The following is a 57,912-nucleotide window of genomic DNA, read 5'->3' on the forward strand; positions in this document are numbered from 1 at the left end:
TAACGGAGGTATAATAATTTAAATCGCTATAGTACATAATAAAAAATTTTCAGAAAAAGCCAATTAGTAACTTTCTATTTCTACTGTATAAAATCAAGTATAGTGTTAACTGTTAATTTTAGATTTTTTTTTTCTATTCGGTGTCTTTTTACGAGTCTGAATGTTAACTAAGTTCTGATTTTGAGCTCTCAATATCAACTTCACAGTGCTTGATAAAAGTAAATCATTTTTGCAAAACTAAAAATAATACATGCGATGGTGATTGGTGGAGGTAGGGAGCGAGAATTTGTCTCGGAGGGCTACCCCCTGTTAAAATAACAAGTGATACCTATGTGATTAAATTTTCTTGTGCAGTCATTATGAAACTTTTCTAATAAATTGATAAATTAAAAAATTACATTTCGCGCTTAGGTAAAAATTAGCGTTTAATATAATTTCTAATTTACACGAAACCTAAATGAAATATTCGATATTTTTTCTAACTAAGAATTATATTTCAAAAAAACCCATGAAAAAAAAAATATTTTTTAAACCGCCAATAATAATATGGTGTATGGTACGTCGTACCTATATTCTGGCTGTGGTATTAAGAAAAAAAAGGCCGAAATAAAAATATGGCAAAAAAGTCATGGGAACGCACCCCTTATTCCGAAAAAAAATTATCCATAGTAAACAAAGCAGAGTGCAGATTGCAGCTATACTTGTATATCTATTACTAGCTGACACGGCAATGGTTTGCTATTGCTAGGTTTTTTGCGATTGTTCAACTCCTTTTGGGTGTAACACGCTGTGAAAGTAATTTCTTTTTAAGTGTAAATGATATTATATATTTTAATTTCTAGCCATCCCGACCGGCGTTGTCCGTGAGATTAGCTTGTGATTATGCGGACACCGCATAGTGCGTACGTAAGTGTATAATTTAACTCTAATAAAGTATCAAAAATGCAAAATATTTGTCCACCGAAACCGTGATACATTCTGTACTATAATACACAGGCGTATAAATTATTATTAAAACCAATATAGCAACCATTTATAAACAATAAATAATAATAATTTCAAAATCCCTGTTGGAGAACTTCCCCGGGTTGGACCTCTTATTGACCTTTTTCGCGACAAAATGTAGCCTATCTTCTTTCCCCAAGGTCGAATCTACCCCTGTACCAAATTTGGTAATATACTCGTGTCTCGTATATGTTAAATGTTGTGTTTTTACATGATTAAGAAAAACAAATTTTATCATAAGATATACGAAGGATTTTGTAAAAAAATTTCGAAGCTTCAGTTATCAACATTTTCAATTAATATCTTGATTTTTTTTTGTTATGAGTCTGGTAGGTACTGAAAATGGTTTAAAAATGCCGAGTTTATTTTTTAATTCAAATATTTTTTAGTTTTGAACATTACCAGTATCTACCAGAGAGATCTTTTTCAAACTTAAAATAGTCAAACTTTGAGGAAATATTTTTATAAAAGTTATAAGTTATAACATTACTAGGTTTATTAGATTCTGAGCGATTTCTTTTCGAATTTTCTTTTCATTTCTATCACCATAGAAACGAATAAAAAAATAAATAATATTTCAATATTAATTCAACTTAAAGGCTATAATAAATAATAACAATATACAATATCTAAACTGACAAACCGTCTCCGCTCAGAATCGTTATTCTTAGACAATGATATTATATCATTGAATTCAAGTTTAATACAATCCATTATACATTGTCCCACTTGTAACCTACTATACAGCAGAGCAACATCCACTTAATCGCTTTTTCAAATTTGTTGTGTACATATTATTATTTAATAATTAAAAACTCAAACATTTTGTATCGTCTTATAAATATGGTTTATTTATTTAAAATTACAAGCTATTACAAGTTTTGGGGGGGGGGGCTAAGCCCTTATAGTAGGCTAAGCCCCCCCCCTAGTTGCCCATATAGCCGAATGGGAAAATATACACGTAAATAATTATTATGACGTTAGTGGGACATTTCAAATTATTTTTGTATGAATGTTCCTATATAATATCGGCATGTACCTACTTGTCATATTTATAAATAGAAACTTGTAAAATTTTTAATTAGTTTTAAAATAGTGACAAATTACATAGTACTTATAAATATTTAATACCTAGTTGTATAACAATAATAACATCCGTTAAATCTTCAACCGGAAAATTGTCTCAAAAATAAAAGAAGAAATCATTGGAACGTAATTTAAGTGACTTACAATGTTAACGTGTGCATAACGAGTTCGTCCGCATTCATTGTTGTTTTAGTAGGTACATTTAGTGAAAATGAAAATTATTATTGTTTATAACAAAACAATGGTGTTATAGAATTCGTTTTTCGTATAAAAATAACGAGCTCAGGTGTAAACATTGCATACGCAAATTGTAAGACGGTAAAATGTGTCTTGGCAGGTAGCTATATATAGAAAACTTCTGTACAATTTTCTTCAGAAATGTCGATGTCGTTTTTTGAATGCGAGATGAGACAAAAACTAAAACTATTCATTTTAATAAGTTTAGCAGTACCAATTGTCGTGCGGTCTTCGAATCTTTCATTTGATACTCCGAACTCAAATACTGTAAGTAGATAGAAATAGTACCTACCTACTCGTAATTATATTTTATCCTACGATCGTTGGGACGTTGGGTTAGGTTAAATATAAAAAAGGTTTAATATTGTAGCATCAAATTTCATTCTGCTCTCTATTAAAAATAAAGCTTTTACTGGGTGATCGTAAGACACTCATTATTTCAACAAAATATTATTTTGCATAGTTAATAAACAACTTTTTTCTAAAAAAATTATTTTACTATTGTTATCGTTATTATTTTTTAAATTATTTTATGACAACATGCATTTTTAATTCCTTATTCCGAAGCAGAGTATTATTTGAAATATTTTTATGTATAATAATCAAATTTTAGACGAGTAGTTTTTGAGTTATAATACTTATAATAGTGTTTAAGGAGCATGGTACCGATTTTTAAAATTGTTCACTATACTCTATAATATTTGAAAATTATCTATTATATTTTAGTTGCCATCTTAATTATTATACTTTTCCATTTATCTAAATCTATTGCCTTATTCCTATTTATTATGAAGAGGGGAGGGGGGGGGTTGATACGGAGTATTATATCAACAAAAATTACTTTACATGCCAAATTCTCAGGCCTAGTAGAATTGTCAGATTTTGATAACTAATTTTTTTTATCCAAAAGAAGATAACTTCTTCCAGGCCGCATTGAACTCCGATTTTCTTAGTTTATTACAAATAATAATGCAGAATAATTTGTGAAAAAAAGCTTAAAATTGTATTATTATTAAAGATGTGTTATAAAGTTTGAGATTAAAATATTGAAAAACGGAGATCAATGCGGCCTGTAAAATATTATTCTCTATTAGTTAAAAAAAAAATTATCAAATTTTATTGATTTTACAGGACAGGATCATTATTTTCAGAGTGTATTTTTGTGCTAAAGATGATATTGGCACCAGGTTCCTTATAGTTTTGACTAGCCGAGTTGAGTATATATACTAGTGGTGCAAGGGTACCCCGCAAAATTTTGGTTCACTTCTCCATTATAAACAATTTAACTAAGAAACTATCTGTCGGAAATTCGATTGTTAATGACTATGATATAGTATATTAGTATATACAATATACATCAAAGTATTCGACGTTATTCCGCTGCGGAATATACTTTCTACGCATATTTAAAAATATGCGTCGTCATTCAAAAAAAAAATTTCAAAATTGTAACGATAACAAATAGTAAAAAATATAATTTTTTTTGTTTTAAAACAATTTACAATTACGTAAAAGAAATATTTACAAAAACGTTAGTATTTTCCAAAATAATGCGTGTCTTACGTTAAATAGATCATAGCGTATAAGTTAATTACCTACCTTGATCAAAAGTGCCAGTATAGATAACAGTCGTTTTTAGTTCTTTATGCTATATAGGTCAGGGGTGGCCAAACGGTCGATCGCGATTGACTGATCGATCTCGGACGATTTCTAAGTCGATCCCTCTAGCTAGAATTTATTAATTATTGTTACACATTTGTCATTCAGTAGATACAGTTATTAAATACATAATATTTCGGATTAGCCTTTTAGTGTAAAATGGCATTTTCTCGCATGAAAGTTATAAACGCTGAATAGGTACCGAGCTAAACCTTCTGATAATAATTTAGAGCAGCGTCTTCGTTTAGCAGTTATAAGTGAATTTATATTACCGTGATTATAAGGCCATGATAATATGCAACGATACGCTTCTACATCAATATTACTATGTTAATACCTACATTTTGTAAAACACTCATTTTAGATAACTTTACACTTTTCTTTTATCATTTATATAAGTATGTTTATTATTAATATAATTTTACATTAGTCGATCCCAAAAAAAAAAAGAAATATACTTAATCTCAGTAGATCTTAATCAAAAAAAGTTTGACAACCCCTGCTATAGGTACTTCATTACTACATATTGCTTATTTAGAATATACGCCATATACCCCGAATTAATAGCGTATATGTTGGGGCTGTTTTTACATTTTGACGAATTTTTGCCGTGAATTATTTTCAACGAATATCCACCCATATATTAAACCACTTATATTTTAAAGGTCTATTTTTTGAATTTAAATTTATTACAGAACACATAATATTATTAAATAATTGATAGTGCCTTCCACAACTATATTTTTATGATATTACGCTATACCGCTTCCCATTATCTATACAATTATTTCGGTATCCGATTGATAAAATTGTATTCTAAGGGGTTAGTACATTGGCCGATTTTTTAAAGTTTATTCTCATTGTTTTTACTGTGGATAAATTAAATATTTTGTATTCTATTTTAGACAATTCACGATAGGGCGGTTGAAATCTTTAAAGGTAATCGTCCTTTAAGATCAGGAACAAAACGGCAGTCCAGTTTAAAAAAACAAAATCGACGTAAGTCATCAGTTTACCTACATTATAATATTATATTGCAGGGATGTATTGGTAAATAATGTTTTGAGTATACGCCATATATTCCAAAAATATTTCTCGAAAAAAAGGTCCCTGCACTAAGAAATTAATTAAAAAAACATATAGGCACGTTTGTTGCATACTCATTAATTCTCAAACCACAAGTCATTAAAAAAAAAAAGTACAAACTATCCATTTAATATAGTTAGATAATATAAATATATTTCTATCTGGCGATCCGAACAACACATCAACTATATTTATGATTCCATATAGTTCATAGATTTCGAGTCTATGGTTGTGGTAGTGATGTGGCCGTGAAGGGTCACGGGTAATCACTGCAGAATTTTAAGAGAAAAAATATAATTTGAAACTGAATAAAACAATTAATAATAAAATAATATACTCATTGCCTACCATTCACCGTATTATGGTACCCACCGTATACTAAAAAAATGGATATGTTTTTTTACTTACACGAATTTCTTTGTCAATATTGTTAGTATTTTGGCGCTTATGTCTTCCACCGACTTTATGAGTACCTATATAACCCGGTCCAATACACCCCTGGTTTTACAGACTTATATTGTGTTTTACGCGTTTCGTTTAAAACCAGACGAAATTGTAGTATTGTCGCTTCTAAATTTTCGATTAACCTTATTATAGTGCTCTCGCTATTCACGATAGTCAAATTTGACAACGAACCATGTTACTCGTCGTCCGGAGACAGCGGTATCTGCATGACATCTACTGAATGCTATCAACACCGAGGAGTGCCCATTGGATCGTGCGCTAATTCGTACGGCGTTTGCTGTCTGTGTAAGATCAAATATTTTAGACTAATATAAACCTATATATATATATATCAATAGTTATCTTACGTTGCCATTGAGGCACCGCCGATAAGTAAAATCTTGAACATACATTATAATATAGAACAAAATGCCAAAGACAAAATTTACCGCCTGTACCCAAAGGCGCCCGCATGAGGCTGGGCAAAGGGGCCATCGACCCCTGGGAATTTTTAACTGCATGTACTTTAATATCAATATAACTATAACTATTATTATATAGTAAGTAATTCTTATGTCTTGCCTCAAGTAGGATTTTATCCTGCAGGCGCACTTGCCTGTACCCGCCCGCCAAAAATTGAAGAATATCTACCAAAGTTCCAAATAATTTACTCTATTTAATTATTGCACCCAATGAGGCAAATGGGAATGGGTTATGGGTATGGGTGAATCATCCTCCTGGGAGGAGGTGGGCCTAGGTTTTTTATGTATCTATTATTTTAATAATAAGATTAACATAAGTTTTCATATTAAAGTAGTTGAAAAAATTACCCACTTACCCAGCTTTGCTGAATAATAAAGTACACAACTCGTTAAATTAGGAATGTAAAATTCTGCTTGCGGTGCTTTATTACACCACAGTACCCCACAATACCATATATACCTATCTACAACTATTCGACATTTGCGTTTATTGTTATATATTATATAAGATTATTAAAAGGATCATTGTACTATAAAAAATTATGTACACACTACTAGCTTTGTCTACATGTGGCCAGACCATCCGAGAAAACGGCACATATTTTGTGAATGCAGGATATCCAGAAGGCTTAAATAACACCGGGACGTGTCAAGTGACCATACACAAGTTATCTCCGTATATTTGTCAGTTCAGGTATGTATAGAACACGAACAAAAATTTAGAAATTATACGTTGTACCATAATGTACATAATATATTAAGAGCCATCGTATTGATCATTATATCGAATATATTTTTTAGATTGGATTTTGAACGTTTTTCCATTACGGGGCCCGAGCCAGTCAACCACCAATGCGACAATGACCAGTTCATCGTTTCTGGTTCGAATCCCGTACCTGTTATCTGCGGATTGAACACCGGTAGCCATAGTACGTATAATATATATAGCACAACGAAATATTACAGAAACAATTTTACCTTTTTTTATTCTGAATTTATTTAAATTAATTTTTTCTTATAACTGTACATACAATATTTATCAGTCTGAAAAATGACGCACAAATAAACACTGGCAGTTAATTAATGTCTTGATAACTATAGTGTACGTGGATGCTGGCACGGGCACAAGTCCAATTATATTGACAATGGTTACAAGTGGCATATTTTTAAAAAGAAACTGGAAGATAAAAGTTAGCCAGATACCTTGCGACTCTATTACAAAAGGTTAGTTAAGTTTAAGGCAAGTTTAATATGCAACTAATAATAAATACCTATTTAAGTTTTAATCAACAACAATAAATTGCAAATATTTTCAAATAAATTGTGTAATAATTTAAATAATTAAGTATTTTTCGATACTTTAGGCTATCAAATCTCATAAATTAATTTACCTACCTAATTATTATTATGTATAAATGTATAATAATATTAGGATTTTATATTTTTCATTTACAAATGTTTAATAATTTTTTATTTTGGGTTTCATTATTCAGTCTTTCTCACTCTTTTGAGCATTATATCGTATTAATTATTAATTAATTTATGATCTAATAATTTGTTTTTGAAAAAAAACTTTCTAATTGTTAAAAAACATTAACTACTTATGATTTATGGCATTATTGTATTTAAAACTTGACATTCTAAGTTATGACTTTTTAAACTATGTATCTATATCGTAGGTACCAGGCTAGGTACTAGTTACCTACTTACTACCTATATATCATATCTGTAATAGTGTAATTTATAAACCGATTTGTTTAAGTATTTACAATAATATTGTGTCTTATGTGTTCAACTCTAGCCGACACTGGTTGCTTGCAATATTACACCGGAGTATCGGGTACGCTGAAGTCGTTCAATTACGAACCCTCATCAGGCCTTCATTTGTCGAATCAGGATTATACAATATGTTTGAGAACAGAGCGAAATTTCTGTTCCGTTCAGTATTCAGCCTGCGACGATCAAAGTGAGTGATTACATTTCAATCGTATCGCACACAATATTAATATATTATGTTCAGCGATTGAGAAACAAAAATAGAGAAATAACTAAATATGAAACTATAAAATATATAAAACGCATTTTATAAATATAATATTATAGTGAACAACAGAAGCCACGCGTTCACATTGACGGGAAATACGTTGGGTCAAAATCCGGTTCAAGCGAATGTGGGTAGCGTTGGATCAAGTCCGTGTAATTCTGATTACCTAATTATACCATGCGTTTCAAGTAAACAAGGGCCTGTGGCGTCTGGCATGAACACTTGCGTGGACAGACTATGTGGTGGCACTTTAAACACAGATTACAGTACAATTCCAACAACCGTTATGAGTAAGAAAGTTTAGAATTTGAATATAGAATACATTTTATTGACATTATTTTTATTCACAACGACTTAATATAGGTAATACAATTTACTCTTATACATGATTATAGTTATTGAAATATGTAAGGAATTTATGTTAGGAAATATGTTAATGGCAATACGCTTAGTATATGTATCTAGTACTATAGTACCTAGAAAAAATTCCAAGAATTTTGATAATATTGTTTTTAAATATATTTTTAAATTCTAAAAATCTGTAACTAAAAATTATTCATTTAATAAACATTCTGAATATTGAATTATACGTTTTGTTCACAGGTAGTGTCCGACCTTTTCGGTTATCTTTTCACACAAATGCTGTGGAAATGCCAAATGACATGGGTAATCGTGGTTTTTGTTTAAACTATATTCAACAACCTTGCAACGCTAATTATGCTTAAAGATTTAAGTTTTATTTTATTTAAAATTTAATTTACCACATTATTTTATTTATAAGAAAAAAATAAAAAATAATTTTATACTTTTTTGAATAACTTGTCAAATAGTATTCTTATTAAGTTTCCTGGAATCGCATAAATCATTATGAGAAAAAATAATACCACAAAAACAAGTAGTACAACAATTAAAAACTTCGTTTTGTTAGCTGAGAATACACTTCCGAATACAAATTTAAATGGATCCATAATTGATTTTAAATAATGAGTTGAAGGTCTCCTGTTAATATTAAATTATAGATTATCATTCCGCAGCCATTATTTATTATGAAGCAAAAGTAAATTACTTCGGTACGGGCAGAGGTAGGGGCCCATCTCTACCAAATCCAGCTGGTGATTTATCCGCTTCTTGCTTGGTCATTATTTGAATTTCGGCATTTACTTTACCCTAGTTATGCATAGTTAACATATTTTTTTATATTTATTTTTGGAGAAATAGCTTAATCACTAATTATTATAATGCTTACTACAATAGTATTTTTATTATTTTCCGTGGAAATGAACGGCCACCATCCACTTGTTTTTTTTACTTTAAATAAGTTTATTCGAGACATTTTGGATAAGTTATGCATCCACGAAGTTTTCGCACCACGAGGCATACTGCGCAAGTTCAAAGTCAAAGAACCTAAATTGTACGGTACATGTAATTTAAGTCTATATACAAACAACTCACAAATTTCATCACAAAATGTTAAATTTACCAATATACAGATCTGGTGATAACTGGTCGTTATCCCAAATTTCAAGATTTAACTTGGGAGGAAATTGTTGTTCTTCGTAGTCCAAACCGAAAACATTTTTTTTTCTGTAGACAATAATATTTTCAGTTTTATTATACGGGAACGAGAATTTTAAACGCCAGTTGAACAATCCTTCGCCGTTTAATGATCGGTAATGAACGTCTGTTGACCGTTTTTCGACACCTGGTAACCACCTAAGACATCAAAATATATTACGTTATCAAAGTTTAAATGGACAAATTTAGTTATGTATGAACCCTTTGATATAAATATCACTGTGTTTTTCTTTTGTAAAAAAGTTGTTATCCACGAGTTTTACATCAGTGACGGACCAAATAATTACACGAAGTTCGTAGAGTTCAACAATTGGTGGTTTAATATCTACCATTTTAGGAATATTACTATCCTTAGAAAACATATCAACCCACATTTCTAATGTGCCCTTAAAGAAATTTGATTTTTTTTTTTAAATCGTTATCATTTGTAGTTATTATTATTTATTATACTTGGTGTAAGTTAGGCATATCTGGATTATATAATGTCCTAGTTTCTACATATTCAGGCACTAAATGATAACCAACAACTGGCATCTCTTGCCAATGGTTTAATACATACAGTGCCAACGATTGTCTATCGGATTCAGTATTTTCATCGTGAACATGAAATGTTTTAAGACCAATTGTAACACTGTTAGTCGTGTATATTGGATGTTTCAATGAATATAACGAACACAGTTCATGTAGAATTTTTGAAGGTTTTTCACTATCTCTCCAACGGTTGTATCCATCTCTATACATAATGGACCAAGTTTTTAAAATATTAAAATTAAAAAATTATAAATATAAATAATACATATTTATTTTAAAATGTTATCGTTTATAATAAATATAATTGTAAAAAGGACAGAAAGGAATTATATATATATCAATATCATCAACGTCAATGACCACGGGCACTCGCCTAGCTATAGAATAATTATTCTAATAATAAGTTACCTTATTCAATAATAGTTATTCTGTGCCATTCAACAGTCGACATAATAATGTATAGGGCGTATATATGGCGTATTGGCAGCAATAGAGCTGTTGTGCCCAGTTGCGTATTTAGGTTTTTGTCATGGGGGGGGGGGGGGGTTGATCCCCTTGATCCCCCCGTAAATTCGCCACACTGTTGTACCTATTGTTAACCCACTAAAAAATCTGCTAAAATCAAAACACACGTGTTTAAACTTACAGTACCCTCCCCCTCAGTAAAAACCACCCAATGACCTAAGTTGCCGCGGGTTAATTAATAAAAAAAAAATTATAAATAACACGAAACAGTTTAAACAGTCCTTGTCAGAATATTTTTTCGAATTATGCGATTGCTTTCAAATCCACTATCACGACAAGTGCGAAATGCCACTATCCCATACCGATAAATGTTAAAAATCCGGTATCTGTAATTCGGTGTATTATAGTGAATTTCTGTTCATTTTTATATTCATTGCATAATATATAATAATTATTTTAGGACAAATGTCGGGAATCAGAATGAACGGTATGTTATGTATTTATATATGTATATATGTATTACTTCATACTTGTTATATTGCTTTGGTAGTCCACAGTGAGCTCTATGTTTGCTGAAATATCTTGATTCAATATCAATTGTCGTTTCACCGATTAATTCGCTTTTCCCAATTCTATCGTAATCCATAATTCTAACTTTTATCATCGAACATTCTGGGAACGATATTACTCTTTCAAAACACCTTATCGAAAATAAAAATACATATTTTAAATAATAATAATATATTTTCTTATTAATTCTGAATAACCCAAGACCATGAGAATCGTCCTCATATATTATGATATATCAATCTGTGTAGTAATACTCTAGTATTAATGTAACCAGTGCCACTAATTAAAAAATAATAGCGGTGCCATGACGCAGTGTCAGGGCTTGAAACCGGTTACCGGTTTTTACTGAAAACTGGTAATTTCCCTGAATTTTGGGGAACCTATAATCGGTTACCGTTATTATAAACCTATTTGTATTCCCGGTTATCGGTTACCGGTTACCGTGACAATTTTTCAGCTAACATAAAATGTAATATGTTTTAACCGGTTAATAATACGGTTCATAAATACTGAATACCGACTACCGTTACCTATGGGCTATAAACTATAATATCAATCAGAATACGATAAAAGGCACACGACTCAACTCTCAACATACGACGTATAAACAACTGTAAAGGCGGGTTCACAACTGCCCGTGTCGTGTCGTGTCGTGTAAGATACTTTTTTCTGATTGGCTTACCAAAATGTGGTTGTAAAAATATGATCGTGTCGACCAACACGATACCGCGAATACCGCGAAGTTGAATATATTCAACTTTTAATCGTGCTGGTCACAATGTTCACGATGTGGTAGTGCGATTTAATATTATCTATTATATTTTGATAAGAAAAAAATGTATAATAAATATTTAATATTACCAACTATAATTATAAAATTATTTAATAATTTTAAATTTATTAAATTATATTATAGGTACATTGAGTCAACACTCAACAATATGAGCTATGTAAAAGTAAGATATTGTATCATCTACGTTTGTTTTGATTTATAGATTAGGACAACATCATGAACTAACAACTGTCATACTAAAGTTCAAATATACTAATAATATAATATATTAACTTTAACATACCATAACATACTATATGTAGTGCACTAATATACTACTAATAATTCATTGAATATTATTTATTTATGAACCCATACCCATAGGCATGTGCAGACTTCATTGGCAGAATATACATATTAAAAATGTGTTCCTTCTTTCTAAGAAGCAACAAAAAAGTTCACTTATAAAATTACAGTAATGTTAATGATAAATAACATTAATGTATCAATTTTTATAAAAAAAAAAGTATTCATATCCTGTGCACACAACTATGTATATACATACTAAATATTAATACCTACGTATCTTATATTAAATCTAAATTGGTACAAAACTATAAAATATATTGGTAGGGAGCTAATGTAACCCGCAGGTACAGATAAACAGTAACTAAATAGTAAAATACTGTATTATAGACATTTCAAAATTGAATATGAAATGTAAAACTAAATTATATAATATTACCTAGACGAACAAAATTTATAAGAATCAATAAGATACATATATGAAACTATAAGGAACTTTCGCCTGTGAACTTCAATATTATATTCATACACACTGCGTTTATATTCTTCTTCAATGTAGTTTCGTTTCATTTTAAAATGTATTGTGTGTTTTAAAAAAAAACTTACAAATTAGATATTACAAATTAAATATGAAAAATACATCTATGAATTAACAACATTACTCAGCCACTATCAGTTTAAATATAATATATAAAATATTAGTTGACATAGACATATAAATTAATACGTCTATGGAAGTTGATTATTTTAAAAAAAACCCGCAAGAAAATTTGATAACCATGGTACCATGATACCACGGTAGAATTTATGGTTACCAAGTTGGTATCGTCCTGATTTTTGAATTCACAATTCACACGACACGACACGACACGGGCAGTTGTGAACCCGCCTTAATGAGGAAATTCTGTAGCGGAAAACGTTTTGTAGAACAAACGCTAACGTTTGAAACGTTGGAAAGGTGAAAATTCGTGAGCGCTTGGTTTAATGCGGTATTTTGTTTAGCCGCGGTCGTGATGTATGACATAAAAAGTAAATCGTGATAAGTCGTGATAGATCGGCAAAAGTATAAACAAAGTCAACCACGATTCTGGTTACTAGAATTAAACAGACCAAACGCTGGATCATGGAGTTTGCAATGTTTGCAAAAGTTTACAGCTCCGTTTAGCAAAGGGACGTTCCGAATTTCTCCGTGGTGGGTTTCCATATGTGGGTGCATATATTGACCGAATACGTTCGTTATGAACGGTCTCATACATTACAAACGTTTCCCATCGGTTAATATGGGTTAGATCGGTTAGGATAGGTAACATATTAGTTACCTCATAATATATTCTTATGTTATCAATATAGAACCGTGTACAGGTGAAAAGTTGAACTGGATCCAACTTCATGGAATAAATGGTCAAACCTGTGGTAAGAACGTATAACACTCTGGTATTCCAAAAGCTTACCATGTATACCAACCAATCACAGAAAAGTATTTTTATGCACGTACACGTACACGTATTTAATGGAAACCCGCCTATAGTGCCGGTAATTGGTTACCGCTAACAACAGGACCGGTTTAAATTGGTAACCGGTATCCAAAATTTTTTTTAATAACTTAACAGACTAATTTAGTAACGGTTTCAAGCCCTGCGCAGTGTATATTATTATATCGAAGCAGAAGTTGCCATTCAAACCGTGTAAATATGTATAACTGTTTTTTTTCAGAAGGAATTGCTAATTATCTACCAACTGAATCAATTAATGCCTGGTGATTTAGGTGAATTGCAAACCATCAGCAAAATTGTGCAGATGATCCTTTTGTAAAAATCATTTAAATCATACGGTTGAAAATAACTTATTAAATGAAACGTAAAACAGGTGGGTAAGTGGATGTCGCTCTGCTGTACAATAGGTTATAAGTGGGTCACTGTAATGGATGGTGTTAAATTTGAATTCAATGATATAATATCATTGTATAAGAAAAACGATTCTGAGCGAAAACGGTCAGTCAGCCTATGATTTTACCAAGTATATTTGATGATATTATTGTGAATAAAGTAATTTATATATAACCTATTTAGTATTTACGTGGAGCCTTGTTTTCAATTTTCAATCCTTAGCTATAAAAGTTGAACATTTTATACATTTTTATCTACAAAATAATCATTACATTTTAAATTTGATAAATTTTGTCAAAATTCGAACTTTAAATGCTTATAAAAAAAAATTGTACCTATGTATTTTTAATATTTTTCAATTGCTATTGTAACAATATATCAGGAGCTTTGCATTAAATTTTCACGCATTTTTACCCAACAAATAAAATTTTATTGATATTTATAGGAAAAAAAACTAAAAAAATTGATCGTTCCACTCAGAATCTAAAATACGTTATGTTTCATATTTAATGTACTTAAAAATGGTGTTATATAGTAATTTTAAAACTTAATTTGTTAATCATTTTCGAGAAAATTAGTGTTTATCTTTAATTAAGAATCACCTTATGGCTTTAAGGAATCAGTCTTGCGAAGAACACATAAGAAAAGTATTCGAATACCTAAAATACTATTTGACTTCTTCAAATTTAGTCTATGTTTCACCAGTTAATTGGTACCTATGATTGTCACTAATAAAATACTACATGATATAATGCTCTGCTCGTGGCGACTTGATATCTTAGAGTAGGTATAGACGTTGCCGTGGGAATGGCGATGATTGGTATCTACAGCGCGATTGCACTGCGAGGCTCGTCATACCCCATGGCGTGGTTTCTCGCTACAGTCATGGGCCGCGAGCCAAGCTGGTTTACCTATATAATACGATTTTGTTGGGCTTGGTTAGGTTTAATGTAACCCAACGGCATTATTCGCAATACCAAATAATTTCTTAACTCGATAACAGCAGCACCATATACCTACTGCCGCCAAATTATTTTTAACTCAAAAGCGAGCGGGAAGAACTGGCCCTCACAGCTGCTTATTTTTCTAGTTAAATAGCGTTACTGTATATTATGATTTACAATGATAAAATGTATCATATTAAAATGATTTATATATATTTGATATTATTTAATATTTAAGTTATATTAAAATATATTAAATATATGTTTTTCTTGCTATTATTGACAATAATATCTATAATATCAATAAAGGTCCTAGTTACGCCTCTGAATATAAACCACTACTACTGAATACAATATATTATGGTAAATATTGTATTTATATAATATATTAAATTATATGCATACAACTACACTATATTATGAACACGTTTTTTTATGTCTAACTTATATTTACCTGCCAAACAAAGGATTTAATGTTTTAGGGACGTAATTTTTGCTATCCGATATGCGAATGGATTTCCCTAAAACAATTTCTATATATGGATCTGATAGTCCACTAATGTCACCGGGATGTAAGTTGTATGCTCTCAGTATATAAATACGCACAATGATGTTGCACTTCGCATTCGATTTCAATCCTGGCCATATTTGAGATGCCGTGTTAGAAAATAATTGTTCTTGAGACGTGTCTTGTTCGTCATTATCAACTGGCATTGGATACAAATGCACATTTCCCTATATGAGTACGCCACACATGCAAAATATGAACGAAAATCAAAATTTAAGTGTTTCAGCAGTATAAGTGCATATGTATGAGGAAAAATAATACACGAATTACAATTTACAAGTACGGGTGGAAATAAATTTGTCACGAATCAAATAAATTATAGTTTGTATAGCATTATAGCAACACTAATTGTATTTTACTTGTAAGGTAATAGCAGTCACTGGTTTTTAAGATGGAATAACATAAGTTATAACTCGTAAAATACTTATTACAAATCGATAATAATTACTTTTAATATAGCAACAACTGTTGCCTTTTCATCCTTTTTATCAAATTCATAGATTTTAAATTTTTTCAAATTGTCTTCAAATCCGTTAAATTCTGGAACGTTTTCTAATTCATGTTCGTATAACTAATTGAAATAAAAAAAATATATTCAATTCATAATTATTAGTCATTAATTTAAACTATACTTGTATTGTTGTTGATTTAGTTTTTGAATAATATTTAGGAATATGGGTTTTATTTGATTTTTTTGGGAGAAGTTTGCTTGGAATGTTTAACATCACACTTTCATGTTTATTCTCTTGAAATGTTTTCTGTAATCAATTGATTTATAAAAAATATACATTTTTGAAAAATATGTTATTTAGATATGATTTTCTCAAAATATATAAATCAATTATTATGTATAAGCCAACGTAGTTTTTTTCATTTTCTCATACTATTAACATAGGTATAGGAGAATGATAAAACACGATGGCAAATCCTTTATTACATTGATCAATAGAATTGCAACTTTTTACAACCTTTTGATATTTGAACACATAGTATTTTGTCCACCAGCTAAACTCTTTTTCGTCTTCTTCAAGTTCGTCATCAATCAAAGGATCATATTTATTTCCAAAATAGCTAATATAATTTTGTAAATTGTTTGAAGTCCAATAGGTAATTTTATTTATACATGGGAGTATATAACATATTACGTTGTATAATAACATTAAGACACATGTTATGTGTTCAATTATCCACAAAATAATGTTTTTTAAGCACGTCGGAAAAATACTGTCAAATTTTTGTTTTAAAACATTGCAATAAAATCTGAAATTATCCTGAAATATGTTTTTTTAACCACTATTTTTTAATCATCGAATGCATTGATTACTTTAAAATAATTTTTTTTTTTTATTGTTTTCTGAATTTTTGATTTTTTTTCCTCTACGTCGTTGTCTTCTTCCATTTCTAAAACTATTTTCATATGATTGAAAAAAAAAAATAAAAATAAGAATGAATGTTTTTTACTTGAATAATCTGGTCGTTTGCTCTGTTGAGTTTTTGATATAGAGGGAACCATAAATTCATCCAGGGGCTGAGAAACACATATTCCGACTGGAGTGTAAAAATTTTTTATAATATACTTAGTAAAAAGTTGAAAACTTATGGGAGGTATAAGATATAGATCTTCAGGTAGTTCCTTTAAAATAAGGTATTTTGTTAGGTATTCAAAATCGTTAAAATAATATTTATTTATTTTATACTTACTAAACTGAGTACACATTTTTTATCGACCAAGTTTGGGAAATTTGAAAAGGATTTAACATTTTTAATTATATGAGAATCAATGCTTGAAGTCGAGCATAACAATCGGACAAATGGCTCGTGCAAATGTACGTTTAATTGGCGCAAACCCCAAAACAGTACAACTAATCTGTAATAAAATATATTGACAAGTAAATTTTATTTTCCCCAATTTTTGTAAAAATAACTAACTGATAAACACGTAGATTGGGTAGCACGTGTTTCAATAAGGGAACGCTCTTATCGTTATCGATTTCTGTCAATTCATTAGATACGATTTGTGTGATTTCGGCAGCCATATACATTTTACCAATTTTTTCTGAACTATCCACGATGTCATACCAATTTAATGTCTTACGTAAAGAATTGTCAATTTCTTTTACATTGATAACAGTAAATGCGATGACATCCTATAAAAGATAATATTATTGCCTATACTGTAAACAATTGTATGTGTAAATTTACACAAAATGTGTGGCAATCGAATCGATTAATCGATTCATTTTTATCATGACGCATATTTACTTCTATTAGTTCTTTCTTTTCTGTTCCTATGTGGCATAGTTGAATAATTATATATATCGGTGTCTTTTTATTAGTATCTCCATACCTCATAAACAAAATTGGTTTAAACACAATCGATACATTCCATGACGTCGACACGTTTGAGGGGATTGCCTAACATTTTAAATAATTTTCAGTTCTGAGCATAGTATAAATACACAATAAACATATTGAAATAATGTTAATACATTTTAAGCGTAGTGTTATTACTACAGTAATTTTAAAAATTCTCTATCAGTGCCGTAACCAGACAATTTTTTTTGTCTAGTTTTTGTAGAACTAGAATACTTATCACCTGTTACCAGCGGCGTATTTAGGAATTGTGTAAGGAAGTGGACACATCCCTTTAGGGTTTACGATACTTTCCTACTATGTATATTGTATAGCAGCGGTATTCAAACTTATTTGTTCGTAGAGCCCTTATGTTGCTAATAAAACTCTACAGGCCTCAAACACTTGAAAAATTGGAAAAAATACCAAAAAAAATTCTAAAATAATTGTTAATGCATGGATCTATCCCCTCAACCCCCCTCACCGGTAAATACGCCGCTGCCTGTTACTTTATGACACCATTGTTCATCAAAAAAATCGGGGAAAGGGATTGCCCCAGTTTCTCCATCTCCGGATACGGCACTGTTCTCAATAGTCAACAACCATATAGGTATACTAATTATTACACATTTATAAGACCCAACAGAATATCCATACTTCGGTTATCATTGAATGCCCGTTAAAAATTATTCGTGCCATTAAATTTAACCGACTGTATTTTTTGTAACATTTTTCGGTTAGAGCAACTTGACTTATATGTGCTTTGATTTGTAAGAGCTAAATTAGTTTTGGTAAAAATATGAATATATAATTTACATGCATATTATATTACCTACTCATCAATAGAAATAAAAAATTACTGTTTTGTCATATAATTTGAAATTATATTGTGAGCAAGGCTGATCATTACAATTATTATATAGAAGTCCTGGAATTGTTCTTATTCCCTCATTGAAATCATCGTATGGTCCTATCCAAAATATAGTTTCCATAATTCCATCGAATACGTTTTCTTTTTTTTCAGTTGCCTGTCAAGTATGAAATAATTAGGCACGCGATAAAAAAATTAAAAAATGAAGATTATTTATAATAATTATTTTTCATACAGTTGAAGTTGATTAAATTCAACATTAAATGTTTGATAATAAAATATATTTTATATTAACTTAATTTATTTGAATAAATTACAAACCAAAAACCAAGGTCGAATTCGTTTACAAAATTGTCCTTTACATTCTGAAATTTTAGAATACAAAAAGTGTCTTGTTTGAATTTGACATCTTGATACAATTTGTTTACCATTACGTAAATTTAGGAAAATATTGGGTGGCCCATAATACGGCTGAAAATAAAGTTCAGTAATATATTATACATTATAAAATAAGTAAAAAAAAAATCAAAATATAGGATTATTACTAATTATCACTGCAGTCTGTAGTTGAAGCTTATATACGATCAAATTAAAAACTATATGCAGGACTGTAGGTAGGTATATATTATAAATATAATATAATCGATATTTTTTTAATTTAATAATTTATATAAATTTGGAAACGCTTATATTTTCAGATTTTCCTTGGGAATTTGATAACAACGATTGTCATTTTTAATGATGTAGTAGATACTACCAATCAAAATGTTCATTGATAAATTATATATGTATACATGATGATTCGCCAAGCATTGCTTGCTTGCACCCCTATTTTTTCCTTTAATAATGAATTTATTCAAATTATGATTTTTTGGATTTTTTTAATATACTCACACAGTCATAAGTTAGACCAAATTTTCAAATTCTTGAATTTTCTTGTACTACTTAAAGAACTTCTTATGGACTGTGGCTATACAAACTTCTATTTTTTGAATGAGAACCCCCCCCCCTTTATTGTAAATTATTTAGTGAAACATTTTTGTGAAAATTTTGATGTACCTAATTGAAAATTCAAACGAGGAATTTCTTAGTTATTGAAATGTTTGTATTGAGAATAATAGTCCTTAAAAATGGTTCTACATAATATAAAATAGACGTAAAACTGAATCTCGTATTTACTATACTTGAGTCATTTTTACAAATTATGAATATTGATAGATTAATATTAAAGACTACAATTTTCAAATTGCCCCCATCTCTTATAAACACATTACCATGGACCTTTTGTCTTTAGAAGACTAAGTTGAATAACTCAAAAACTACCCGCACAAATTTTGATTCTGATACGTCAAAAATTTCAGAAAAATTATCCACTGTATAATTTACAGTTTGAAAATAGGTCATGAACATGCTTGGTGAATCACCCTGTATAACATAATGGGTTATTGGTATATAATATAAGATAAAACAATAAACTGAAAATATTTACTTTTTTCTTATGGCAAATAATTAATTGATCAAACGTATCTTTAATTCTATTCACTAAAATGAATACATCTGTTTCAGTATATGTAAGAAGGTTCATAACTGTTTTAATTTCTTTTGAACAATATTGTTTAAATAACTCCTGTAAGCAAAACCAGCACACATACTGATTAATATCAGGAGAGTTTAATATTGCCCCTGTAAAAGTCTGAGATGTTATATTATTATAATTAAAAACCACGGAATCAGCATACCACTGGTACGGTACTAGACTAATGAGGGAACACTCCTCACCCAACCATCAATCAAGCTAAAATAATTTAAATTCGGATTTTTTTCACAAGCTATGAGGTCCCTGAGTGGCTGAGTATCTCAATATAGGAACATTTAAATTGTTTAACATCACTTCATATACGTAGGTACACAAGTGATGTGTTTTAATTGGAATTGACGGAATTAAAATCATTTTAAATATAATCAAATTATAAATACATTTTTTTTGATTTATTAATATGTTGAAAATTGATCAGCTATCGTTACATCTTTAGTTTAAAATATATTATTAAAACACATTATGCAAAAGTACTTAAACAAACATAAAGATCCCGTTCGGGATTACTTATAGTTTGTGATAGGCCCGTACAATACTAATTGGGCTCAGCCAACATAATTAAATAAATAGGTATAATAAATAATTCTTAAATTTAATTTATGGTTTAGCCTTTGTTGATTCAAGGTTTTAATTAAAGTAAACTGAATTATGATTGAGGACGATCCAAATTAAAATTGTAATACTTAATACATTTTTTTTTTTTTTTTTTATTGATCTTGAGCCCGGCAGCTGAGGCCATTAGCTATTTTTAGTTTTTTTTACTGTAGGTTATTAAGTCGGTTGGGGGAGGAACACGTATGTGTTTAGTTTGGCAGAATTTTTGATTGGGCACCCGTAGGTATCTGCCATGCCCGGGTGGGGGATGGCGGCACTCGTTCTCCGGACACCGTGACTTGCACGGAGAAAAATGCCGCCCAATGGTCGAGGATCGAACTCGGACCGGCTGTGCCGAATCCGTCGAGTTAGACCGCTCGGCCACCTCGTCCCCCACTTAATACATTATTCAATATTTTAATTAGTATCATTCTATTTGTACATGAAAATACCATATTTTTGACACAAGAGGTATGAATATGTTTATGCAATTTTATATGTTTATCGTATGATTGTTTAAATCTTTCCAGATACACAATTAATTTCTTTATCATTCCATGAATAACTTCTATTTTACTATTACTAGACTGTTGGTAATTTAGTTGACGACAAGTCTTGAAAATACAAGTTTCCTGTAAATATTTTTTGTTATATATTATAAAATTAATATTAAACCATTAAAATAATGTTACCATATTAATAATAGTCTTAGTTAATAAATTCATAGAAAACATTGAGTAATATTCAATACTTGGTAAATTTGTAACCAAAAATAGACATGGTTTTCTATCTTCTTCAATCAATAATTTATTAAAATTATTTTCTAAGCTCACTACATCGTATTTTGGTGTCTGTATGTTCATTAGCTCTAAAAAAATGTATAATTCCTGAAATTTTATTATTCACAACACCCATAGGCTATATAAAGTTAGATTTAATTTATATTCTTAGTTAGTGCTAAATACACACACACAGTGGCGTCCGCAGGGGGGGGCTGAAGCCCCCCCCCTCATTACCCGTATAATATTACTTAAAAAAAAAATATTTATCAAGTTTCCACTGTCAACTATAGTAAGCAAGACGTACATTTCATATACATCTGACCAGAATGAATTCGTTTTTGAAAAAACATTGTATTTGCATACCACTTTTCCTAAAATTATCTGTAATTTTTTGGTAAAAGTATGAACTATTTGTATGAAAGACCTTGTATTAAAATATCTAGCCATACAAATTAATTGTGGTTTTGACGAAATTTGAACTTTAAATGCTTATAAAAATAACCATGATGCCTATGTATCGTTAATATTTTTCCTATAATAAAAACTTACGTATTACATTTTTAAGCTTTTTGTCTGGATAAAAATTAAACTAATTAAATACAATCCAAGTGAGGATGGTATAACCAAGCTGGTTACCAAACAATTTTAATAAATTTTCATTTTTTTTTCTCCAATTATTTTAAAAATCACTGAGCATTTGAAATTTCAACCCACAAAAAGTACCAACTAGATTCAATTTGCTTCCAAAAACATACATTGGACATCAAAGCTTATGATCAGAGCATTTTTTCTACAAGAAAAGTAGAAAATTTACAAAAATTTTAAAATACCTCGAATAAACGTCTGAAATTATTAGACTGGACAAAACAAAAATAAAATTGTAACTAATTTTCAAGCCCCCCCTGCCCATTGAAAAATCCTGCGTACGCCACTGCACACACAGGTCATCTTTCTTATATTTCTCTTCCAGATAACTCTCCTTGACGCTTAAAACAAAATTGGTCACGTGACCTCCAGAACAAAAAAAATAAATGTATTCAACTATATTATAGTATCTATATACAATTATACTAATATGTATAATCTAATCCAATCAGCAAGTCGTGTCACTAACCAAAGAAAGGGGACTTCCATCACGCCATTCATTTTTTTTTTTTGTAAGCTCACACCAAACTTCTTAGGTACTTATTGTTTTTAATTTTTTCGATTGTAAATATTAATAGTTATTTATTAATTTTTATTAAAAATAATAAAAAAAATAAGTAGGTACTCACCTACGTGTTTTTCACTTTCCGTAACTAAATTATATTCACCATAATCCATTGATATTGTCATACTTTTTGATCTGGTGAGATTTTTATGCACTTGGTTAACACTCAATATAACACAAAATATTATAATTCGGATGTACATTAAGTCCTAATAACATTGTAAAGAACATTCGAGCTTAAAATAATTATTTTATGAATTTTATTGTTATAAATTCATTAAACATATACCTAATTGATTTTAATTATTAAATTGCATTCTCAATAATATACAGCTACGAGTTTATTGTGAACTATTATCTAATATATAAAATTCTCGTGTCACAATGTTAGTTACCATACTTCTCGGAAACGGCTTGACCGATTTTTATGAAATTTTATATGCATATTCAGTAGGTCTGAGAATCAGCTACTATCTATTTTTCATACCCCTAAGTGATAAGGGTTATCCAGAAAAAAAAAATAAAAATAATAATAGTGTATTATATATTGGTTGCTATTAGTTAATAGGGTATGTTTGTTGATTTGTATTATTATTTTTTGTCAAAATATATATATAAAAAATAATGTTTGTGTGTAGATTAGACCTCTGGGAAGAAGATAGGCTAATTTAAAAAGGATTAAATTTGGTTTTTTTTTATTCATCAGATTTTAGTACGGTTAGGTTAGGTTAGGATTTTGTATTAATTGATTATATTAATCCACCATAGGTGGAATTAATTAAAAACGACAAACTTGGTATAACTTTGATACTTTAGAGTAAATCATACACTTATGTACAAACAGCACGGGGTCCGTGATCTACTGCAGGTAGATTGCCTACCTGATAATAAACTGCTGCAAATCAGAATTTTTATTCCGGGCAACAGAAAAGTTAAGATAAATCAGAACATCATACACCGAATATTAAATAACGCATTGAACAAAGTTTGAGTCATATACAGTCTGTACATATTTTAACGCGTAACGAAGTACACGGGATCAGCTAGTATATATATATTTTTTTATTTATTAAAATAGAGAATTTACAATCTGTAGCATATGTACAATAAGAAAATAGGATATAAAATCATATGAAGAATATTGAAGATTAGAGATGCTACAGTGTTATCACTATGTTTACTTAATATTGTTGTGTCAACTGCGTATGTGGCGTACCTATATAATATTATCAGCATTTGATATGTCTGCAGTGATTATGTTAAAAAGGTCTGGAGACAAATCGCTTCCTTGGGAGACTACTGCTTGGATTTTGAAGTAGGGATAGAATGTGTTACCTTGTCTGACAACAAATGTGCGATTTCAGAGGTATGGTTTAATTATTAAATAAAGTGGTGTTGGTAGAATTTTTTTTATTTCGAAAAGTAGACCTTGATGACATTTCTATCAAATGCTTGGGATACGTCGAAGAAAACGCATGGACAGTATTTTTTTTCCTCAAACGAGGAAGATATAACTACTACATTTAAATTTGACTTTCATCATTTTATGTAGGTTCAACGAGTCAAATAATTTTTGTGGCAAATGTGTGAATAGGTAAATAACCCAAATCTCTTGCTATATACCTACTTAATTACCAGTATATTCCAATAATCCAATATACATAATACAAATTAGTAATTACATATATATTACCTCGTCAAGAATTGAATCTGTATCATCAATTTGCAATCTGTTAACATTTTCAATTTCTGGTGGTACTAAATCAGTTTCAACAGATAATAGTATCCTGCCAAAATATTGTTGAGTTTCCATTGTGGTAAAATGCAAGAAAGCTGGACCAAAACACGGGAGTCCATCTGTAATTATTTTTAATTGGTAACTATATTAAAATTATTCGTTTAAATTTGCAACAACCTTTTCCTATGAAATCATGCATGGATATCACTTTGCTGGCCACGATTTTTCCAGATAAAATAAATTTAAATATTATAATTGGGCATAACGGAGGATATACGTTTATTGTCGAATATTTCTTGTTCCAATTTAATTCTGTTCTGTTCAAGTTCAGTAATATACTTGTCTATTTGAAGTAGAATTAATGTAGTACATTATTTTTTTATTTTTTTAATAGATGATTAGATACTTCGGGTGCTTCTCCGAAATCAATTGACAACCATTTAGGACCTTCATCATATAAGTATCGAATCACTTCACTTCTGTGTAATTTAATAGTATACTTTGCTAAATGAGACGTATCCATTTTAAATCCATTCGGAATAAATAAATCACTAAACATGTTGATTATAATTTATAGTTATATATCAGCTATATACATTTATAATGCAATATATAGTACGCAAAGATAAGTAGTAGTACAGAACAATATCGATATAAATACAGTAAAATTTATATTTTGACAGCAAATATATTTAAAGATTTAATCAGATATAGTCAAATATATAGTAAATATGCCTAAGTATCCAACTATTTCTATCTATATCATTGATATTAATTTTATTATTCTTTTCTATGTATATTTTAGATTCCGAGCGGAGCGTTGCATATTATTATATTATTTTATAATTGTTTTTTTTGTGTCTGTATTATGTATACACGATGATTAGTCTTAAGACTAAGTTAATGAAAGTGAGTCTAGTTGTCACTTCAGGAAGATCAAAATTTGAAATTCTCGGCAGTTTTCAAAAGAGTCTGGAAAAACAAAAAAAAAAAAATTTGGAAAAACGGGGATTTTTACGCAAAACAAGTTTTTGATAAAATCGATTCATCAAAAAACTAATTTTATTACTGTAAAATGTAGATAGGTACTTCTGTCTTGAGTTATAAATTCAATAGACATTTTTTATTCATATATTTCATTTGAAAATTTAATTCAAGATTCCTCATAAGTTTTCTACCTTGAAATAAAAAAAAAACATTTTATTGACAATCATAGACAAAAAATTCTAATAAAGTTGGAAACTGAGTATATCCGTAAACAGCTCAAAACAAGTCAAAATACTTTTAAATTTTTTTCATGTATAGAAAAGGTTAATATAAACATTCAGTGAAAATTTCATGTATTTACTATCATTTGCTTTAAAGTTACACCAAAAACCAAAATCGATTCTGTCAAAAACCGATTTTGCGTAAAAATTCCCGTTTTTCCTTAATTTTTATTTTTTTTTTTGGGCGCTTTTGAAAACTTTTGGGAATTTTAGATTTTGACCTCTTAAAAGTACCAACTAGATTCACTTTCCCATCGAACAAGATACTGAAGTTGAAAATCAAAGCATTATTTCGACTACTAATCGTGTACACAGACAGAAAAAAAAAGATAAAAAAAAAATAAAAATCACACATTATTGTAAAATTAATACATTCATCGTTCCACTGGAAATCTAAAAAGTTTACCGGAAATACAAACTAAATTTTTATAAATCTTTGAAGTTTAAATTTTGTTGATAATCAGTTTTCAGTCGTTGATTTACGAATACTCATTGAACGATTTTCTTACCTATTTTATTGTTATTCAAAAACGATTAACCGTAGATACTTTTCATTTTCACCAAATATTTATTTTATCATTTTCTAAAAATAAATGATAATATTTTCAAAATATTTTGATTCCTTATAAGGAATTTATAATAATATAATTTATAATTTATAATTCCTTACAAGCTATAGAGGTATAGACTATAAAAGTATAGACATTTTCGATTTTCAATTTTTTTTGTTTTTTTAAATTCAAGATTCTTTATAAATTGTTATAATAACAGTTAAAAAAAATATTAAACATGCATTATAGGCAAGATTTTTACTTAATAGCATTTAAAATTTAAAATTTAAAATTTGAAAAAATTCGTTAGGTTTCAAAAAGTTACAAGTTTATACAATTTTCAGTTTTTGTTGCGAATGATTGAAAATTTAAAACGAGGTATCTCATAGGTAGTTGTTACAGTTACCAAAAAATCTAAAAAATATAATAGGAATAAACACAGTTTTGTTTTTTTATTGCTATTTTCATCTCAAATTTTGACGATCAACCGAAGAATGACTATCTTAGTTATTTTGTTGTAATTTAAAAATATTATTATACTAGAAGTTGACTGACCAACCTCCGCTCAGAATCATTTTTTCGTACCTATATACTGATATTACATCATTGAATTCAAAATTAACACCATCCATTACTGTGCCTCACTTTTCATATATTAAAATGTTTGGTTTATTGTGTAAGTATAATATAAAAAAACAAATTTTTAAAAATATAATATTATGATTATAAAAAAGGTGGATAAGTAAATGTCGCTCTGCTGTACAGTAGGTTACAAGTGGGTTACTGTAATGGATGGTGTTAAATTTGAATTCAATGATATAATATCATTGTATAAGAAAAACGATTCTGAGCGAAAACGGTCAGTCAGCCTATGCCAAGTATATTTGATGATATTATTGTGAATAAAGTAATTTATATATAACTTATTTAGTATTTACGTGGAGCCTTGTTTTCAATTTTCAATCCTTAGCTATAAAAGTTGAACATTTTATAAATTTTTAATTACAAAATAATTATTAAATTATAAATTTGATACATTTTGTCAAAACTTTAAATAATAAAAAAAAAAAATTGTGCCAATGTATTTTTCAACTGCTATTGTAACAATATATTAGGAACCTTGCATTAATTTTTCACGGTTTTTACCCACAAATAAAATTTTATTGATGTTTATAGAAAAAAAACTAAAAAAATTGAAAACTGAAAATGTCCGTAAATAGCTCAAAAAGAGTCAAAATATTTTCAAAATTTTATCGTGTTTAGAAAATGCTAATATAAACATTCAGTGAAATTTTCAAATATCTACAGTCATACGTTTTTTAATGACTACAAAATAAGAAAATCTTTACTTGAGATAACGAGTAAATAACAAATGTTGTAAAAATATGAATTTCAAACGCTCATGAAAATTTTCTTGTAGACATTTTTTTTGTTGATAAAGGTAAACAAACTAATGGTTAATCTTGTATTACATTTTCAGTTTTTAGATTTCCTAATTTTTATGAATTCTCAACTCAAAATAATTTGCTAATTTTTGTAATTTTTCGGTATTTTGTCAAGATTTGAACTTTAAATGCTTATAAATAAAAACTGTGACTAAGGATTTTTAATTTTTTTCATCTGCCTTTAAAAAAATAACCTAGGAGCCTTCTATTAAATTTTTAAGCTTTTTTAACAAACAAATAAAATGTAATTGATATTTATAGAAAAAAAACTAAAAAAAATGGAAACTGAAAATGTCCATAAACAGCTCAATATAAGTCAAAATATTTGGAAAATGTTATGGTGTATAGAAAATGGTAATATAAACATTCAGTGAAATGTTCATGTACCTACGGTCATTTGTTTTAGAGTTGCACCAAAAACCAAATCGATTTTCTCGAAAAAAGATTTTGCGTAAAAATTCCTGTTTTTCCTTAATTTTTCTTTTGTTTTTCACGTCGTTTTTGAAAATTAAACGAAATTGATACTAAGAAAAATATTTTACTGCATTCACAACAAATAAGTATTGTGTATTATCTTCTTAGTTCATGGTATATACCAATACAGATTCAAGTTATAATAAATATTTCTAGGCTTATATACATATATTTTACAAACTTTTTATTAAATGTAATATCTTCTCTTGTGGAACCTAATGGTTTTGATAGGATTAAATTATTAATCATATGGCTCTCATAGAACATAACTATATCACATTTTAAATATCCTCTAACTCCCAAGTCCTTTTTCCCGTAATCAATTAAAGTCAACCATTTATTACGAAACGATTTGTCTGTTGAAAATAAATCAGTTAGTAAGTATTTAGATTGTATTTTTCCATTGCAATAACAAATATTATTTTAAAGTAATGACATTTCATTTTTAATTCTGAGTGGTGCAATATTAGTTGTACAATGATTTGTGTTTATTAAAAAAATATTTTTTGTGTCTGACAATATCTGAAAATACTCTAAAAATACTTTTTATAGTAGAAAAAATGCTCCGGTCTTCAACTTTTAAAGTAGTTTCTGGCAGCAAATTGGATCTAAGTTTTCCAGTAACATATATAAGGTAATCAGGAAACAAAAATTAAATATTTTCCGTTTTTCCATAGTCTCCCCTGATTATTATAAAGTGCTTAGAATTTTTAATTTTGGGTTTTGATTTCTCAAAAGTATCAACTAGAATTAATTTTCTACCAAGAAAGAAATAAAAATTATAGTTACTATTATTTTTTACTGTATAATATCTTGATACATACACTTAAAAAAACAGACATATATCATTGTAAAATCAATATGCATTCATCGCTCCGCTCAGAATATATTATTTTTTGTAAGGATTTCTAATTATGTAAAAAAAAAAAAATATTTTTAAAGACCTTAATCGTTTTCAAGGTAATAATTGTGTACTGTAAAAAGAAATTATCATTTAATAAGATTTATAGTTTTAAGTTTTAACCATTAATAACACTGTATCATGGATTAATTACAGCTGTAAATTGTAATTAATCAAAAATGACTTAATTATGTTAAAATAAAATAAAACAGAAACACACTGTCGATTACCTGGTTCTGACCAAATTGTAGACATTTGAATAACAACACTCCCAAGAACAGCTGTTTTTGTCAACGATAATACGTTATGCGATTCATAAACCTTGAAAAAAAATAAAATCTTGTAACATAGATACTAGATACTAGATAGTACTTACATTTATAATTATAAATATTTATGTTTTAAGTTATATTAGTTATAACAATATATTATAACTTACGGTAATAGTTATGTGCGTGTTCAATACATTATTCAATAACGATGTTGGAAGATCAATTATAAATGTCTAGAATATTTTGTTTAATCAATTACACTAATTGTATATTTAAATAAAAAATTACTTTGAAATAAGATGGGGAAGCTGATGGTTTACTGGTTGCTGTTTTATCACGAAAATATAACGGAACTTCGACAATAACATACGTGTCAATGTGGCTTTTATAATAATCTCTCCCTTCAATTACATTTATCATAATTTGACTATTGATTTGTTTTGTAGGTAGTTCAATTTCACCTAGACAGTCGAAGTTATCCATTGTTTGAATATCAAAAAAATAATATGTGTGAAAAAATGAAATATTTATATGATGAAGTTAGAAATATGAAACTAGATGTGTGTAGAGAAAAAATTTTTTATAAAATCAACAAAGTAACTATTGTAGTAGCTATAGAATCATGTATCATGCATAATATTATATTCGTTTTAGATAAACATTTGTTTTATCTTTCTTCTTATCCGAATTATAAAAAGGTGTGTTTACTTTATTGCTTGGCTACTAATTTACGCTTAGGATATATGATCTAGGTAAGTATACCGATTTATACTGTGGACATAACCATAATATTAGATTATGGAGATTGAGTGTAGGGGACCTTAAAGGACCCCTCAAATAATTTACAAAGCACATTTAAGGTATACCTAATCCAACCCTTAATTCCGTGGTTGAACCGACAACGCAACCTTAGCTTAACTGTTTTACCTAATTTATATTTTCTAAGTAAAATAATTATGGAATTAATATAAATATAAATTAAGAAAGTCTATATTTTTTTAAGAATAAAAAAAAACAGTTGTTGTAATTGTTTCCCAAGTATAGCCATTACTAAAGTTGAAAATGTGAACTACATTTGTGTTACTACATTTTTAAAACTTTAAAACTTACATTCCACATTTTTTTTTAATTTGTGTATTATTTTTGCTTAAAATTAACATACTTTAAAAAAGTATTTAATATAAATTAAAATATCAACTGCTTTTATTCTTATTAATTTCTATATTTCTATAAGAATATGAAAATAATAAAAGCAATTGACATTTAAAATTGAAACTTGATAACACGTTAAATATAGAATATACATAATATACTATAGTCATATTTTGCATTATTAAAAAATACCATTGAATATCAATATTGTAGTCTAAATTAGTAGTCTGGTAACGGCCAACGGGGAATGGTAAACTCCTTCAAATGTAGGTAATCTCCTACATACACATAGTGTTAACTCCTACAAAACATAGTGTTAACGCCTACAAAAGAGAGTGTTAGCTCCTAAAAACGATGGTAAAATAATAGTTTTTACAAAAAATTTAAATTCATTTTTAAAAAGGTGGACAAGTAAAGGTACCGCTTGTACCACTGTTGTGTTATCCTAGCATACTTATATAAATTATCAAATTTAATCATTTCTCCAGTTTGTATCATTTAATTATCTTACATAATTAAATATTGAAAAATCAAATGACTTAGGTATATAGGAAAAAATCAAAATAATGTTAAAAAATACATCAGTAGAAAAAATAAAAATATGTCTGAATTATCAACATTAAAAATAAAATACTGGGGGACGGAGTGGCCCAGTGGACTAAGGCGTCAGTTGTGACTAACACCGGCGCTGGTCCAAACCTCGGTTCACGGGTGGCATTTTTCTTCAGGCAAGTCACGGTGTCCAGAGAACAAGTGCCGCCATCCGGGCATGGCAGATACCTACGGGTGCCCACTTGAAAATCTGCCAAAACTACACACACGTGTTTACCAACCAACAGTATCCTCCCCTACAAACAAACAAACAGCTAATGGCCATAGTTGCCGGGCTTAATGATCAATTAAAAAAAATAATATATATATATGTCTTGCAATACATTAATACATTTTATACAAAAATCAATTCAGAGGTACCTATATAAATAAAAACTTAAATAATAAGCGTATTAAAATAAATCATTAACCAAATGTTTGTATTTAATCTTTAAAAATATATTTATATATTTATTATTTTCAAGTCATAATTTTTAGCTTTTTGAGCTTTTCAATTCCAATATCATGTATTCAAATAAAATTTAGGAGAGTAGGATATTACCCTATCTTTTTTCAGGTAAAAATGTCAATGCAGGAGATTACAGTATCTTTGGTTTTCAGGTAGAATGGTTATTCGTGTAGGAGCTTACATTAGGCCCTAGTAACACAGCCACGGGGGACGAGGGCGCAAGCACACACACTTCGCACACCCCCACATTAGGTCATTCTGTAAACGTAAGGCATCAGGCGAGCACAAAGACAACCGATAGGGACAGTTTTGTCATGGCGGTTAACACCAAACAGTCTCAGTTGTGGTTCAGAACCAGTTGCCAACACGTCACACGAACATGCCTAGACAAAATTCCGACTCACTACGGTCGAACACGAATTTCCGTCAGGCTTCGTAACGGTTCTATTAGAATCACAGACACAAAAATCGTACATAAACCCGACCATCGCACGTAAATACGCCTCCTCCCCCCAATGGAAAACAGACCTATGGAGGATGGTCACAGGAAACAGCCAGAACAGTGCACCATGGATAACCAACACCACGTCGCAGCCATACCAACGGCCATGAGGGGCCAAAGCACGAGGCCAACGACCAACGCCACCTTCCAGAGAGGGACTAGGAGGGCATCAGTAAGGCAAGCCTAGAGGTACCACTAGCTGAACCACCTATCCATCAACATCAGTAGGTACGCTGTGGCACCCCGTATGGTGGGTTTTGGGAGGGGGGAGGAGTATATGCGGCCCACGTTAGTAGGAAGTACAATGTACAAGCGCTATAGCGGCCGTCTACCTTATCTTCAACCACCACTATGGAACGCAAGCAGCGCGACTAGGTTGACTTTCCCACCGTGCGTGCCGGTCATGGCATAAGATGTGATGGTATGGACCATGTCTCATGGTCGATGGAAAAGGCCAGTCGGACATCTTTCATTGGATCGTTGGACCGATAGCATATCGTCCAACGTTAAATCCATCGCTCGAGTGGCACCAGTGTATTATTTGGTTGTAACTATTATAATAATTTATCATAACTTAGTGACATACATAAAGCGTTTGTGTTGTGCTTTTTATCACTTAAAGTCTCAACCCAAACCTACACTACGACCGGACCATGATCAACCAGTATTCAATCATTGGGTTCGCGTCAGGTGTAATCCATTGTGTATTGCCCGTTCGAGCCGACGATTCACGAATCCGCATAATTGTACCTTTTCATTCACAGGATTCCGCACTAAACTAATTTGTGACGTAACCGATTGTATTAAAAAAATAATTGCAGACATACAAATGGTTAAACACACGCCCGGATTAAGGGGGGCAGGGGGGACATGGCCCCCGGGCCTCGATAGTTAGAATTAATTTAAGGGTCTCACTTTGTCCATTACTTTTTTGGTCATAGGCTATAACACTGTAAAAAACCGATTATCATTTAGCGAGGAAAAAAGCTTGTAAATTATAATTTATAAATAAAGTGATATATTATTCATTATTTATTCCTATGGGTATAAATCTAGTTTACGGTCCAAGCTCGTTTTTCAATTTTTCAAAATGTGTGTTTTAAAGCACTGAATTTGAATGTGTTTGAAAAAATTGTCGCTCTTTTTTACTACGGAAGTTATACCAAAAAAACTGGAAAACAATTGATTTTTTAAAACATCATGGTTATCTACCATAAAAATAACAAAAAACTACTTTTTTGACTAATTTTTTTTTTTATGTGTGTTTTGGTATGTTTAAGTTTTTGAAGCAAACACATTCAAGTTCAGACGTTCAGTGCTTTAAAACAAGCATTTTGAAAAAAAAAAATTTGAAAAACGAGCTTGGGCCTTAAATAGATTTTTTCCTTACTATGTACCTAACACCTATATAAATATTTATTATAACATAATATAATAATATATACAATATACATATTTTTTTCGTACAGGGGCCTCATTTAAAACTTTGGCCCCTGAGCCCCAAAATGTCTTAATCTGGGCTTATAGTTAAACATTATGTGGGTCAGTCACCTTAAGCAGGAAACTTGAAACAGTAATAATGATTCTTCAATCTCCAACTATGAATTTAAGTTTTCGACAAAATCAATTTTGTATTGTTGGTGTAATGAAAAACAGTAGATTTAAAGTTGATAACATTTATAAATAATTTTATAGTTCAAAAATTAAAAATTTATAAAATATTCAATTTTTATAGGCGCATTTACAGCTACGTCGTGTATTGTGTATTCGTCTCGTGCATTGGTGAGGTAACTATGGTTATAACAATACAACTAGTAACTATATTGGTTTAAAAATAAAATTGAGCTGTAATCAATTCTTTGTGTGCTGGGCTACAAACTGGGTTATTACATGATTCTAAAATTTTTTTTGATCGACACGACACGACACACGATGTAGCTTTGAACCCGGTTTAAGCATTGACAATTTCAGTACAAGGTTTCTCATAAGTAGTTCAATAGTTCATACTGTAATTATAAAAACTAAAAAAAAAGCGGGTAAGTGGATGTCGCTCTGTTGTACAGTAGGTTACAAGTGAGTCAATTTATAATGGATTGTATTAAACTTGAATTCAATGATATAATACCATTGTATAAAAAAAACGATTCTGAGCGGAGACGGTTTATCAGTCTGGATTTTTTAAATTTTCATTATTTATATTATAGCCTTGTAAGTTAAATTAGTATTATAATATTATAATTTTTTATTCGTTGCTACGGTGATAGACAATGGATTATATTAAACTTGAATTCAATGATTTCATTGTATAAGAAAAACGATTCTGAGCGGAGACGGTTTAAATTTTTATTATTTATTATATCATGTAAATTAAATTAATATTATAATATTTTAATTTTTTATTTGTTGCTACGGTAATAAACAAAGGGTTATAAATTAAAATCTCATTTTAAGTGGTTTTTCGTAATTTGTCAGTAGTTTTTCCCGTAACATTAAATAACTATTGAGAAAATCAAAAAATGACCTCTTTAAAGTACCATCTTGATCGAATTTGCTAAAAGATAAGGTGGATAAGTATATGTTGAAATCGAAGCACTCTTTCTGGTAGAAATTTTGTATACAGGATAAAAAAAAAAAATAAACACTATTGTAAAATCACTAGCTTACTCGCTCCGCTCAGAATCTAAAATATATAATCACCGTTTTTGTATAGTCATTTTAGAGGTGCGTGAAGTTAGCAAGAAAATTCAAGCACATTCAAGTATAAATCTATAATACCATTATTTTGTGCTCAACTATTTGAACTAAATTAGATATCTTAACGAAGAATAAAGATTCAAGTTATTATGTTGTGATTTCATTTCACATTCTAGTGGACAGTGGACACACTACACCTATGACTTATTGGCTATTGTACAACACAGCGGTACTCACTTGCCCACCTTTATTGATTTTTTATATTATGTAACTGTCAATCATTATTACATGCTACACGAATAAACAAATAAAATTTTATTTAATCTATAGTAGATATAATTTTCTTCTGAACAGCGCGATTCTACTTTTTACTCTCGTCATATAAGCCCAATTGAAGTCTTATTTGTTTTTTTTGAGCCACAGCCATGGAATGCAGCCAATAACAATATAGCATCAATGTGTAGAGGAGCACGTACAAGATGACTGTATAAAATATACATAACAAATATATAAGCAGGTTAGTAGTGTAAATGAAGCTCGATATGGTGGTGGAGAGCTATTATTTTTTCAATAAAACTCTTGATAAGGAGGGTACCCACATCCTAACAATTTTTGTCTACAATTATATATATATTTTAGTTTATTTAATGCTATTTTTACAACTGTATATAGTATAGATGCATTTTTAAAATATTACCATTCGCCAAATGCTATATTGTACTTACACTTTACAGCCTATGGTATTTAATAATATTATTAAATTTATTTATTTCACTAAAAAAAATATTTAATTTATAATATATATATTATAGTTATAACATATAAACTTACTAAAAATTCGCATAATAAAATGGAAGAATTTGACATGAGCCCAACTCGAACCATCGTCACTTCAACATAAGATGTTTATTTTAAAATAATCCTATACCAATTAATTGGCATTATAATAACAGTAAACAAATTTACTGCAATATTGAACTAAAAAAATTAATAATGATAATAAATATAGTTATTTACTCAGTAGTGCGGAAAAGAACAGAACAAATGTCAAACACACATCCGATTGCCGTTAGGATCAGTGCATAAGGCATTGCACGATTGATATTCCCCTAAAAATATATATATATTATATTATTATATAACAATGGTAAATAATTTAAAAAATATTTTTAAACGATATTATATAAAAATATAACTATTTGCCATAGTAAATAATAAATATCTGTATCAATAACCAGATTTGACTCCCTACTTTAAATTTATAATTTATTATATGGGGGACCTTACCTTCAACAGAGCTCCGAAGACAATAACGATTGCGATGTAGTTTACTGAATTCGTCAACTTGAAATACGTCAACACCTGGTATAAGATTATGGCGACAGTGCGTTTATCAACATGGTATACATAATATGATTTAATCCTTAAAGGTACGTATAAAAGAACAGGTCGGACGTGTTTTATGTTAAGTTAAGTTTTTAACCAGGCATATTTCATAGAAATTTCACAATTTTTATTTTTTTCCATCAACGAAACTACTTGTTATTCAGCTAATTTAGTATATTATATATTATATTTGCCTCGTCTAAGTTTAATTTGACGCATAGGCCTAAAGTCGTTTCTACATGGATCGACGATACACGTTTATTAAAATATATTAAAGTGTTAAAAAAATTAAAAGCATAATAATACTATTGTATATGAATGTATATGAAAGCGTCCACTTGATTATGATTTAAAGTGAATGATTTTGGATGTATTGGCTTACAGACCTAATTTTTTAAAAATTTAGACGCTGCGTGACTGCGTTATACTGTATTTAAACAGGTGACGAAAAATAAATATAACATATATAACTATGTAGCCGCGTTAATATGGGTATATTATAAATTATAATATACGAAATTGAATCACTCCCGATGGCCAAGGCCAATGGCCAATGCCCAATGGCTAACTGCTCTGGGTATCTTAAATAATAATAAATAAATAATATTAGTAAAGTAGTAACATAGGCGTGTTCACCGAAAACGACAAGGGCCCTATAATTATTAATTAAATATAAATTAAATTAATGAAATTATTGACGAATTCAAAAATGTTGTTCCTTTTAAACGTCGATTATCATTATAAGATTGTATATCTATATATTGTTATGTAATATTTATTAGAATGAATAATAAAATAAAATAAATATTTTTAGTGCATTTGATATCTTTAAAACATTTATCTGTATCTATAAATGTTTTCAAAATTATTGTGGACCCTATATTTTAGTATGCACCCCCGGAACCAGGTTAGGTTACATGTCTGCGCATGCCTATGAGTAGTAAGTCTATAGAAATATAGAATTTATAAATTTATAATACTCACAATACATATGGCTAAATTCACAAACACATATTTTTTTATGTTTGAATTCAAGACTTCGAATTGAATCCGTAACATCTCCGATATATTATATTATACTAATAAGTAAAAGTAAAAAAAAAATGTCATCTGTAATTTAAGTTAGTATATAGTATTATAACTGGTGAACACATAAATATTTGTTTTTGATGGTTCATCATTTATATTTCAATTACTATAGTTACGATATTATAAGAGTCAAATGATTTAGAAATTAAAAGCTCATATAAGTATATAATATCATCATATCATCAACCAATCACTTACGTAATATATATTTTTTACATATTTTTAAATGTATGTAATTTTTTTATAATTATCATGTTTCATTACTTTAAAATTTAAAAATGTGTACCAAAACATCTTTAAAAAGGAATTCATATAAAAAATGTATTATTTTTTATTTTGAAAAATCAAATTTCTAATGCCGAAAGAAAGTTATTTAAAGACTAAGGAAATACATTTGCTCGGAAGTTAGATGAGTTTCATATTCCAAGTTAATAATATTATCATAAGAACCAACTTTACATCTTATGATTTTTCTAAACATAATTTGTATAGTTATTATTTCTTACAATACGGTAATTTTAGATTCTGAGTGAAACGATAAATGTCCTGAATTAACAATTATGTGTGTGTTTTTTATTAATGTATAAAGGCACTTTTTATAATATAAAAATTCTTTAATCTTCAACTTTGAGTGTGTTTTCTGGAAGAAAATCTAATTTAGTTGATATTTTAGGGTGGTCTAAAGTAAAAAAAACACAGTATATTTTTCATAATATCATAATTTCATAATAAAATCGTATCCATTACAATTTTCAGTGGTGGTTACTTATTCCTTATTGATGAGATACACTCAGAGATTTCCCTGGGAATTTTATTCGTTTATTTGAAATTGGTTAAATTACCATATTTGTACTTACATTAAACCAACAAAACATACAGGTATTGATATAAAAATTCAAAATAATATATATAAATTGAACAAAATAAAAATACTATAATAGTAGGAGGACAATTAGTTACCTCAACAACTCGGAAAGATGCTTTTATAAATGGAGACTATGGCCGAATCCAGAAAAGACAAAGGTATATGGATTCCATCTAAATCAGCGTTTCTTAAACGGTGTTTCGCGGAACCCTGGGGTTATGTATCAAGTATCAACAAAAAGAAAATACCGTAACAGATTTGATGCCGAACCTAATATTTAATAAGGTTTACCCCCTTAGCTCTCCTGCGATTTGCGCCTATGTTTGACTATATACTATGTATTGTATTGTTATTAATCATAATTATAATTTCATTACTTATTTTATTATTTTTATTTATAACTTTTATGAATGTTACTGTGGTGGTACTGTTGCCATACGAATATAATATATATGTACTATAATAGAACATCAACTAATTAAGACAAATTGAAGGAAAATCTTTGAAACATTTAAACATCTTTACGAATTAATCCAAATGGATTATTTTGTTCATTATTAAGGTCAAATGTGTACGTTTACTGGATAATATAATAATTTTATCATTTGGATTTGGACCTTATGTATTTTAATAAAACTAGAGTATCAATGTTAAGGTTATGTCATAGCTCACAGCTGTGTAAAAATAATGATTTATATTATATCATTATGAATATCGATATTCAAAATTACGATTTCAATTTTGGATGGCTGATAAAAATATAAAATGTAATCAGTTGCTTACTGCGCAGTAACAAATGCAATAGTATATACCATTATTTTAAAACTTTTGTTGAACTTTTGAACTCATTTCCTCCGGCGTTAAAATATATTGTCTGTAGATGGGTGGTATCCATAAATTTAAAAATAATACTAAAATAAATCAAATTTAAGATATATCATATCCATACGATTGTGTCGATACTTAATAATTATTAAAAAAAAAATTATGAATTATTGTTTAATTATTGTTAACAATATATTATGTTAGAATTAATTCGTCAAAGAAAAAAAATTATCATTAAAAGGTAATAAATATTGTATTAAAATAACACATGATTAAAAACACCGGATTTCTATATAATATAGTTGAAAAAACCTTGTTTGTACTATAATTTTATCTCAAAATCACTACCAACAACTGAATAACATATAAAATTATGGCACATTAAATATTATTATCATACTAATAATGAATAAAGAATAGAAATAACATACATAATAATACATGATGTAGGTACTAACAAAACATTACATTTTTTTTCTTAAAGCACATTACAATATATTATTTATAATGACAATAAACAATAACTGCTCGTGAACTTTTTTGATGTGTATAGTGAGTATAACTATTTATAAAATAAATAAAAAGAAAAATGTGTAATAGGTATTATCATCCCGACATAATATATGCACACATAGTTCTGTAAAAACTGATTAACAATCGACACACCCTAAAAGACAATAATTATAATAATTAATATACAACAAAGCGTTTTAGGTCACAAATAACTCGATCTTTTAAACTCGTGGACATTTTCATTTCCAAAGAACTCATATATCAACATTTTCTTTAAAATATTTCAAGCCAATTAAAAATAATCAAATGTTAATAATATAAAATAATAATAATAATTAGCTGTATAATAACAATGTAAACAAACGAATCTAATCAAAAATCTACTAAATGATTCAGTCTTAAACATACACTTATAATAATAACAATATGATCAATTATAATATATGTATAATAAAAAATAAATAATAATAAATAAAAGCATGTCAGTTATTTGGTTTAGTTCAAATTAAATAATTGGCAAACTATAACCAAATATTACTCATTTTACTACATGATGTCATTTAGGAGTTAGAAGAAAATATTGTCAAAAAACGGTAGTATTTTGAAAAATTGTCCAACATTCATGTTAATGAAGTATTTGTTTAAATAGATTTAAAAAAAGTTAGTAGTATTCCTAATGTTTATCAGTCAACTTTCACTATAAGAAAGTTTCTTCGCTTAACTTTTGGTATTCACCAAAATTGGTGCTTAAAAATACAGGAGTGATAAAAATGTATTTTTGATCTACGAGTACTTTTAATTAATTGTTTATAAGGATAACTTTTATATAAATAAATAACAATTTATGTGGTTTTAATCGTACAAATTGATTGCATATCGGTATATTAGTACAGCAGTGATAATAACAATCTTGACGACTGACCAATGATCGATTCAAAAATAAAATGAATAACCAACAACGAATAGTATAGTTGAAAGAGCCAGTATCAAAAGTAAAGCTGTTTTTAATGAAAATTGTATTTTAACAGTTTCGATCTAAAAATTATCGAAAACATTTTTTTTTTTTTTTATGTAATTAAATTATAATATATACATAATATATATTTCATAATATTAATAATAATAACAATGAAAACAAAAAAAATATTGACTTAGCAATGCTTCATTAATGATTGTAATGTAAGCACATTTTTAGAAAAAAATCTAATAACAGGCTTAAAATATTGTTTTTTGATACTAACTCCTTCAAATTCAACATATTATGTACGAGCAGGTCAATTTAATCACAATAAAACATTTCTATATAATGTAAAAGCTACACGTTTTCCTCTTAATATTTATACAATAATATCAATACAATAATTTCTCTATTTAAGTGCATTTTATATCGTACATCAGATAAAAAAGGGCTGTCGCAAAATATTTGATGCCGGTCGATCCGGCCACGTGAAGTGTATATTGAACATATAACACATATTATAACTAATGTTTATAATTAAAAACATGACGACCGAATCTCATTTTATGTAAGCGCCTATATGACTGAAGTGGTGATTAGAGCGAATAAATAAAAAAAGTCAACAATATTAATTTTACCATAACGCTATTATCACAATAACTGCGCGCCTAAAACCTAAAGGGGTTCTCTGGTAACTTTTATAATACTAATATTTTTTTACTAAAATTAACTACAATCAAACATATTTATTGAGCCTCGTTGATTATCCAAAGTACATATTATTTTTATTATAATGAAGCTTGAATTTTTCCTACACATTATTAAAATATTTTATTGATTACTAGGTATAGTTAGTAATTAATAACATGATATTATGATGAAAAATAGATGATAGGCCAAAATATTGATAAAGTAAACTAACCCTGTCGTATACTGTGATTTTATTATTGTTATATCAATACTATTTGGTTTATGCTCTGGTTAGTGTAAAACACAAATAACATTTTTGATAGTTGAAAACACCAATCAAATAGAACAGATGGAATATAAATCTTATAACAGATTGTTAATAATTAAATTTTTTTCTCATGATGAGTTCTTTGAAAATGTTTAAATTTAGTACAAGAAAATGTGTATTATTATTGATTAAAAAAACAATAGTACGTTGAACTTACATGAATTAAGATTTTAAATTGTCCATAAAATTATTATTTATCATAATTTATCCATGGGACAAAGTGTATTTTAAAACAAGTTAAGCAAAACTTTTCATACTTTAAAATTTAAACATATTTTTTAAATGGGTGGGTATCTAAACAAATTATTATTATGCTGATTGGTGAAACTTTTTGTTATAATAAAATTGTATTGATATTTTTTTCTATAATTATAAGTACATAGAAATATATATCATATATTTATGGTACACAAACAGAATAATTATTAATTGGTGTTTTTCAAAAATTTAATTTTCCCAATCGAATATTGATACTTAGTATTACTAAAACTTAGAGAATGATACTAACTATATCGATTGCTTATTTTTCATTCAGTGCGATTAATATATTAAATTGAACGATTTATTAAAAATGTGGCAGGCTCAAGTCATTATAGTAAAAATAATAATAATTATAATAATAATAATAACACTACAATAGGAACAAACAACTCGTATTAAAATATAATTCCAAAAGTGATTATTGTTAAAATACGCATTTCGTTTGTTTACATATTATTTAGACTACACCTATATATTCATACATTTTAAACCTCAACAAAACGAGTTCAGTGCGATTTAAAAATTGTAGGCATATTTTTATGGAGTGGTAATAAAAACCACGATAAAAAGTCATACCATGATTTCAGAGTTGGGCGTAAAAACAAATGTACCTATGACAATGTATTTAGTATTATTTTGTGATAATAACAAATTATTCAATATCGAAACTGATTAATCTCCATTTAACTGATTAAATTTGATAACTTATTATACATGTATTAGATTATTGACTGGAAGCCCTGTAATTTAGTATGATTTGTTTAAAAGTTTTAAAAAGGAATCGTTATTATTTTTAAATTGCTGCCCAACTCTTTCTGTTGATGTATATTATACATACAAATTTAATTTGCCCGTAAAATATATATTTATACGTGATTTACTGATCTACTAATTTACAAGTTGTTCCAAAACAATTGTTAATAATTTAAAAACAGTCTATAAAAAATAATTTTTCTACAATGTTCCGAAAAACACCATTTAGTATGACATGTATGATTACTGGCTCTATCGGCACTCTAAAATTATTAAAAATTCTCCAAATCCATGGATATCTCCATGAGTTTGGGGCATACAACCAACGACAATTTTAATAAATTAGATTTCGTTTGAAACAATTTTTTTATCTGAATAAAACGTAAACAAATGGACGAATGATTGTTCTCGGGAAGAACATTCGATTAATAACAAAAACAAAGTTCAACAATAATGATTATTAAAAAAAAAAAAACATCAACATAATACTTAACTTAGAGGAAGTGATCTTCCATGTCGAGTTGTAGTAACTCAAGTTCTGCGCGACTTTTCCGTTTGCAAAATACTGTCAAACACAACAATCTGAGCATGACGCGGAACTGCGGGCTAAGAAATATGAGCACAAACGCCTTCCATACCGAGTTGGATATGCCCAGCCACAGGGCGGCGAAACGGACATGGCCGGGAACCGCCGGTACACCACCTAGTTGCTGGTATGCTTTGATGGACATCAATGGTGTCCAACAAATCCAAAACGTTACGATCAACACGAATGACGTGACGTGTGTAGGATTGGACAAGTTTTCAGACAACGCTGTTACGTATTCCTGTGTACAATGATAATATAATAATTCACGACCATTATAGTAATAATATAACTTAATACTATAGATACATTGATATACCCACAAATACATTTATGTGATATATCCGATATAGGTAATGGATATTTGTATTAACCACTCGTCATCATTTAAAGGACCATCTGGTAGATGTGTGACGTTTAAATAAATCTCGTTATAATATATTGTTTAATATAACCGATTAGCATTATAATATACAATATTATCGAATACCTATTAATAATATACTATATAATCTATACCTAAACCTACTATTTGTTAGCTAGGAACTCGATTATACTGTTTTTTTTTTTACAATACATTATTGCTCAAATAAAAATAAAAATAATTAATTTGAATAAATATGAAATAAATGGGTTATGCTATTTATAAACACTATATTAGACTAGGAATCTCGTGTCTTAATTACAATATTTAATCATTATGTATATTGCAGTTGTACCTATATTGTTTTAATAGTTATAAACTTATAACATTTCGGCTAGTGTAATACAATACATTATTCACGTATGTATAATGTCAAAAGCCCCAGGGGAATATTCGGTTCACTATTCCAATAAAATCCAATTAAGGACAAACGGAGCAGGTCCCTTTAATTTTTTAATTATAATCAAAATTGAATAAGAAATCTATCGTAATTTTAACAGTTTAACTTGATTAATTTGATTAGAACCCGAATAAATTATTATACTATACATACAACTCTTGTTATTGAAATTGTATGTTTTACTACGATAGTATTAGTAGGTACCTATATAATCAGTGGCGTATACATAACTTTTGTATGGGGGGGGATCAGTTGCAAACAAATTAGGTATGTGCACATTTAAATACCTAATAAATGATAAAACATATATATATTCAATACATTTTATTTTAAATTCTACAAGTAGTTATATGTAGTTATGACTTGTTCGTACAACTGACATAATATTTGTGGTTGATTTTTGTTTTTAGATAATAATAATATTTATTATTTAAGCTATTTTTAGCTATTTTTATATTTCTTTTTCTAATGTGTAGGAAAATGTATTATTATACGCACGGACATGCGGGCGTCGTCTCCGCCGCGTTGATATCGGTGACGGTGGCGACTGGCGACAGCCCGTGGCTGGTCTGCCACATATTATTATCTTATAATAATTTATTATACTTGTATATATAATATACATATTATCAAATATCACATAATACGATTATATGAATATGAAATAAATATATGATTACTGATTAATATTAAGTAAATTATTTTTAATTAATTGTTGAATGTGTTAAAATAAAAATTTACAAAAAATCCTTGCCATTTTTTTTCCTTGTAATTTCCTTACATTAAGTCATTAAGAACACTATTTTATAAAATTTAAAAAAAGGCCTATTGGGGGGGGGATCTGACCCCCACATCCCCCCCCTTGTATACGCCCCTGTATATAATTAACTAGCTTATTTGTGAATATTTTAATTTCCTGTTCAAATATATAATTATACATTTAACGCTAATATTAAATTAACAATTGTTTTGTTTTGTTAAGAACTATAATTGGTTCTTTAATAAATTAAATATTTGACCTAAAATGCTAAAAAAAAATATTTTAACCCAACGACATTAAAAAAAAATATGTGATTAAAGTTGTCAAGAAATATTACGCCACCATTAAGATTTTCAAAGGTTCTACGTTATCAGCTTAAAGGCTAATAATCCACGGGAACTTTAAAAAGTTAAGCTTCAGATGAGAACCAAGAGTAATGTTAAGAAATATTTTTCAAAAAATAAAAATATCAAGTTTAAAAATTATTTAAAAACTTAAAGTGTTGTCAAGGTGAACTAAGGCTCTTAGAGTATGCAAATATCCAACCAACGCTCTACATAAATTTCGAATCTAAAACCAAAGTTTTCAACCCACACTCTAATAATGTAAATTATTTGTTTTGTATTACATTTTAAATTTATTAAATTAATCTTTAGTGTTGTTTAGATTATACTTTCTATACTTTATATCTTAAAAAATTGTTAGTTAAATTAAATTAAATGTACATCTAAATTATCGCTTTAAAAATGCGTGCAATAAATTATTCACAAAAATAGGCATACAAAATACTAAGTATATTACTGTATAGGTATGTAATCAAAGAAAAAGTAACTATTTTATTTTAACTTTTAACCTTACATAAATAAAAGTCGTGTGCAATAATTTATGTTTTCAACCCGACAACTAAATGACGTAAACACTATTACGTACGTTAGTACCTTATTAGACTAGTACTATATAGATGTCGTGAAAAGCAATAGAAACTACAATTATAGAAAAACTTGACGGCAACGATCTAATCTAAATTAATATTTTATGCCTATTTTTGCTTATTTAACTATTGTGGAATATAGACAATAAATAGGGTATAAACTATAATTTATAACCCAGATTCGTATATTATATATGCGTATATTATTGAGACACGACCCAGGAGCCTTTGACTACAAAACTTACATACGCCAAGTGGACCTAGACTCGACCTTGTAACCTATTAGATTCTCAGCGAAGCGATGAATGTATTGATTTTACAATGATATGTGTTTTATTTTTTTTTTTATTTTTTTTTGTGTCTGTCATCACCTTTTAGGACAGTAATGAATTGGATTTTCTTCAACAGTATCTTTTCTGATAGGAAAGTGAATCTAGTTGGTACTTTGGGGGGGTCAAAAGTAAAAATTTCCCAGAAGTTTTCAAAAGCGACGTGAAAAACAAAAGAAAAATTAAGAAAAAACGGGAATTTTTACGCAAAATCTGTTTTCGAGAAAATCGATTTTGGTTTTTGGTGTAACTCTAAAAAAAATGACTGTAGGTATGTGAAATAGACTCCTAGGTTATTGTTTCAAAGACAGATGAAAAAAATTAAAAATCCTTAGTCACAGTTTTTATTTATAAGCATTTAAAGTTCAAATCTTGACAAAATACGAAAAAATCGCAAAAATTAGCAAATTATTTTGAGTTGAGAATTCATAAAAATTTTTCTTTTTAAATCTAAGATTTGAAAATGTAATAGAAGATTATTCATTAGTTTGTCTACCTTTATAAAAAAAAAAATATCCACAATAAAGTCAAATTAAATTTTTATGAGCGTTTGAAATTCATATTTTAGATTCTGAGTGAAGCGATGAATGTATTGATTTTACAATGATGTGTGGTTTTTTTTTATTTTTTTTTATTTTTGTGTCTGTCATCACCTTTTAAGACAGTAATGAATTGGTTTTTCTTCAACAGTATCTTTTCTGATAGGAAAGTGAATCTAGTTAGTACTTGGGGGGGGGGGGGGGGGGTCAAAAGTAAAAATTTCCCCGTAGTTCTCACAAGCGACGTGAAAAACCAAAGAAAAATTAAGGAAAAACGGGTTTTACGCAAAATCTGTTTTCGAGAAAATTGATTTTGGTTTTTGGTGTAACTCTAAAACAAATGACCGTAGGGACATGAAATTTTGACTGAATGTTTATATTAGCATTTTCTATACACCATAAGATTTACAAAATATTTCGACTCTTTTTTAGCTGTTTACGGCCATTGTCAGTTTTCAATTTTTTTAGTTTTTTTTTTCTATAAATATCAATAATATTTTATCTGTTGAGTAAAAAAGCTTGAAAATTTAATAGAAGGCTTCTAGGTTATTGTTTCAAAGGCAGATGAAAAAAATTAAAAATCCTTAGTCACAGTTTTTATTTATAAGCATTTAAAGTTCAAATTTTGACAAAATACGGAAAAGTCACGAAAAATAGCAAATTATTTTGAGTTGAGAATTCATAAAAATTTTTCTTTTTAAATCTAAGATTTGAAAATGTAATATAAGATTTCTCATAAGTTTGTCTACCTTTATCAAAAAAAAAATGTCTAGAAGAAACTTAAATTACATTTTTATGAGCGTCTGAAATGTATATTTTTACAACATTTGATATTTACTCGATTTCTCATGTAACAATTTTCTTATTTTATTGTAATTAAAAAACGAATGACTGTAGATACTTGAAAATTTCACTGAATGTTTATATCAGCATTTTCTATACACCATAAAATGTTGAAAATATTTTGACTCTTTTTGAGCTGTTTACGGACATTGTCAGTTTTCAATTTTTTTAGTTTTTTTTTTTATAAATATCAATAAATTTTTATTTGTAGGGTAAAAAAGCGTGAAAATTTAATATAAGGCTCCTGATATATCGTTCTAATAGCAGTTGAAAAATATTAAAAATACATAGGTACAATTTTTTTTTATAAGCATTTAAAGTTCAAATTTTGACAACATTTATCAAATTTATAATTTATTAATTATTTTGTGGTTATAAATTTATAAATTTTTAACTTTTATGGCTAAGGATTGAAAATTTAAAACAAGGCTCCACGTAAATAGGTTATATAAAAATTACTTGATTCACAATAATATCATCAAATATACTTGGTAAAATCATAGGCTGACTGACCGTTTTCGCTCAGAATCGTTTTTCTTATACAATGATATTATATCATTGAATTCAAATTTAACACCATCCATTACAGTGACCCACTTGTAACCTACTGTACAGCAGAGCGACATCCACTTATCCACCTTTTTTACATTTGATATTCACTCGATTTCTCATGTAACGATTTTGCTATTTTGTTGTTACTTAAAAACGAATAACTGTAGATACATGAAAATTTTATTGAATGTTTATATTTTCATTTTCTATACACCATACAGTTTTGAAAATATTTTGACTCTTTTTGAGCTGTTTACGGACATTGTCAGTTTTCAATTTTTTTTTCTTCAAAGTTTTTTTTTTCTATAAATATCAATAAAATTTTATTTGTTGGGTAGAAAAGCGAGAAAATTTAATGCAAGGCTCCTGATATATTGTTACAATAACAGTTGAAAAATATTAAAATACATAGGCACAATTTTTCTTTATAAGCATTTAAAGTTCAAATTTTGACAAAATGTATCAAATTTAAAATTTAATAATTATTTTGTAGTTAAAAATTTATAAAATGTTCAACTTTTATGGCTAAGGATTGAAAATTTAAAACAAGGCTCCACGTAAATAGGTTATATAAAAATTACTTGATTCACAATAATATCATCAAATATACTTGGTAATATCATAGGCTGACTGACCGTTTTCGCTCAGAATCGTTTTTCTTATACAATGATATTATATCATTGAATTCAAATTTAACACCATCCATTACAGTGACCCTCTTGTAACTTACTGTACAGCAGAGCGATATCCACTTACCCACCTTTTTTATTGAAATTATTTTAAAAAGTATACAATTATAGATAGTATATACTAACGAGCTTTTGATAATATTTATACAATATATTTAATCGTTTAATTGTTTGCACGCAAAATAACTATATAGTTACATGTCCTCAAGCTTAAATACTGTCCTGCTCATTATTGATCATTCGTTTTCTGTATTCAAGCAGACAAACTCCGTGTCTTCACAAGAGATCACTTGGAGCTACTTGACGCCCTTGGTTATATATTGCTATTTGCTATGGCCTATGACCTGTGAGAACTGAAGTAAGTACTGGTCATATACTCATATATATTTTTATCGAATATCAATATTTATTATTTACTAAAAATTTATTTTTTTTATTTCATTAATATAATTGTTAACTGCATGTACATGTGCATGCTAACGTACATAGTATATTTAAATCATAAACAAACTATCGAAAGAGATTTTTTCATTTCATTTTTGGTGCATATTTTGATATTATCTATGCATATTTCAGGCATTTAATCTGCATATTTGAATACATATAAATATATAATAGGGATTTTTACTGCATATAAAATGCACAGTGTAGTTATAACGTTCAACTATTACTGGTAATAACTAATAACAGCTAGACCTGTAATTTTTTTATCGGTGGGAGCCCATAATCAAGTATTGGCGTCTGGGTCACTCAATATAGAAAATGTATAACCAGTCTAAAATTTATCCACATACCCTCCTAAACGGCTGCCCATATAGTTATTATTATTATTATCATCAACCCCTCCGTTTATACCGTCCTGCGAGAGCGGACTCGTAGCTGCAGCAGTACGCGTCTGTAATATTATATGCATATATGTATAGGTCGTCATAATATATATATTATGTCTATAACGTCGATATGATAATATTATTTCGTACCTTGTCATGTGCTAGAAAGCCGCGCCGCAGCCGTCTGATCGCACCATAAATATACACGTACGTGTACAGAATTGTGATCAGACTGGGCCCCAGCACCAGTATGGACAGCGTCACCGAGTACGCCGCCATGCCCTGCCAGTCGAGCATGCATACCGCCGTGTCTTGGTCGAATACCGGATCACCGAACTCGAGCAGCGGTGGGCTACACAGCATCGCTGACGATATCCACGTGAACGCCATCCAGCACTGACACCTGGTGCGCGTCTGCACCGTAAAGTACCGGACTGGTTTGCGTACCGCTATGTACCTGTGAAAAACCATCGCGAGCACACACGTATTATTACATTGTGGGTATATTTTTGTAGTATAAAAATATATTATGTTGTATTATCGTGTGCATCGTAGTCAGAGCGAGACCACACACACTTCACTTCTACGTCTCTACGGACTACGACTTCCTATTGGTTAGGTATAGATTTATATGGAGAATAACGTCGAGTGTCCTGCGATAAAAGTATCACCCTGTATAATATATATTATGTAAGTTATAAAATATCCAATATGTATTATTTATTATATTCCAACGCACCATTTATTATTGTAAATATAGACAGACTTGGGTTCGAGAACTACATAATATCACACTATATTAGGGTCTAATATATAATTTGCTAGGTCTAATAATTACCTAGCCTTAGCAAAGTTTATTGTTATATTAGATAAGTTAGGTTATTAGGTATATAAATAACAGTACAGTAAACTCTCGTTACCTATGTCAAAACTCAAGATACATGCAGTAGATTATTATTGTGTCAAACGTGAAACTTCGATATCCCAAATTTTTCATAATTTCGAAACAATTGAAAACCCCTTGAAATAAATAGCATTACAATAAACTCAATATTTCAAAATGTTGTCTGTGCTTCTTGAGTCTTGAGTTTTTTACTGTATATTAATACCCAATCGTGAGCATAAAAAATCTAAACGGTGAAAAGAGAAGTGGATTATTATTTTACGAAAAAAGTGTTTGATGTGTACCTATATACCTATGTAGGTATATATTAAACAGAATATACTGCAAAAAAATATTACAGTTTAATCATTTTTTCCCGCTTATTCTTGTGTTTAAGTCTGATTTGAAAACAGGCTATTTAGGATATAATATATTAATATGTAGTATGTACAATACAATGCACGTTAACTAAAATGACGCTACTGTACAATATCATGATGTACCTAGCTATTATACGTGATCGCATCATAATGCGGTGTTGTGCACACGCAAATGTCTGATGCGTTATATTTTGGTGGATATAATTTGTCCCTTCTCGTGCTGCAGTTGTCGACGAGAAGAATGTATATATCTACATCGCGCGTGCAAAAATGCAGAACATGCGACTCAGACATGCGATCAAACTGCAGTATAATTATATATATATATATAATATATATGCCTAGTAGGTAGTAAAGTATTAACAATTTTGTCTATAATAAGTCTACAAGGGTGGATCTAAGAATGAAAAACATGGTGTGCCTAGTTAGTGATAACTGATAAACCATAAACATATACAATTTGATAGGTACCTATTGTTGCTTAAATAATACATCATATTTAATAATAACTAATAATGGAATTTTTAAAAAAAATATACGAGAAATCTCCGCCGACTTACATACAACGAACTAGTCATAGTGTTGGCAAGGGTGGGGAGGTGTGTAAGTTCGTGGAACGCATAGGTACTATAAGTATACACGCAATTGGCATAATTGAGTGTTTTACCTCTGAGTACAAAATATATACCACGTGTCGGTGGGACAGACGCTTGAAATCATATATCGTTACAATATACATAATATTATTATTATGTTAGGTATATATACCACTATACTGCATAAAGTTACCCACGCATTTACTAAAAAATTGTTGTTATATCAGCTGACTGAAGGTGATATATTTAAAGCGAAAAATAAAATAGGCATAATAAAAAGTAAATTGTTTTAAGTTTTATACCTAATAATTAATATTGAAATATATATTTTATATTAACTTAATTTTAATTCAAGCTTTTAAAGTGGAATAGCTTATAAAAAAGCAATGTACAAATATGATTTGATATGTATTTGAAACCAGGGTTTTTATTATTATTATAAGTATTTATAAAGTTTAGCAAAGTTGAGTAATTTTATTGGTGAATTTCTAATAATTCACTAATAAAAATTTACTTATAGGTATCACCCTGCTCTTCTACTAATTTTACCTAAAATTCAAATTATGTAATAACAGCATTATTTATAAACAAATAATAAACTTTTAGTTCAATATTCGACGTTTTCTGCTTTAGAAATATAATTATATAGCGATTACAATAATAAACTATAATATTTTATAGAACTTAAGTCATTGTGTTTGGGAAAAATGAAGTATTTAAATTTAAATTATAGTTGTCAATAACTGAATAATAATTTAGAGTACAAAGAGTAACCCTCGTCGCCTCGAATACTGGATGAATTATTTTAAAAGCAGTTAATATCTTATGACGGCGTCGTGTATAGGCAATTTAACACCACTATTAATGTTGTGTGGCTGGACTATAGTAGATATTATTTATTAACTTTTATGACGTGTTCTATAGTATTAATTAATCACAATGAACTCAAATATAGTAGTTTTTGTTTACCAGTGTAATAATAATTGTTATCTTTAAATTATCATTTTACATTATTATAACGAACCAAAATAATAATTATTACTTATATAATTAAAATGCATTAAAATTGTTACCTGTCCACACTAATCCACATAAGTGTGTATGCAGACACGGTCCACAGTGCGACTTCGATGTATCCGATTATTCTACAAGCAATTTTCCCATAAACCCATTGTTGCACGAGTGCTGGATATACGGAAAATGGCACTACGAGCACACCGTAGAGCAGGTCGGCCAGAGCCAGTGACACCAAGTATACATTCATCACCTCTCCTCCACCTATTACATTATATAGATGACGGGTTATTAGAAAAGTTGGATGCAATTTGAATAAAAAAGCTTATATTTATATTTTGGGATGGCATTAATCACTTTAAAATAACTATTTATGTTCGCTCTATTTTGAAAAATTGTGTCGTCGACTGCTTCAATAATGACAATTATATTATGTCAGGATCAGGAAATAATTCATATAATCGATAAATGCATATAATAATACCTCTTATGTTGGTGAACGTAGCGATTATGAGGATATTAAGGAGGATGATGGCGACCGCCATGGTGAGCACCAGCGATGCCTGGGTTAAGGGCTCCAGGTTGTGGTGGGGGTGGGCTTCAGTAATACGTGCCCACCGCCATTGTTGCTATCTGTCACACATCACAGCCTATACACAAATATATAAATGTATCATTAGACGATTATTATTTAAATAATCTTGTTATCACAATATAGGTAGAAATTATGATTAGATACTTCGATAAAATTCACTCAATTATATATAATTCATTAACTAACGCTAACGATACAATGGAACCGATGCATTCATCCGATTTAAGTAGATAGTTTTAAACTAAATAATTATCATTCCCTTATAAAAATGGGAAATTCGTAGAAAATATCCTTGAAAATTTTTTAAAACAAATTACAATCAATACTATAATCTATAGGTACTATATTTTCCTATTTATTATAGGGTAGTTTATTCTTCGAATTACATTATATTTTACGTATTTGATCGTAGAGTTGATTTCATTCAAAAAACTCTTATTATTATATTATAGGTTATGTGTATAACCATTTTATATATTATATTACATATAATATATTCAATGGCTTCTAATAGAAAATCAACACTAATAATGTGTCCAATCGATAATATTAATAGACTTATACAGCTATACATTTATATAGTACATAGTGCATATAGTGCTATTTAAAAGTCCGTAAATAATAAAACTATAATAACTATTGTTACATTTATTTCATAGAAGTAAAAATTAATAATGACGATTTATCAATTTTTATTTATTTACAAATTTATGAAAATTCATCTTTAACCGTAAAATGCGTACTAAATATAGGTAAGTATATACCTTATATTCTGTAGATATTAAAATCAACTTATTGATTGTATAATGTATTGTTATGACTTGTTATGAATGTATTTCGAAATCATAAAATGTCTATAAATAAAAATAATAATATTACAATTGTAGTTCGTTATTAGTCATCAATTTAAATAAGATTATTATACATATTATAGAATACAGAAATAATATAGACGCTAATCATAAATAAATCGTCTAGATTCGTGGGAGCAAAGTGCAAACCATATAATTGCACCACTATTATAGTTGGTGATGTATTAGCTATAAATACCATTGTACTATTTGATATTACTACCACCATTATAATAATATCTATACTATATTAATACTAGTTACTACTTACTATGCTACTGTATACTATAATATATTAATACTACTATAATAATATTGTACCTCGTGATATATACATTACGACATAGATAAAAGATATATCATAGACGCATATCGATCGGAGGACGACGGATATTAGACTTATACTACACTCGCGTACCACCCGTTTAGCGCTTCATGCGATAAAGAACACACGATAAATACGAGCGACCTGGCGAAACGATTACGCGCGATTTACGAGAAGTTCTAACTATTGTACTGTAGAGTACATAGACGCACTGCCGTGTCCATCGTGTAAGAAATCACGCACAGGATAACGATTGAGTGTTTTGAGAAAAATCTATCGGGAAAAAATTAATAAACAAGAGACGCTACAGCAGCGACGGATGACTAAAATTGACCGTGCACGTTGCGGGGGCGGTGAGGAGACGATAAAGGGTCGGGCCGTGGAAATCTAAACGGTGCGAGTGTGTACACCTATACGTCATAATATATACGCATTACACTCGAAAAAATCACCGGAACCAATATGAATCCATTATTATTTACAATAGATGGTCATCATTGAGGTGCATCCTGCGATAGACGGTACAGGTGTAGTGCGCGTATCCATATTTGAAGAGTGCACGATTGGCGACGACATGACTGCAGTGGTGGCGGTGAAGTTTTGTGGTAAAAATGATATGTAACGTTATTACGTAGACTTTCGGGAGACGTGTTAGAATATTTTCACAATAGGTAATAATAATAATTCGTCGATACCACTTATCACTATAATGGACAGTACTCCCGCGGGTTACTCGTCACTGCCGTATAATATAATATTATTTAATAGTTTTTGATTTCATTATTCGTCGCGAATATCACTCCGATGTTCACCGTATCGTCCGCACTGTCGTTGAGGTGTAAATCGTCGTACAATATTATTAAATGCGATAATGAACCATTCCGACCGGGCGATGACTGCGTTTACGGTGCGCGAGTACGTATCGTCATCGGGTCCGAGTGCAGTGCGTATACCTACAACCTACTGCTATAGACAAGACGGCGAAAAAAAATTTGACCCAGACCGGCGCGCGTTTACCTACCCCCGAGACGATATCGGTGTAGCCGCCGGACGCGTATACTCGCCAATAACCCCAACGGGCGATGATTGCACCACGATAATAATGTTAAACATTAAAAAAAACGATAAAACATCAAAAATAGGCTACAATCCGAGACGACGATCATTACGCGACGACGACGACGACGACGACGTTGGAAAGTACACGAACTGAAAAAATACCCGTATGCGTGGCGTATACGATATAATATAACGTTATGTATATCGTGATAGAATATACATAATATTATTACATATACAATATATTATATTAGTGTGTGTGCGTGCGCGTGTGTCTGTGTGTACGAGTGTACGTGTATGTGTATGTGTGTGTGCTCACCAGATTCCGGTAACATGGCGGTCGCGCTGACGGGGTCGAAGTGCCGCAGCGGATGAGATGAATAATAATTGTAATTGTCGTGATGATTATAATATATTATAATGTTTATATATTATACATATATATATTTACAACGCGATGGATATTGTACGAAACATGGTGTGTATATTATAATTATTGTTAATGGGTAGACGTGGAAAGCGAAAAAATTGTTTTAGAAAAAAAAAAAAGAAAAAAGAAAGATATTGTACACGGAATGTTGCAAGAGCTACACTACTACCACTATTATACACTGCGGCGGCCGAATCGCGCGCCTCCCCTTCTGACACGCGCGCACCTAGCACGCAACCCCCCCCCCCCCCCCGGACACCGCCGACAGCTACCCGCGACCCCACGACCCGCTCACGCACACACACGATCGGGAAAGCTCTCACACACACAAATGGGAAAGCTCACACACACACACACACAACGTACCGTCGCCGTGCCCTCCCCTCGTTGCTACCCGCTCACTCTAACCACCCTCGCCGACAAATTTCTCGGCCTTGCCTTACACGCGCACACACATACAAAAGTGCGCGCGTGCGCGCAATTCACTACTGCGCCCTCCATGCACCACCCGGCAACCACCCCACCACCGATGGGCGCACTACCCTTTGAAAGTTTGTACTGACGCCGCCGCGTGACGTCAACCAAAGGACGCCACAGCATTCACGGCTCCAGTGTGTCCGTGTCGTAGCTGCGCTTATCTGACTCCAGTAGACGCGGGCTGCTCTTGCCGTTTCTACGCTTTAGCACTCACAAACAATCGTGCGCGCGCATTTACGTAAAAACACACGTAGGTATATACGTCATATACGATATAACCCAACTCTCGAGCGCGCATACGCGCAAATACCAGAATACAAATGTATATATAGACATATAGAAGTATTAAATACATAATATAAAAAGTGTATTGTGTGATATATTATATAGGTGTTTACCTATAACGCGCCCAAGCTCTTTCAAAACGTTTTTTGCACCACATCTAACGTTCGCGTATAACCGATTGGCGGTTATTATGCCTACCTATAAACCTTATACGTACTTGTTTTCGAAAGATATCCGACAGTAACCGCTTGTAAGTTATTATACATTATTCTAGTAAGCAGATATAAATTCGTACAGACGTATTGATACAAGTTGTTTTATTATAATGTGCCTACCTACCAATATAATATGATGGTACCTAGTATAGTAGTATCTATGGTAGTATGGTACGAACCTGGGGTCGGCTATAAATGACTAAATAGGCTGAAGCCTGAAGGCCTGATATACTTAGATATTAGGTATATATATTCCAAAAATACCTTTTTTGCACTTTTTTGTAAAAATATGTAATACTTACATGTTACCTACCTATATAATATAGTATCTTATATTTATAACAATAAATGCCAAGAAAGTACAAAATAATTACAATACGTTTATGGTTCATCACTTTTTAGTTTTTGCAATATTATATTATTATTTTATTACCTACCTACCAAGGGCGTCATTTCAACTTTTTTTTTGTTGGTACCAAAATGTTTGCAGGCCATTTAGATTATTACCAGGCCACAAAGGAAATTTTTTTTTGGGGGGGGGAGGTTGACCTGGGGACAAAAATTGTAGAATATTTGTATAATTTATTTAATTTGTCACTTATATTAATATGAAAACATCACAATATTGTTTCTATTTTTTACAAACACATAGTAGGGTACTTTTAATGTATTTATGTTATACTGTGGATACCAGTGTACAGTGGTATTTACACTTGGTAAATAAATTTATGGGTATAAAATATCTAACCGAACCTAACCTACACATTTTTTCTCCCTACATACTCAAAATATATAATATAGCTATCTTAATAAAACCAGAAATTTATTTTATGGGTACCCTACTTCACAATGTCTGTGTTATAATTTTATCAATTATAATATTGTGGGACCACAAAACCACATCAAACATTCTTGGAAATTCAATATTAGTACAATACATTTTTTTTAGTACTGTAAAAATATAAAATATATATAATATAAAACACTTAGGTATATCGGCGCTTATATTTATTGTTGACAGGCCAAAGAAGGCGTTTTAAAAAAAAGTTGGTGCAAATGTACACCCTGTACCGGCTGCACCCCCCTCAAATTACACCCCTGCTACCTGCAATGAATACCGGAAAAAAT

At 29.4% G+C, this 57,912-nt stretch overlaps 6 protein-coding genes across 9 annotated transcripts; 1 reads left to right on the forward strand and 5 right to left on the reverse strand.

Moving 5' to 3' along the window:
* Nucleotides 1–2,410: 2,410 nt before the first annotated feature.
* Nucleotides 2,411–8,801, forward strand: LOC132939032 (uncharacterized). Its single transcript, XM_061006029.1, has 9 exons — nucleotides 2,411–2,595; nucleotides 4,893–4,986; nucleotides 5,671–5,823; nucleotides 6,558–6,693; nucleotides 6,801–6,928; nucleotides 7,101–7,223; nucleotides 7,801–7,965; nucleotides 8,103–8,333; nucleotides 8,647–8,801. Exons 1-9 carry the CDS (start codon nucleotides 2,470–2,472, stop codon nucleotides 8,766–8,768), a joined length of 1,278 nt encoding a protein of 425 aa, XP_060862012.1. The 5' UTR covers nucleotides 2,411–2,469; the 3' UTR covers nucleotides 8,769–8,801.
* Nucleotides 8,696–16,820, reverse strand: LOC132939030 (fer-1-like protein 6). Its single transcript, XM_061006027.1, has 11 exons — nucleotides 16,629–16,820; nucleotides 16,293–16,418; nucleotides 16,109–16,231; nucleotides 15,547–15,827; nucleotides 11,145–11,315; nucleotides 10,069–10,351; nucleotides 9,820–10,004; nucleotides 9,524–9,756; nucleotides 9,290–9,447; nucleotides 9,110–9,210; nucleotides 8,696–9,042 (listed from the first exon to the last, which is right to left on the reverse strand). The coding sequence occupies exons 1-11, from the start codon at nucleotides 16,818–16,820 to the stop codon at nucleotides 8,844–8,846; spliced, it is 2,052 nt and encodes a 683-aa protein (XP_060862010.1). The 3' UTR covers nucleotides 8,696–8,843.
* A 39-nt stretch (nucleotides 16,821–16,859) lies between these two features.
* On the reverse strand, nucleotides 16,860–25,142 carry LOC132939031 (fer-1-like protein 6). The gene is made up of 13 exons (XM_061006028.1): nucleotides 24,982–25,142; nucleotides 24,760–24,923; nucleotides 23,131–23,275; nucleotides 21,767–21,942; nucleotides 19,205–19,354; nucleotides 18,873–19,040; nucleotides 18,670–18,789; nucleotides 17,923–18,075; nucleotides 17,590–17,807; nucleotides 17,362–17,527; nucleotides 17,122–17,293; nucleotides 16,985–17,067; nucleotides 16,860–16,920 (listed from the first exon to the last, which is right to left on the reverse strand). The coding sequence occupies exons 1-13, from the start codon at nucleotides 25,001–25,003 to the stop codon at nucleotides 16,888–16,890; spliced, it is 1,770 nt and encodes a 589-aa protein (XP_060862011.1). The 5' UTR covers nucleotides 25,004–25,142; the 3' UTR covers nucleotides 16,860–16,887.
* Nucleotides 25,143–25,183: 41 nt separating this feature from the next.
* On the reverse strand, nucleotides 25,184–30,198 carry LOC132938186 (fer-1-like protein 6). The gene is made up of 5 exons (XM_061004885.1): nucleotides 30,004–30,198; nucleotides 29,883–29,948; nucleotides 29,674–29,764; nucleotides 28,724–28,898; nucleotides 25,184–25,355 (listed from the first exon to the last, which is right to left on the reverse strand). Exons 1-5 carry the CDS (start codon nucleotides 30,196–30,198, stop codon nucleotides 25,184–25,186), a joined length of 699 nt encoding a protein of 232 aa, XP_060860868.1.
* Nucleotides 30,199–34,083: 3,885 nt separating this feature from the next.
* Nucleotides 34,084–36,557, reverse strand: LOC132938188 (uncharacterized; the record flags this gene model as incomplete). The annotated part of the gene is made up of 4 exons (XM_061004886.1): nucleotides 34,084–35,606; nucleotides 35,955–36,013; nucleotides 36,141–36,232; nucleotides 36,411–36,557. Coding segments are annotated over 4 exons (420 nt in total), but the record flags the coding sequence as incomplete, so codon positions are not given.
* Nucleotides 36,558–39,560: 3,003 nt separating this feature from the next.
* Nucleotides 39,561–56,015, reverse strand: LOC132938384 (beta-1 adrenergic receptor). Of its 4 annotated transcripts, none has more exons than XM_061005177.1 (5): nucleotides 55,697–56,015; nucleotides 53,032–53,197; nucleotides 52,607–52,811; nucleotides 49,825–50,131; nucleotides 39,561–43,618 (listed from the first exon to the last, which is right to left on the reverse strand). In XM_061005177.1, exons 2-5 carry the CDS (start codon nucleotides 53,090–53,092, stop codon nucleotides 43,286–43,288), a joined length of 906 nt encoding a protein of 301 aa, XP_060861160.1. In that variant the 5' UTR covers nucleotides 53,093–53,197; nucleotides 55,697–56,015; the 3' UTR covers nucleotides 39,561–43,285. The 4 variants fall into 4 exon arrangements, with proteins under 4 accessions (XP_060861160.1, XP_060861162.1, XP_060861161.1 ...); XM_061005179.1 differs by lacking the exon at nucleotides 55,697–56,015 and adding an exon at nucleotides 55,340–55,589; XM_061005178.1 differs by lacking the exon at nucleotides 55,697–56,015 and adding an exon at nucleotides 54,315–54,741.
* Between the last annotated feature and the right edge of the window lie 1,897 nt (nucleotides 56,016–57,912).

This window comes from Metopolophium dirhodum, chromosome 2 (assembly GCF_019925205.1).
Source record: "Metopolophium dirhodum isolate CAU chromosome 2, ASM1992520v1, whole genome shotgun sequence".
NCBI classification, from domain to species: Eukaryota; Metazoa; Arthropoda; class Insecta; order Hemiptera; family Aphididae; genus Metopolophium; species Metopolophium dirhodum.

What these genes read in the sequence shown, in the direction of transcription:
- LOC132939032 (XM_061006029.1), top strand. Translation starts at nt 2,470, where the DNA reads ATGTCGATGTCGTTTTTTGAATGCGAGATGAGACAAAAACTAAAACTA. An exon ending in GTACGGCGTTTGCTGTCTGT is followed by an intron (nt 5,824 to 6,557) that starts GTAAGATCAAAT and finishes ACACACTACTAG; the next exon opens with CTTTGTCTACATGTGGCCAG. An exon ending in TTGCGACTCTATTACAAAAG is followed by an intron (nt 7,224 to 7,800) that starts GTTAGTTAAGTT and finishes GTTCAACTCTAG; the next exon opens with CCGACACTGGTTGCTTGCAA.
- LOC132939030 (XM_061006027.1), bottom strand. Translation starts at nt 16,820, where the DNA reads ATGTTATTATACAACGTAATATGTTATATACTCCCATGTATAAATAAA. An exon ending in ATATGCCTAACTTACACCAA is followed by an intron (nt 10,005 to 10,068) that starts GTATAATAAATA and finishes AATTTCTTTAAG; the next exon opens with GGCACATTAGAAATGTGGGT. An exon ending in AGTGATATTTATATCAAAGG is followed by an intron (nt 9,757 to 9,819) that starts GTTCATACATAA and finishes TTGATGTCTTAG; the next exon opens with GTGGTTACCAGGTGTCGAAA.
- LOC132939031 (XM_061006028.1), bottom strand. Translation starts at nt 25,003, where the DNA reads ATGCATGATTTCATAGGAAAAG. An exon ending in GCATGATTTCATAGGAAAAG is followed by an intron (nt 24,924 to 24,981) that starts GTTGTTGCAAAT and finishes AAATAATTACAG; the next exon opens with ATGGACTCCCGTGTTTTGGT. An exon ending in CAAACGACCAGATTATTCAA is followed by an intron (nt 17,068 to 17,121) that starts GTAAAAAACATT and finishes ATATGAAAATAG; the next exon opens with TTTTAGAAATGGAAGAAGAC.
- LOC132938186 (XM_061004885.1), bottom strand. Translation starts at nt 30,198, where the DNA reads ATGGATAACTTCGACTGTCTAGGTGAAATTGAACTACCTACAAAACAA. An exon ending in CTTCCCCATCTTATTTCAAA is followed by an intron (nt 29,949 to 30,003) that starts GTAATTTTTTAT and finishes AAAATATTCTAG; the next exon opens with ACATTTATAATTGATCTTCC. An exon ending in ACACGCACATAACTATTACC is followed by an intron (nt 29,765 to 29,882) that starts GTAAGTTATAAT and finishes TTTTTTTTCAAG; the next exon opens with GTTTATGAATCGCATAACGT.
- LOC132938384 (XM_061005177.1), bottom strand. Translation starts at nt 53,092, where the DNA reads ATGGCGGTCGCCATCATCCTCCTTAATATCCTCATAATCGCTACGTTC. An exon ending in TACGTTCACCAACATAAGAG is followed by an intron (nt 52,812 to 53,031) that starts GTATTATTATAT and finishes ATAATGTAATAG; the next exon opens with GTGGAGGAGAGGTGATGAAT. An exon ending in GCTTTCTAGCACATGACAAG is followed by an intron (nt 43,619 to 49,824) that starts GTACGAAATAAT and finishes CATTGTACACAG; the next exon opens with GAATACGTAACAGCGTTGTC.